Consider the following 72,089-nt stretch of genomic DNA (forward strand, 5'->3'; position numbering starts at 1 on the left):
GGGAAATGCTGGATTTTGCGGACTCCGTGCGATTTGCAGTCATTTCTAATTAGGATTTCCTGCTGTGCAGCGTTTAAAAGGTTTTGGCTTCACAGAAGCCCTAAAAAATGTTCTAACAAACTATAAACCATATTATTAAAGCAAATGAGGACGGCCCGCTGCCTGTCACAGGAAATGCATGAGAAATCCAAAGGAAAAGTAACATTTACAAATATTGGGGATTTAATCTGCCTCATTTCAGCCACCTGGAGTACCGGCGAAATCTCCTCTAGTCTGGAACACAAAAGGCGACGTCCATTAGAAAACTGACCTATTTTCCTTCAGATTTGGCTAATTGAGAACATCCATAGGCCAACATGAAGCCTCCACTGCAAACTCCCAAGAGGATGGACAGAAGTTATTGGCCCTTATTCAATTCTATTTTTCTTTTAAAGAGAACCTGTACTAAAAAATAAAAAAAAGCCCTCTGGGGATACTTACCTCGGGAGAGGGAAGCCTCAGGGTCCCAATGAGGCTTCCCTGTCCCCTGTAGCTGCAGGGAATCCAGTGCTGGCTCCCCTGAAACCTCCCCGAACATGCAATAATATTTTTACATCTTCACGATCCTGCGCACTAGGTGCTCTTCAATTGTGTAAGGCAGAAATAGCCGACCCTGATCGTATCCGCTCTACTGCACAGGTGCGAGTCTTTTGGCTGCTAGTGCGCCTGCAAAGGATCGTGGATATTTACTGTCACGATTTCGCGAACGCCATTGCGGCAAGCGTATGTAAAGGTGCTCAAACTATGATCTGGAGAGCCCCTTTAAATGCATTAGCCTGCTTTTAGAAAATGAGTGTTTTTCTATCTCACAACCCCTGCACTGGGGGAATGTGAGTGCTTGTTTACACTTCCTGAAGATCCCCAATAAAACCCTAAAACCAGAGCATTCACATAGCACACAAATCTTCTTCAAAGGTGATAACTAGCTAGGCCTGGACAAGCAGGCCAGGTTGTAAACTCATTAGGACCCATTCACATTCCTGCATCTAGCCTGAGGGGAGTTAGAGAGTTAGAGAGAATGACTTTTAATTCACCTTGATATGAAGGAATAAGTCATTCAGACATTTTACTAAATTAATCAGTTTTCTGTCGAGGCTAGCCATTACAAAATTAGCAGACCATTATTAGTAATGATTTGTGTGTGGTGGAACCAATCAGAATGTTCCTATCATTATCCGAAAACAAGCAACAGTGTGATTTGCCTCGGGATACCCCAAGATGCACATGTTTGTTATCTGTGTGACACAGAGAACGCTAGAAGCGCGCCCGTGTCACTCGCTGCAGGTTTTGGTCGGCTGTTGCCGAGCTATGATCATCCCAGTTATTGCCTATTCTTTCTGCTTGTCATGACAAAGGGCGGGAGAAGGTATACAACACCCATCTCCTTTTACAACTCCGCCCCCTGGCAGAGGAAGAGTTAAAACCAACAATGCTGGACAGAGGAGAGAGTCTTTTGCCCAGCCATCCTGTACCATCACGGATTTGGGCTGGATGATAAAAGGATTAATACCTATTCCACCGAACTTTCCAGAATTGGACTATATATCTCTGTGGGACCTACCGCAAAGGACACGGTAACTTGACAAACTGCTCAGACTGTAATCAGCTATTATTTAAATTGAACCCTTATTATTTCTGTATCAATCTGTTTCTATTGCTATATTTTGTTCTGCATAGTTTCTTTAAATAAACGATTTAAAAATCGTTCGTCTAAGTGTTGTTCTGAAACAAATCTCCGCCAAAAGAATTCACATCTTCAGAGAGACATGTTACCATAACTGTTTTGATATTAAATATTGTTAGTTTTGCTATCTCTAGAAAGGTTGTCTAATTAACCCTTTTTCCTACAGGATTTAGCTAGAGTTAGAATTAGCGCATTCGCACGCTTTTATTGCGGATTGGTGGCAGCGACCTGGCCTCTATATGAGAGCACAGATTGTATATACAATCGAAATTGGACTGTGTGTGGACTCACCAACCAATCCAAAAGGTTACTTTGCCTGCAGTTCTGACTGCCTTCAGGATTCCCTCAGGGTCTGAGGCTTTATGGTAAACTGCAGCAAAGGGAACAGGAATTGGTGGGTGACTGCGCATACGTCACATTGCCGGCAGCGGTGCGACCAATCTTTGGCGTCACTCTGTTCACCCTATTACAAACCATCGGATGTGTCTATTCCCCGAATGGTAACGGTGTCAGATTAGACAAGATTGGCGCGTGTTGTCACATTATTACCTGACGACCCAGCAACCGGTATTTTAACGTCAACTTGCTCACAGTCTTACAAGCCATCAGAGGCGATTAATCCCTGATGGTACTGGAGTAAGTTAGACGAGATTGCGGGGCTGTTCGTCACATTTACCTCGCTACGGTTTGAGGGGCTACAGCGCTGGATTTCCGGGACACCAGAGGGTGGGGGAAGCCTTGTTAGGATCCAAAAGCTTCCCCCTCCCGAGGTAAGTATTCCCCAGAGGAGTTTTTTATTTTACATTACAGATTCTCTAAGTTTTCTCCATGGAGATACTGTAATTTGTTTTTGTTTAAAGAGGAACTCCAGTGAAAATAATGTAATAAAAAAGTGCTTCATTTTTACAATAATTATGTATAAATGATTTAGTCAGTGTTTGCCCATTGTAAAATCTTTTAAATCCCTGATTTACACTCTGACATTTATTACATGGTGACGTTTTTACTGCTGGCAGGTGATGAAGCTGCTGCATGCTTTTCTGGCAGTTGAAAACAACTGTAAACTGCTATTTCCCACAATGCAACAAAGTTCACCGACAGGAAACTGCCAGGAGTACCACGGTCTTCAGAGTTTCTTCTGGGAGGGGTGTCACCACAATATCAGCCATACAGCGCCCCCTGATGGTCTGTTTGTGAAAAAGGAATAGATTTCTCGTGTAAAAGGGGGTATCAGTTACTGATTGGGATAAAGTTCAATTCTTGGTTGGAGTTTCTCTTTAACCTTTTAGCAGCACAAACAAAAAGCTGCTTTCTTAAAACAGAAGGAATTTGCAATAATTCAGGTTGAAGTGACCTCTGAGATGTCGCCCAGTGCATCACTGCTGAATATATGCAAATTATCCTTTGTTGTTCCTGTAAGATAGCCACACCTCCAGATCCGCTGGAATGTGATATGTCAGCTTGTTCATTGTACAGAGCTACACTAATCCAACATGCATACAGCCTGTTTCTGATTGGTTGGTCCTCATCAGTGCATGGCATGGATTAATGTGGCTCTATGGGGTAGGATTTGAAACACCCAGAGTTACAGATTGCCCACTGAAAGCTCATGGCAGCCAATTAAAATAAATCTTTATTTGACTGCAGGGCTGAATTTTTCCTGCCGCTGAGGGAGGGTGCCTGGCAAGCTCGGCAGGGTATGCAGAGTGGGCAGCTGGGAGCTTTCATAGTTACCTGTCCGGACGGCTACTTCTTCCTCCACCGTGGCGGCGATGTACTCCCGACATGTCTACTCGGTTCCAATCACATGATATGACATGTGACTGGGATCCAGGAGACCGCGTCATTGTTACAGCGCCACCAGCTGGTGGAAGAAGGGTGATGGTTGAGTCTCTTTCATCTCTTCTCTTCCACCACTGGGTGGCGCTGTAACCCTGACACAGCCTCCTGGAACTGATCACATGTCATATCTATATGTGATTGGGACCCAGAAGACATGTCAGAAGTTCAGAGCCGCCGGTGGAGGAAGAGAAGAAGCTATCCGGAACAGGTAACTATAACCGCTCCCTGCCGCCCGCTCGCTTGGCTGCACTAACTAGATTTGCGGCAGAGGTTTACGCTGCACAACCGTCTTCAAACTAACATTTTCGTTTGAAGCTGCTAATGGGTTAAAACAATTTTTCAGCAGTTTGCAATTGGAAAAGTACCAAAAAGTAGGTGAAAGAGTACTATAAAAATTACTATTACTAATACGAGTATTTTCTTGCTTGTTGGTGGTTTAGAAGGCATTTTGTTGATAAGGAGTGACAATATCACCTGGGAGAAAAAACCTTAGGAGAAAGATTGAACTACATAAGGGCCCTGGAGCTTTGTGTACTTTAACACCCTTTACAGTAAAGTCCCCGTTATTCAGAATTCAGGCAAGTAGAAGTCTCAACTAACCAGCATGCCTGAGGAATAACCGGGACCTCTCTTGGGGGGCTTCCTGTGGTTCTGGCAGGCTGCTCAATACATACAGAGCCTCCAGCGATGTCTGGCAGTCTAACTCCTGGTGGGCTCCTAGCGGCTTCTGGCATCTGTGTACGTGACCCGGCGTGTCACATGACCTGATGCAGGTCAGCTGACACTCCGGCTTCCTTGCACTGGGGAAGCCACTTGGAGCCCACGGGGAGACAGAGGGAGACTGCCAGACATCGCTGGAGGCTCAGTAATTATTTCAGGGGGGGAGTTTGGCACTATTTCGGACGGTTTCTCAAGCAACCGGCAAGCATATGTATCCGACACCAGGCGATCCTCGTTCATGCCGGATACCAGGGACTTTGCTGGTATCCCCCAGCAGCTGTCCTGTCCCGCGCCAGTCCTCCACGATCCTCCGTTCTCCTGCCGCCACTCTTGTAAGTCGAGGCATACGCAGCCCCCCTGCCAAGCGTTTCCTTTCTACGCGTTCCCATCTGCAATAGCGCTATTGCAGACTGGAACGCGTAGAAGGATACGCTTGACCAGAGGCACGCAGGCACAGTGGCCCGGCAGCGAAACTGAAAGTAGCTGGCGGCAGGAGAACAGAGAATCGTGCAGGACCGGCGCGGGACAGGACGGCTGCTGGGGGCTTGCAGAAGCCCCAGGTAAGTGAAACAGTGCGTTTTAAAATGATCTTCAGTTCCGCTTTAAGATGCTGGCGTGTCACTCTATGATGCAGCGTAAATTCTTTTAGGCTGTGCCTACACTGATAGTAATGTAGCCAGTGTGTGCTAATCTCTGCTTAAAAAAAAAAATGTGCTTTTAAAATGTCCTCACTGCTTCTGCAGTGCGCAGCCTTCTCTCCCTCCTTCTGCTCCTCATTTGGTCTTCTGCAAATCATTTTCAGCAGACAACAAGCGCAGGTGGACATGTTAGTCTGGACTTTTGTTGGAAAATGTGGAAATGACACGCTTGTACCTTTACTCTTTTCAGACTGGACAGCTCCGGCCTTTTTCCATGCGGCCGTTAAGTGATCGCCGTGATTGGTTCACAGTGATCACCTGGTAAAGAGCCATTGAAACTGGCACCTTATCGATCAGTAGATGAATCTGCAGCCGCAGCCAGCGGCTCGGGACTGCGAAAAAGCCACGATGTAGAATCTGCGCTGCATCAGAGATTAAGAGCTGCAAATGCAGCGTAGATTCTCGTTTCCGCAGTCCTGAGCTGGTTGAAGTACTCCTGATCCTGACCTTGGCGCAATATTTTTAATATGCTTTTTGTTACCGATGCTGTGTAACTAGCACCATTCTCCCACCTCCTGTGCCCCCTGTAGCCCCCGTTCTGCACAGTCCTCATCTTCGACTGAGCAGAACGTCGAATATGGGCGGGAGGAAGTGGCAGTTCTTCCTCCCCTCTGCCGTCCATAATTCGGCCCCCTCCACCTGCCGCTATAGTTCTGCTTATTATTTTCTGCGCACAGCATGCCGGGGAGCTGTGCTCTGTGCTATCTTGTGATATTGGAGGTCGGATATCCTTCCAACATCAACTAACACAAGCCCGCACATAGCGCAGCTCCCCCTGTGCGCTGTGTGCAGTGAAACGAATACGGAACTGTAGCAGCGAGTGGAGGGGGCGGAATTACAGACGGGCAGAGGGGAGGAGGAGCTACCGCTTCTTCCCCGCACATGTTTGTTGTCAGAACAGGGCCACTGGGGGGGGGGGGGGGGGGGCTGGAGGTGGGAGAATGGTGCTGTATGCTGGTCGCACAGCACTGGTAACAAAATTATATTAAAAATAGCGGAGCCAAGGAGTACATTAAGACAGAGCTAAGATAAATTCTGCATGGTAGGGCGGAGTCCCAGTTTAAGACATTATAGCGATAGTCAGTACAGCTCCAGATAATTTCCGTTCGTCTTCTACCCAACGCCATTGATGTCGCTGTTAACGTGCAGCAAGGGGCTGGCACCTTCGGTGGCCGTTTGTCCTGCCATTTCCCAACATGGCAGAAGTAAGAGTACCCGTCAAAGACACTCCCATTACATTTACATAGTGCTCATTTAGGGCCCTTTTCCACTACCCTGCGTTTCGTGATCTGATTTCAATTGCTAACGATACGCAAAACGCAGGGTACTGTAAAACTAATGGAAATGGCAGCGGGCTTTTCCCTTAGCGCGATCCATTTGCGTTGCAATTTTGTCCCCAGCGCAATCCTCACCCTGACGCGTTTTGGATGCGATTAAGCTCCTGCAGATTGTAGCTCAATCGTGGAAATTGGTTTGAAACGCAATCGCATCGCAGCACGATTGTAATTGCGATCACAATTCATAGTGGAAAATGAATCGCTATTGGGTTGTGATCACGTTTAAAACTAATTTTCACTTTTTACTATACTAAGTATAAAAATCTCAATTGCATCCAAAACACCGCAGGACAACGACTGCGCTCAGGACATAATCGCAAGGCAATCGGATCGTACGAATGGAAATGGCCGCTGTTGTTTCCATTAGTTTTACTGTAGCCTGGGTTTGGCAATCCGTTAGCGATCGAATCAGATCGTAAAACGCAAGGTGGTGGAAAAGGGTCCTAAGTGAGAATATTCCCCACTGAGGAAGAAATGACCTGCAGAGAGAATAAAAGGTGGCTCTGAGTCCATTTAAAGTTTTACAGTTTATTTAAACCTTGACCGGATCCCCCCTTTAGCTTGTGCACAGTATACGGTCAGAGTAAACAATGTGTTTGAATCGATAGCAGATGACAAATGTCAAGTTGTGCAGTAACAAAACACTTCTATGTAAAGTAACCCTTTTTTCATGCTGAAATCTACTGGATATCGATGTGCAGTCCATGGGCAGGCAATAGACCGAATCTGATCAGAGAGCGCTCTATCTAATGACCGATCTGGTGGCAGATCGAGAGGTGAATGGTCACCTTAAAAAGGAACCCGAGGTGCAAGACCTATGTAAGCTGTCATATTTATTTCCTTTTAAGCAATACCAGTTGCCTGGCTGTCCTGCTAATCTTTCTGGTCAGTAGGGTATAAATCACACGCCTGAAACAAGCATGCGGCTAATCTTGTCAGATTTGCCATAGACCTCTGATTTGCTGCATGCTTGTTCAGGGTCTATGGCTTAAAGTATTAGAGGTAGAGGATCAGCAGGACAACCAGGCCATGTACATTAATTTAAAAGGAAATAAACATGTCAGCCTCCATGTCCCCCTCACCTCGGATTCCCTTTAAAAGCTATGCTCTGTTTGAATCAGATTTCAGGTGACCAATGAGACACACAGACCTACAGGTGGCAAATCTCAGCAATGCAATCACTCATTTTGGTTGCTCATTAAAGGGGTCACTTACCTGGGGCTTCTACTGCCCCCCTGCAGCTATTAACTTTCACACCATCACTGAAGCCCCCTCCGTTTGTCGCCGTCGGCGACCTCCTAATTATTCCTTTAACTAGACGAAAAGCACTGCGGCTGTGCGTCCTCACTCCTGTGCGCGTCATCAGGAAGTTACTGCGCAGGCGCAGTACAAGAAAACTTCGTTCTTCGCCTGCACAGTAAGCTCCCGATGACGCGCGCGGGAGTGAGGACACACAGCCGCAGTGCTATTCGTCTAGTTAGACGAATAATTAGCAGGTCACCGGCGGCGACGAACGGAGGGGGTTTCAGTGACGGCGTGGGACTTGATAGCTGCAGGGGGCCAGTGCAAGCCCCAGGTAAGTGACACTTTTTGTCTTTTTTATACCCCACAGAACCCCTTTAATGACCCAGATTCTTTAAGTTATAAGTCAGAACAAAACAGTAACAAGAGCAACAGAAAGACTCCCAACCAGGACCGGCTGCTTCCGTCTCCTCCACAGAGACAGGTTAATCCCTCATTAGGTTTATATGCAAAAATACAAAAAGTCTTTATTGAAGACAAGTCGTGCAAAATATTCATAAAAAGGTATCCTTCAAGGAGCATATTCCATAGCCGAGGATGGCGAACATACAGCAGTGATTAACATCAAGATTAGTGCAATTGTAAGTATTGAGGCGACAATCGTCGACTTGTTTCGGGATAGACCCTTCATCAGGCCTCCACATATAAAGTCCTATTTGCACACACAGAGACCGCATGTAGTAAGGGCTCTCCTCCAGCCCTTGCTACGTGTGGTCTCTGTGTATGAAAATAGGACTAGTGGTCTTACTTGGCTTCATGTTGTCCAGACGTTACTTAGAATCATGCAGTAATTATCCAGATTTGACTTTATATGTGGAGGCCTGGTGAAGGGTCTATCCCGAAACAAGTCAACGTTGTCGCCTCAATACTTACAATTGCACTAATCTTGATGTTAATCACTGCTGTATGTTCGCCATCCTCGGCTATGGAATATGCTCCTTGAAGGATAACGTTTATTAATATTTTGCACGACTTTTGTCTTCAATAAAGACTTTTTGTATTTTTGCATATAAACCTTTTTGAGTTTCTTCAATATCTTTTATACATGTCCTTGTATTGGTATAAAGTTTATGTGGGTGTTGTGGTACACCTTTAAGGACATTGTCCCTCATATCTCCCTCTATGCAGAATATAATCCCTCATTAGGCCCACAGCATAGCCATAGATCACCGGGAGAAGTGGTGAGAACCACCCATGACCACAGCATAGCCACAGATCACCGAGACGAGTGGCATGAACTACCCATGACTACAGCAAAGCCACAGATCACCGGGACGAGTGGCGAGAACCACCCATGACCACAACACTGTCATAGATCACCGGGACAAGCTGCAGGAACCATCCATGACCACAGCACAACCATAGATCACCGGGACAAGCTGTGGGAACCATCCATGACCACATTTCCGCTTTCCACCTCGTTTGCTTGACGGTGGACAAGCCTAGGTGTTCTATATGTAACAGAAAGAAACCCAAGGAAGAGAATCAAGTCAGGTGAACTGTATTATGTACTCCGGGTAAATCTGGTTGCTGTCGAAGATGACATAGATGAGCGGTGAGAAGGGGTTGTCCACACAGCTGTCGTAGAAGTTCACCAGGCTGCCGTCCTTAGAGGGAGGTCTGATATAGGCCTTGTTCCCCGTGACATAATCCCCGATGATGACTCGAGCCAGGAACAGAGACTTGCTCTTGTCTTCCGGGCAGCAGACAGGGTTTATGCCATGCAGTCCTAACGTTTGGCTGTGTTTACCCGTGCTCTTACAGTACTGACTGGACATGGAGGCGTTCTTTGCAAAGTAGGTACCTAAAGAGACAGAAAAGGAGGAGAGAAGCAGTAAAGAAACTGGACTACGTAGACAGCATAAAACTACAGACAATCAGAATAGCAGAGGAAACCTAAAGTAATAAAAAAAAAGCCAGTTTAAACTTACCTGGGGCTTCTACTGGCCCCCTGCAGCCACCCTGCGCCGTCACTGAGTGGTCCTCCAGTCCCATGCACCGCCCCTCTTTCGGTTTGGGCAACTCAGCGAGTCAATGGCCACTGCTCCTGAGCAGCTCTGGTCGTGCGCGTCAGTGGCCATTTGCCCCAGGTAAGTGAAACAATGTGTTTAAAAAGTAATTACAGTTCCGCTTTAAATAATGCACATTGCCTGGTTTTCCTGATGATCCACTGCCTCTTAGAAATAGACCCTGAACAAGCATGCAGCAGATCAGATGTTTCGGACTGAACTGTGACAGGATTTGCTGCTTGCTTGTTTCAGGTGTGTGATTCAGACACTAATGCAGCCAAATAGATCAGCAGGACTGCTAAGCAATTGGTATGGTTTATCAGGAAATAAATATGGTAGCCTCCATATGCCTCACCTCGGGTTCCTTTTAAAGTGGACCTGAACTCTTGCACAGAACAAAAGGAAACCGGAGAGAACTGCACCATGTATTGTATTTAGAAAGTTTACTCTGTCTAATTCCCCCTCATCTGTGACAAATCACAACTGTAATGTGATCTCTCAGCTGTGTCAGCTGGCTGCCTTGGCAGAGCAGCTATTTTATAAACACAGGATGTTAACAATACGTCTGCTTACATGAAAGCAGGAAGTAGACACACTGCATGTTTATTGCAGTATTTGTACCAGCTGTACCAAAGAAATGCTTTTCTTTAAAGGTTATTATGCTGCTGCTTATCTTTTAGAGAAGAGAGGAAGTTTTGAGTTCAGGTCCACTTTAAGGAAGACCTAAACCCTGCAAAATGTAGGGTAGCCATAAGAAATGTAACATAGAACCTGCTCACAGCAATATAAAGATTACATACGAGGGTTAAAAAAAAAATAAAAAAAATGCTTGGGTCCTTATTTTAATAGAGTTCTTTTAAGTGATAATCCTGACTGACTGCTTGCTTCTCTGTTAGGAGAAATGATCTGCTGCATAGCCTTCCCTGCTTGCTCAAGCTTGCTGCTTCCGGTTAAAGGTAGCCATATACTGGTCGATTTGCCATCAGATCGACCAACAGATAGATCCCTATCTGATCGAATCTGATCAGAGAGGGATCGTATGGCTGCCTTTACTGCAAACAGATTGTGAATCGATTTCAGCATGAAACCGATCACAATCTGTGGTGGTGCTGGCACTGCCGCTAACCCCCCATCTCCCCCCCCCCCCCCCCTGCATACATTACCTGCTCCGGCCGGCGCGAGTCCCCCCGGTCACCGCTGTCTCTTCTCCGCTGGCAGGCTTCACTTCTTTCTGTCCGGGGAAGTTTAAACAGTAGGGGGCGCTCTACTGTTTAACTTCCTGCCGGGACAGGAAGTTCAGTGAAGCTGCAGCCCTGGAGCCCAGCGAAGAAGAGACAGATGTGACCGGAGGGACTCGCGCCGGCCGGAGCAGGTAATGTATTGCCGCTGTATTGTGTCGGTCGTCGGGAATTCGAGCGCCGCTATCGACGCGCTCCCAATCGATAGTTCTGTCAGCGTTTTCGCAACGATTTCACAGCAGATTCGATCACAGCGATCGGCGGGAAAATCGTTAGGTGTATGGGCCCCTTAACAGTTAACACAAGCCACACCCAGGGAGAAGAAAAACTGCATGCTGAAGCTTGGGCTGAACAAGTCCCCTCCTCCCTGTGTGCTCTAAACTATGACGGGATGATCTGTGCGTCACTAGAAGCAGCAGGCTAGAGTGAACAGAGTAAGCTAGGCTGCAGACCGTATCCCATCAGCCAATAGAAAGGGTGATTATCAGCAGGCCTAATCACAAGCAAGGGCTCCATTTGAACTAGGAAGCTTTTGATTGCTATGAGCCAGTTCTATCATATAATTGTGGACCACCTGCATATGCAGACTCGAGCCATTGGAGACTTTAGATCGGTTTCACTGTTTACCAGAGTGACTTCACATCTCAGGAGCATATAAGCAGACGGTCTGGAGCCCTAAACTCCGCCCTCCCCCAATCCCACAAATCCCGACCCGAACACGGGTTCTCAGTCACCTCTCCACCCCTTCTCCTGCCCAGCATTCCTGCACCTACCATCCTGTCATAATGATGTCACCTCCCCCTGAACAGCTGGATCTCTCTATGCTCCCTCAGTGGCGAGGTCAGTGCAGCTCCATTTTTAGCACCCAGGGAATCTCAATAACACATTAAAAATGCATGCCAACAATGTGGCACATTAATAAAAAAAAATGTTACCTCTTCTTTCTACATTTAAAAGTTTAGCAGAGGCCTTTATTACCCTACTTCCCATGTGTCAAACTCTGGCCTGCCAGAAAACTTGGCCCGCAAGTGCTTTTCTAATTAACATTGGTTTTGTCCTGCGGCCATGCTCCCTGCTCCGCCCCCTCTCACTGTAAGATTGCTCTGCTCTCCCTCCTTGTATGAGTGATAGAGCGTGATTGCTCCGCCTAACGAACAGAGGGGTTTCTTACTTCCTGGCTATTTGCATGCCCGGGGCCGTGGCATGCAGCTGTGACGTGAAGACAGCAGAGCGGCTCCCCCGTAACTTAGCGTCTTCACGTCACTGCTGCATGCCATGGCACCGGGCATGCGAAGAGGATCAGGGGAGCTGACTTCCGTGCAGGACGGGCTGCCGACTCCAGAAGGTAATGGAGCGGCGGCCAGGAAAAAAGGGGCAGCAGGCTGGCTACCTACTGGAGGCAGCTACCTGGCTAATCTATACAGGGGGGGATGGCTGCCTAGATAATCTATACGGGGGGGGGGGGGGGGGGGGTGTTGGACAGCTGCCTAGCTAATCTATACTGGAGGGGGGGGGGGGTTGACACAGCTGCCTAGCTAATCTATACTGGGGGGGAGGGGGGGGGCCACTACCTATAGCTAATCTATACGGGGGGGGGGGGGGCAGCAACCTAGCTAATCTATTCTGGGGGGACAGCTACCTAACTAATCTATACTGGGAACAGCTACCTAGCTAATCTATACTGGGGAGATAACTACCTAACTAATCTATACTGGTGGCACCTACCTAGCTAATCTATACTGGTGGCACCTACCTAGCTAATCTATACTTGTGGCACCTACCTAGCTAATCTATACTTGTGGCACCTACCTAGCTAATTTATACTGGGGGACCCTACCTAGCTAATCTATACTTGTGGCACCTACCTAGCTAACTTATACTGGGGGAGCCTACCTAGCTAATCTATACTGGGTGCACCTATGCCTGACTAATCTATACTGAGGGCACCTACCTAGCTAACCTACACTGGGTGCACCTATGCCTGTCTACCTATACTGGGCCACCTAACTGGCTAACCTATACTGGGGGCACCTATGCCTGACTAACCTACACATGGAGCACCTATGCCTGAATAACTTCTACTGGGAGCCCTTACCTAGCTAACCTATACTGGGTGCACCTATGCCTGTCTACCTATACTGAGGGCAGCTGCCTAGCTAATCTGTACTGGGCGCACCTATACCTGTCTACCTATACTGGGGCCACCTATACCTGGCTAACCTATACTGGAGGCACCAGTGCCTGGCTAAGTATACTGAAGGCACCTATTCTTGGCTACCTATACTGGGGGCACCTAAACCTGGCTTCCTATACAGGGTCAGCTATACCTGGCTACCTACCTATACTGAGGGTGTTTGTTTGTTTTTTTACCCACCGTAGCTATAGCATGTGGTACAAATTGTCAGGTGCTGTGCGATCATACCAAATGTGGGGGGGATGGGGGGTGTAACTACGACTGTTGGCCCTCGACCTGGTCAAAGTTTTTCATTTCGGCCCTCCGTCTATTTGCGTTTGACACCCCTGCCCTACTTCCATGGTTTGCCCGACTTCAGGCAGATAAGGACTGCTGTAATTATTTTATTGCACACATTAGCAGAGCAAACAGAAAGCTTTCATCAACAGGGTGGGGGGAGAAAATTGGGCACTGTGCTTGAAAGGGTTTACAGAAGCCGCAGATGCCATCTTCACGCCTTCTAAATGAAAGGCGAGCACTCCAGAGTGCAGTAACTTCAGAAAGATTTATTCATAAAATACAAGTTATACTCACAAGATAAAATAGATTAAAACCGCATATCAAAGTGTGCCAGATCTACACCCAAACGTCTCTCTGTATCCCGCGTGTGGCCAGCAGCGTGGTGTCCGTTGTCCTGGACTCGTAGCTCGCAGGAGGATGGGCGGGGCCTACTCAGGTGCTCCAACATCATGACGTCCTCACGTGCCTCTAATGTTATGATGCGTTTTGGCGCTCTGCACCTTCGTCAGATCGTCATGACGAAGGCGCAGAGCGCTGAAACGCGTCATGACGTTGGAGGCATGTACCTGAGTAGGACCCGCCCATCCCCCTCCGAGTCCAGGACAACGGACGCCGCGCAGCTGGCCACACGCGGGATACAGAGAGACGTTGCGGTGTTGATCCGGGCCACTTTGATATGCGGTTTTTAACTATTTTGGCCATGCACCCACTAAATAACCTAATTACGCACTGCCTGTACATATACTGTATACATCCCCACCTCTTGTTTCCACCCCATTTCTTTAGATTGTAAGCTCACAAGGGCAGGGCTCTCACCCTTTTGTGTCATGGAATGTTATTAATTTAATTGCTTGCACACTGTTAAACATTTATACATTTTAGTAATCATGTTAAATGAAATTGTAATCAGCAGTGCTGTATCTTGTATCAGTGTTCATATTTGATGTATATCATTGTCTGTTTCATTATGTATCCCTTCCTTGTTTTCTTACATTGTACAGCGCCACGGAATATGTTGGCGCTTTATAAATAAATAATAATAATATTTTATCTTGTGAGTGAATAAATCTTTCTGAAGATACTGCACTATGGAGAGCTCTCCTTTCATTTAGATCTGCTGCCATTCTCACTACACAAGAGCAGCAGTGTGCGTTTAAAGTGTAACTGTCGGGCATAAAATCAATTCTATATTTTTATCTGGTAAACAAGTAATAAGGATGCTAATCAGGCAATCCAAAAGTTAAAATCACTATTACTTTTCTTGTTTATAAATGATCATTCCCCAGTTTATCTGATTCTTATTTGGTACGTTGCCGCACAAAGGAAGTTGCAGGGCATGCTGGGTTGTGCTTTTTTTGCTTCTGTGCATTAGTTAAGTCTGACGGGAAATAAAGAAGCAAGAAAGACAACCCAGCATGCCCTGCAACTTCTTTGTGTGGCAACGTACCAAATACGAGTCAGGTAAACTGGGGAATGATCATTTATAAACAAGAAAAGTAAAAGAGATTTTAACTTATGGATTGCCTGGTTGGCCGATTTTTGATTTTATGCCCGACAGTTACACTTTAACATCAGACGAAGTGTCCTGGAGTGTGTATATAATGGCTGGAGCGCAATATACTTTTCACTTGTATCTTCACTTCTCCTGAATAAATAATGGGCAGCTAGAAGGGGGGCGGGGAATATGGCAGCTCCTATAGCTACAAATGAGCCTAGTGCTGAACCCCGGCCCTGCTGTTTACTATAAGGCATCAGAGTGGGATGCTGAGTTTTTACCTTTTCCGTACACGGCACCGTGGATCCCGTTAAGCCGCCAGTCGAAGTTATGAACGCAGATTGCGTCTACAAACTCATTGCTTGTCCCATGAAACAGCATCTCCTCTGCAATTTCGGCCACGCCTTTCTTCTTCTTCAGCTGAGCCTTCTTCCTACAGAGAACATCAGAAACCGTCACCTACGTCCAACAGGTGTTAAAGAGTACCCGAGGCGGATTTTAGATACATTATAGGACACAGAGGCCTGTTCTCTGCCTCTGTGTCCTCCCGAACCGATGCCAGTCCCCCATGGGCTCTGATGGACCCCCTCAAAGATAGCAACAGGCTAGCAACAATCTGATTATCACTTGCCTCCTTTGCCCCTTCCAGCCGTCAATCACCAGCTCCCCCCCCCCCCCCTCCTCATCCATGCCTCACCCCCCCCCCCCCCGGCCTCCGTCACCTGGCTCCCCGCCTCCTCCATTGCCTCACTCCCCCGCCTCCGCTAGCTTCCTCCAATTGGCAGCTAAGCCGTGACCCAGGAAGTACTTGCAAGTTGCGGCCATCTTGGATTTCCTCCGCCAGTGATCAGAGGATGAACGGCTGTGGAGGATGCACGGAGCCACGGAGAGTGGCGTGGAGCGGCACAGATTGATCCGGGAGGCGGCGTGGAGCTGGTAGTATGTTTGGTTTTTTTTCTTGCCGCTTCAGGTTCTCTTTAAGGGCAACCTACTTTTGTGCCCCCTCAGATAGCTAGCTAACAGGGCCATTCGCAGGCAACTGCACATCCGCGGCTGTGACGGAAGATGCTGATGCTATGTAAATCACAACCTCACTCCCGTGGCTGGGAGTGATTGACGCATGCGCAGTAGCAATTTTTACAAACTGTAGAATGCTTCTAACCACGGGAGCTTTCAGGGGAGCCCAGCAGCTGAAGGCAGAAGAGCAGAATGACGGGGAGGCACCAGGAGGACAGCGGAGGACTGGAAGAAAGCCCCAGGGAAGTTAAACTGGCTACGTTTAGTCGACTTTAGGTTCCCTTAAATACCTACCATTGCCAAATCAGCCATGTGAGCTAGGAGGGCAGGGAAACTGAAGGGAATATACTTTGCTCAAGCCATTCTGTGCACCAACAGTGCCCTTGGAACAAAGAATACGATGACAGGGCAGTCACCCATGTAGGGACCGTCTGATAAATAGATATATGAGACTCTGCAATTCTGTCACAAAGATGTTTGGAAGGAGATTTTTTTTAAAAAAAGAAATATTTGAACTGCAAGTTAACCAGCTTAGCGGTATCGACGAGCTCAGCTCGTCCATGACCGCCGCGGTGAATTGCTCAGGCCCTGGTGGGCCGATCTTCACAATTTTTTTTAAAACACGCAGCTAGCACTTTGCTAGCTGCGTGTTGTGATCGATCGACGCCGATGCGCTGCTACCCGCCAAGTTACAGCCTACAGCCGAGTTACCTTTAAGCTATAAAGCAAAGCAGAAATGACCCTTGGAACTTCCCTGCAGTAAAACCTTATCTCAAGCTGTCTCTCACTGTTTCTGGGCTGCTTCAGAAAACAGGACTGCATTGGGCCCAGTGGGTCGATTAACTCAGAGAAGCTCTTTTGCATAGATAACAACTGCAGTTTTTTAACTCCTCCTGTACTGGAAAACAATATGAGACTCTTTTCTTTGCTAAAAATGTTGTATTTCTTAGCTGTACTACACGTACAATTCATTATATCATAGGCTTATTTTCAGTTCAGGTTTGCATTAAAAGCAGTAGTGTATGCACTCAATAGTACTGGCTACAAACTGTATATGGGCCAAACTCGGGATCCGCTCAAGAAGTGCATTCAGCGGCATGTTTCAAATATCGGTATAGCAGGAAATAATTAAAGGATTGACCTAAGCAGGGGCCAAATTTCTAGATCATCATAGGGGAAATCTGCCAAAAAGTCTCAGCTTCAACCACACTGCCACCTAGTGGCTGGAGAAAGCAAAAAGAGGGGAGATGAGTCAGGCGAATCAGGTTAATTGGGAACTGCGATTGGAAGGCGTCTAATTGAAACCTGGTCACAAAGATGTTCCTGTGGATACAGCGCTGCAATACGCACTCTCAGCCCAGACTCTGGTCCTGTGGATAAAGCGCTGCAATACGCACTCTCAGCCTGGACTCTGGTCCTGTGGATACAGCGCTGCAATACGCACTCTCAGCCCAGACTCTGGTCCTGTGGATAAAGCGCTGCAATACGCACTCTCAGCCTGGACTCTGGTCCTGTGGATACAGAGCTGCAATACGCACTCTCAGCCCAGACTCTGGTCCTGTGGATAAAGCGCTGCAATACGCACTCTCAGCCTGGACTCTGGTCCTGTGGATACAGCGCTGCAATACGCACTCTCAGCCCAGACTCTGGTCCTGTGGATAAAGCGCTGCAATACGCACTCTCAGCCTGGACTCTGGTCCTGTGGATACAGCGCTGCAATACGCACTCTCAGCCTGGACTCTGGTCCTGTGGATACAGCGCTGCAATACGCACTCTCAGCCTGGACTCTGGTCCTGTGGATACAGCAGTGCAATACGCGCTCTCAGCCTGGACTCTGGTCCTGTGGATACAGCGCTGCAATACGCACTCGCAGCCTGGACTCTGGTCCTGTGGATACAGTGCTGCAATATGCACTCTCAGCCTGGACTCTGGTCCTGTGGACACAGCGCTGCAATACGCGCTCTCAGCCTGGACTCTGGTCCTGTGGATACAGCGCTGCAATATGCACTCTCAGCCTGGAGTCTGGTCCTGTGGATACAGCGCTGCAATACGCACTCTCAGCCTGGACTCTGGTCCTGTGGGTACAGCTCTGCAATACGCACTCTCAGCCAGGACGCTGGTCCTGTGGATACAGTGCTGCAATACGCACTCTCAGCCTGGACTCTGGTCCTGTGGATACAGCACTGCAATACGCACTCTCAGCCTGGACTCTGGTCCTGTGGATACAGCGCTGCAATATGCACTCTCAGCCTGGACTCTGGTCCTGTGGATACAGCTCTGCAATACGCACTCTCAGCCAGGACGCTGGTCCTGTGGATACAGCGCTGCAATACGCACTCTCAGCCTGGACTCTGGTCCTGTGGATACAGCGCTGCAATACGCACTCTCAGCCTGGACTCTGGTCCTGTGGATACAGCACTGCAATACGCACTCTCAGCCTGGACTCTGGTCCTGTGGGTACAGCTCTGCAATACGCACTCTCAGCCTGGACTCTGGTCCTGTGGGTACAGCTCTGCAATACGCACTCTCAGCCCAGACTCTGGTCCTGTGGATACAGCGCTGCAATACGCACTCTCAGCCTGGACTCTGGTCCTGTGGATACAGCGCTGCAATACGCACTCTCAGCCTGGACTCTGGTCCTGTGGATACAGCGCTGCAATACGCACTCTCAGCCTGGACTCTGGTCCTGTGGATACAGCGCTGCAATACGCACTCTCAGCCAGGACGCTGGTCCTGTGGATACAGGCACACTGCTGTCAGGTGGTCAAAGCCATTATGCCGGGCATACACGGCACGTTTTATGCGCCGGATCGAGCCAGCGGCGAGGGTCGAGCAGCGTGATCGGACCAGCTGAATATTATCAGAAACGTAAAACGTGTATCCCCAGCATTAGAGGTAGTCAAGGAGATGCCAATAATTGTAGCTTGCATGTAACTTATAATGCAAATTGTATGCGGATCGGAACTGAACCAAAAATTAACGTATAATTTGCATGAACTCAGAACTATAGGAGTCGCATTGTCCATGTCTTCTGTTGGTACCATATAGTAAATACATAAAACACATTGCAAAAAAACCCCCAAAAAACCCAAAAACCAAAACCACGTACCGGCAGTAGAATTCCCAGAGGTCGAGGTTCTGAACCCGCAGAATCTTAGTGATGCGACTCTGGTCCATGGACTGCCCAAACAGGCTGGCCACTTCCTTGTACTCATTGCATATCTTCAGGAGGGAGACGAGCTGGAAGCAGAAAGCACATAGTATACCATGATCACCTGATGAAGCTAGCGGGCGGCGGCTATATGCATGGAAGGGCGGAGCTCCTACCTGATAAGGCTGTGCGTCATTGACATGTTCCCAGTGGGATGGGGTGGGGATGGATCCATTGTCACAGATGTAGCTGTGGTAGAAAAACGGACACACTTAGAAGGGGTTGTGACATCCAATAACGAAAAAAAATTGCCAAAAAATTGTTAGTGCCCCAAAAACATATGTAAACCCCTTGTTTTCTAAATTAGGTCCCTATGTTAGCCCAATGTTTTGTTTTTCTCTTTACCTGGTCTGGGTGCCTTTGCCAAACTGCAGGGACTGTGCAGTGCCAGCAGGATTGTGGGGAAGTTTTTTTTAAGCTACAGTAACAAGCTTATCTCAGCATGCAAATAACAGAAAACTTCCCATTCTGGATAAGATAAAGACACTTTGACCAAAAAGGTAAGTGAAAAGAGTTTACACCGTGATGTTGTCTAGGTGATGTTTACATGTGGAGGGATAGGAATCTACAGCAGTAGGATGGGAAAATTAACATAAGCTGTGAAAAAAGAAATATGCAGAAGTGATGTCAATTAAGGGCAGCACGGTGGCGTAGTGGTTAGCTCTCTCGCCTTGCAGCGCTGGGTCGCTGGTTCGAAACCCAGCCAGGGCACTATCTGCAAAGAGTTTGTATGTTCTCTCCGTGTCTGCGTGGGTTTCCTCCGGGCACTCCGGTTTCCTCCCACATTCCAAAAACATACGGATAAGTTAATTGGCTCCCCCTAAAAAATTGGCCCTAGACTACAGTACTTACACTACATAATATAGACATATGGCAATGGTAGGGATTAGATTGTGAGCTCCTTTGAGGGACAGTTAGTGACAAGATATATATATATATATATATATATATATATATATATATATATATATATATATATATATATATATATATATATATATATATACACATATACATATATAAATTGTACAGCGCTGCGTAATATGTCGGCGCTATATAAATACTATTAATAATAATAAACAGTAAAAATGTAAACCAGCAGAAATATTATTTTCTTTTTTCATATCACATTTCTCCCAAATTTAACAGTAAACACTAAAAACAACAGGATAGTTAAGCTAAGTAAACCATTTCTTATTGGCTGATTTTTTTTTCAGTTAATATGGGGTTTCACCCCACTGTAAAGCAAACAAGGCATTGTCGCTAATCACATCGGGGCCACGCAGTTCCTCTTCCTAGGTCATGGGTGTGCAATAGTTGACTGAGCCCGCCCATGCGCAGGAAGTCGGAGACGCAGGCTCGATGCAACTGCGCATGCGGGCCTGCGTGACTATTGCATGATCCAGGAAGAAACGCATGAGGCAAAAAACAAGACTCAATCACAAAATGAGTCGCCAGCAAATGCAATGCTTCTGTTTACCTGAAGGCAGAGATTGAAAAGGGTGCTCTTTTTACAGGTCGCTTCCTTCCATTGCACAGGTTGGTCTGACACATTTCTACAAGAGAGAATGAAAGGCATTTAAAGAGGACCTGAACTCTTGCACAGGACAGAAGGAAAACAGAGAAAATTGAACCCTGTATGTATTTTAGATAGCTTAGCCTGTCTAATTCCCTCCTCACCTGTGACTGATCACAAGTGTAATTTGATCTCTCAGCGGTGTCAGCTCAGGACTTTCAACAGCTTTGGCAGAGCAGCTAATTTGTAAACAAGATGGCAACCCTATGTCTGCTTCCATGAAAGCAGGAAGTAGACAAACTGCAGATTTACTGCAGGATTTCTATGAGCTGTTACAAAGAAATGTTTTTCTGTAAAGATTATTATTCAGTTGCTTTTCTTTTAGAGACAAGAGGACATATCTTATATATCATAGGTCATCCTTCATACATCTCTCACTCCGGGTTACCATTAAAGAGGAACTCCAGTGAAAATAATGTAATAAAAAAAGTGCTTCATTTTTACAATAATTATGTATAAATAATTTAGTCGGTGTTTGCCCATTGTAAAAACTTTTAAATTCCTGATTTACATTCTGACATTTATCACATGGTGACATTTTTACTGCTGGCAGGTGATGTAGCTGCTGCATGCTTTTTTGGTAGTTGGAAACAGCTGTAAACAACTATTTCCCACAATGCAATGAGGCTCACAGACAGGAAACAGCCAGGACCATGGTCGTCACAGTTTCCTGTGGGAGGGGTTTCACCACAATATCAGGTCATACAGCGCCCCCTGATGATCAGTTTGTGAAAAGGAATAGATTTCTCATGTAAAAGGGGGTATCAGCTGCTGATTGGGGTGAAGTTTAATTCTTGGTTACGGTTTCTCTTTAAACAAGTAAAGGCATAGAAGTAAAATAATGTGAGGCAGTGAAATTTGCGCTCATGCTCACCTATAAAATCCAAATTATAGTTGAACTTCAGCGTTCGATATTGCACCGATCCATGCGGGTTCTCTTTGTAACGCTGCTCAATCTCCTGACTTGTTATAGAGATATTCTCAGATGGACTTGTCTGAAAAGCGGCAAAAAAAGGGGAGCGATTATTGGCAGAATAAGAATACTTGTGCGGCAGTGAAAGGCTAGAAGCACACATAACATAAGACGCAGAGCTGTGTTTTATCTCATGTTTTATGTTAATGTTGTGTGCGTTTTTGGTGCGTTCGCGTGTTTTTTTGTTTTTTTTTTACCCCAGATGCGTTTTCAAGCGTTTTGTATGCATTTTAATGCATTTGCGGTTTGCATATAAAAAAAAACGCATTTGTGTTTTGTATGCTTTTCCATTTTGCGTTTTATGCGAAACACTAGGAAGACAACAGGAAGAGGAAATACATCACAAAACAATTTTTTAAAGCAAAAAAACGCAAGGAAATCGCATTAAAAATGCATACCGATGCATTTCCATTGACTTTCATTATGTGCGTTTTTGCAGCGTTTTTGATTATGTAACAAAACCAGCGTTTTTGAAAACTCACGCATCATATTTGTTTTTTCCTGCGGCCCATAGACTTCCATTAGCGGTAAAAACGCAGCGTTTTCCGCAACTCTAGCGTTTCTGTTATGTGAGCACCTAGCCTAAAACAGGTTTACTCATCGGAAATAAATCAGGCTTGTCAGAGGGAATCGGCTCCTGAAGATGTTTACAATTCTGGAATCAGATTTATAAAAACCGTCGTAAGGAAAAGTGGAGCCATATTGGTGCAAAACCTGTGCAGAGCTGCTGAGAGCGGCCAATCCCAAGGCTGCCTCTGTTTTCCTCTCTGCTTCTCCTAGTGCTGCTGCTCAGATGTCTCCTGAATCAGCTCCCCTGGGGGTCGATGCACAAAAGTGCTGTAATGTTGCCATATTGCGTTATACTGCAATATTACCGTTACTAACAGCAAAATTGTAATGCGAGTTACGCTATAAGCGAGGCCTGCAGTTTTGAGTAATGTGACCATTGCTACGGTTATGCTCGTTACCAGCGAGCGTTTCTGTTAGTGACATTTACTATCAATGGTCGTGCTACGCGAGTACCGCGGGCCGCGCTTATAGCGTAACTCACATGACAATGCTGCCGGAAGTAATGGTAATATTGCTGTGCGCTGTTTGTGCACGGAATATTACCAAATTTTTGTGCATCAACCCCCTCCCGCCCCACTATGACTATGGTAGGATTAGAGTGTGACCTCTGAGGACAGTCAGTGACATGACTATGTGATCTGTAATGTGCTGCAGAAGATGTCAGTGCTATATAAATACATAATAATAATATGGTAGGACATAAGACTATGACTATGGTAGGATTAGAGTGTGAGCTCCTCTGAGGACAGTCAGTGACATGACTATGTACTCTGTAATGTGCTGCAGAAGATGTCAGTGCTATATAAATACATAATAATAATATGGTAGGACATTAGACTATGACTATGGTAGGATTAGATTGTGAGCTCCTCTGAGGACAGTCAGTGACATGACTATGTACTTTGTAATGTGCTGCAGGAGATGTCAGTGCTATATAAATACATAATAATAATATGGGAGGACATTAGACTATGACTATGGTAGGATTAGAGTGTGAGCTCCTCTGAGGACAGTCAGTGACATGACTATGTACTCTGTAATGTGCTGCAGAAGATGTCAGTGCTATATAAATACATAATAATATTGTAGGACATTAGACTATGACTATGGTAGGATTAGATTGTGAGCTCCTCTGAGGACAGTCAGTGACATGACTATGTACTCTGTAATGTGCTGCAGGAGATGTCAGTGCTATATAAATACATAACAATAATATGGTAGGACATTAGACTATGACTATGGTAGGATTAGATTGTGAGCTCCTCTGAGAACAGTCAGTGACATGACTATGTACTCTGTAATGTGCTGCAGAAGATGTCAGTGCTATATAAATACATAATAATAATATGGTAGGACATTAGACTATGACTATGGTAGGATTAGAGTGTGAGCTCCTCTGAGGACAGTCAGTGACATGACTATGTACTCTGTACAGTGCTGCAGAAGATGTCAGTGCTATATAAATGCATAATAATAATATGGGAGGACATTAGCCTATGACTATGGTAGGATTAGAGTGTGAGCTCCTCTGAGGACAGTCAGTGACATGACTATGTACTCTGTAATGTGCTGCAGAAGATGTCAGTGCTATATAAATACATAATAATAATATGGTAGGACATTAGACTATGACTATGGTAGGATTAGATTGTGAGCTCCTCTGAGGACAGTCAGTGACATGACTATGTACTTTGTAATGTGCTGCAGTAGATGTCAGTGTTATATAAATACATAATAATATGGTAGGACATAAGACTATGACTATGGTAGGATTAGAGTGTGAGCTCCTCTGAGGACAGTCAGTGACATGACTATGTACTCTGTAAAGTGTGGCAGAAGATGTCAGTGTTATATAAATACATAATAATATGGTAGGACATTACACTATGACTATGGTAGGATTAGAGTGTGAGCTCCTCTGAGGACAGTCAGTGACATGACTATGTACTCTGTACAGTGCTGCAGAAGATGTCAGTGCTATATAAATACATAATAATAATAATATGGTAGGACATTAGACTATGACTATGGTAGGATTAGAGTGTGACCTCTGAGGACAGTCAGTGACGTGACTATGTACTCTGTAATGTGCTGCAGGAGATGTCAGTGCTATATAAATACATAATAATAATATGGTAGGACATTAGACTATGACTATGGTAGGATTAGATTGTGAGCTCCTCTGAGGACAGTCAGTGACATGACTATGTACTCTGTAATGTGCTGCAGAAGATGTCAGTGCTATATAAATACATAATAATAATATAGTAGGACATTACACTATGACTATGGTAGGATTAGAGTGTGAGCTCCTCTGAGGACAGTCAGTGACATGACTATGTACTCTGTACAGTGCTGCAGAAGATGTCAGTGCTATATAAATACATAATAATAATAATATGGTAGGACATTAGACTATGACTATGGTAGGATTAGAGTGTGACCTCTGAGGACAGTCAGTGACGTGACTATGTACTCTGTAATGTGCTGCAGGAGATGTCAGTGCTATATAAATACATAATAATAATATGGTAGGACATTAGACTATGACTATGGTAGGATTAGATTGTGAGCTCCTCTGAGGACAGTCAGTGACATGACTATGTACTCTGTAATGTGCTGCAGAAGATGTCAGTGCTATATAAATACATAATAATAATATGATAGGACATTACACTATGACTATGGTAGGATTAGATTGTGAGCTCCTCTGAGGACAGTCAGTGACATGACTATGTACTCTGTAATGTGCTGCAGAAGATGTCAGTGCTATATAAATACATAATAATAATATGGTAGGACATTACACTATGACTATGGTAGGATTAGAGTGTGAGCTCCTCTGAGGACAGTCAGTGACATGACTATGTACTCTGTAATGTGCTGCAGAAGATGTCAGTGCTATATAAATACATAATAATAATATGATAGGACATTACACTATGACTATGGTAGGATTAGATTGTGAGCTCCTCTGAGGACAGTCAGTGACAGGACTATGTACTCTGTAATGTGCTCCAGGAGATGTCAGTGCTATATAAATACATAATAATAATATGGTAGGACATTACACTATGACTATGGTAGGATTAGAGTGTGAGCTCCTCTGAGGACAGTCAGTGACATGACTATGTACCCTGTAAAGTGCTGCAGGAGATGTCAGTGCTATATAAATACATAATAATATGGTAGGACATTAGACTATGACTATGGTAGGGATTAGATTGTGAGTTCCTGAGGACAATTAGTGACATGACTATGTACGCTGTAAAGTGCTGCCGGAGATGTCACAACTATATAAATATACAACAATACAAAAAAACGATGCTAGCAAAGCTTACGTCGAACATATGCCACTTTCCGCATTCGGCCAGGTAGAACCACCCCCACTGCGTCTCAGACACGTCCATCTCCTCCGGCGCATTGCGCTCAACTGCTTTTGGCATCTGGTGCCCATATTCTATCTGAAGCACAAAATCACAACAGAAGACATAAATATCAAACAAAAACTATACAACAGAGATACTACTGATAGTACCACTCACCTTTCAATCTGGAAAAAACGGACCAGAATTATAGCGGTGAAAGAAAAAACAAGACAGAACATTTATATCGCACTTTTCTCCTGGCGGACTCAATGCTCCAGAGCTGCAGCCACTAGGGTGCGCTCAGCATGCTGTAGAAGTGTAAGGGAGTCTTACCCAAGGTCTCCTACTGAACAGGAAGAGACGAGATTTGAACCCTGGTCTCCTGTGTCAGAGGCAGAGCTCTTAACCATTACACTGTCCAGCCACCGAAATAAGTAAGGAGCTCTTAGCTGCAGTGACTATTCTGTGAGGACTGCTTCATGATCGAATGGCGTCAATTCACCAGAGAGGATTTACTAAGAGAAAAAAGGTAGGTAGTTTATCTCATGAGGTATTTTAACACTCTGGAGTCAATTCACCATTGTGAGAGGACAGAGAGAAAAGTGTTCGATAGCAGGGGATAATGGAGAGATATGCATGAGGAAAGTGTGAGAAAGCAGAGAGTTAGGTAATCGGTATTAATGATTTACATGGGATACTTTTCCTCTCTGTAAGCTTGAAAGTGAAGCATTGTGGGTAGGAGGCGGAGTTTTACCACTACAAGACCAGAGTATTCCCGCCTTTTACTGCCGGATCATATCATAAATCATATCACGAGTGAGTCTGAACTTCTTCACCACCTCTATCTCAGTAAAATTATCAAGAATTGTTCTCTCACGAAAAATACGAGGGGCGATTAAACAGACCCTCCTCCTACGCCTTCGTCTCCTCATAATAGAAGCAAGCTCTAAGGCCTAGTGCACACCAGAGCGGGAGGCGTTTTGCAGAAACGCATACTCCCGGGCTGCTGCAGATTGTGGATTGCGGAGGCGTTTCTGCCTCAATGTTAAGTATAGGAAAAACGCAAACCGCTCTGAAAAACGGCACTTCAGAGCGGTTTGCCAGGCGGTTTTTGTTACAGTAGCTGTTCAGTAACAGCTTTACTGTAACAATACATTAAATCTCCTACACCAAAAACGCTTCACAAAACCGCAAAATGCTAGCTGAAACGCTAGAGAAAAAGAAGAAAAAGCGTTTTAAAATCTGCTAGCATTTTGCGGATCTGCTAGCGGTTTTTGGTGTGCACCAGGCCTAACAGAGTAAGCTCAAAAGGCTCCATCTTCCACAGCAGCAGCTGCTGTTTGAAAACCACGATATCTCCAGGTTCATTCAGGGGATAAAGAGATGAAAAAATAATGAATGGCCACACCCCCTTTCTTCCCTGGTGAGTTGTGATTTGGAGAAAAACTAACTATCACTTATTTATCTCATACTTATCTCACATTTATCTCTTGCATTTCTCTCTGTCGATATTTTCCCCTATACTTCTGGAGAATTGCTATTTGGAGATATCACAGGAGGTAAATTACCTCCCAAGAGATAAATAGGTTGGTAACCTCTGGTGAATTGACGCCAATGTGTGCTTTGGTTCAGGCAAGTTGCAGATAAAATAAACCTGAGGTTGGTTTAACTCTGTAAATTGTTCTTATCAATACTGTGCATCACGCCCGCTGCACGGCATCACACCACCAAACTCAGGCCTTCAGGGAACACTGCGTTAGTACACGGTGTTCCCTGACTGGCATTCAGCCAAACAGGAAGTGACACGCGCTTGCAGCCACTTCCTGCTTCAGGTATGCGGAAGTGAACTCCCCAGTGCAACGACATGACACCAAGGAGGCAAGGAGACATCTGAACCAACCAGGTGTAAGGAGAATTCCTAATTTAGCAGCCGGACGTACCTGTTTTACGCCATATTCACCATTAGGATTGTGCACCTTACATTTGGTTGGTTCAGATGTCTCCTTGCCTCCTTGGTGTCATGTCCTTTCTACAGGATTAGCAGATAGCACTTTTTGCAGCTTGGCCTGATGAAGGGCTTTTTGGGCCCGAAACGAACGTGTCGTTGCCTTTTTCTAAAATTGCATTAAGCCTATGACAAAGTTTAATTCTGTACTGGATTTATCCGCAAGGAACCTTTTACAGAGACTTTTAAACAAAAAATCTTTTTCTATCTTGTGTCAATAAAGCATTTGATAATTTTTGCATCAAAAAACCCTGTATGAATATTTTTTCTATGGTCCTTCCTATATATGAGACCTCCGTTAGCCTGCCCAGGTCCCCCGAAGTGTGGTGATGTAAATATTTACCTCTCCGCAATCCAGCGCAGGCGTATTAGCGGCTTTTCGTTCGGGCAATGCGGAAATAGCCGAACCCAATCATATCCGTTCTACTGCACAGGCGCAAGTCCTTTTGCGACTGCACAGTAGAGCGGATACGATCGGGTTCGGTTATTTCCATCTTACCCGAAGAAAGGGTACTGCGCCTGCGCTGGAGCTAGGAAAGGTAAATAAATCAGCGTTTGTCACGCTTGTCGGGGGAGGATTCCGGGACGCTTCGGGGGAGCCAGTGCTGGACTGCCTGCAGCTACAGGGGAGGGGGAAGCCTCATTTGGACCCTGAGGCTTCCCCCTCCCGAGGTGAGTACCCCCCAGGGGAACTTTTTTTTTAATTAATAAAGTCTCTATAAAGAGGAACTCCAGTGAAAATAATGTAATAAAAAAAGTGCTTCATTTTTACAATAATTATGTATAAATGATTTAGTCAGTGTTTGCCCATTGTAAAATCTTTGCTCTCCCCGATTTACATTCTGACATTTATTACATGGTGACATTTTTACTACTGGCAGGTGATGTCAGTGAAAGGAGATGCTGCTTGCTTTTTTGGTAGTTGGAAAAAGCTGTAAACAGCTGTTATTTCCCACAATGCAACAAGGCTCTCCCAGTGTGATGTCAGAACCATGGCCCTGGCATCACACTGTGGGAGAGGTTTCACCACAATATCAGCCATACAGCACCCCCTGATGATCCGTTTGAGAAAAGGATTTCTCATGGGAAAGGGGGTATCAGCTACTGATTGGGATGAGTTCAACTCTTGGTTAAGGTTTATCTTTAAAGAAGACTGCGTCACCATAGACTAACATGAATTCCGGGGTTACACAGATCACTGTAGGAGTCGTGCGGTAACATAGGTATGCGCTAGCGTGAAATCGTCGCAGCATACCGGAACTGGGGGGGGGGGGACTTCCCAATAGGCTTTCATTAGGCCGTATATCTAGTACCAGTACTAGAGTACTTTTCCCTTTTTGTCTTTATCATTACAAGGGTAATTAACCCTCCGCTTTATCTGAGGAGGCAATTATATGGTAGAAGAAGAAAGCCCTCCCACAGCAAAATTTGAAAAAGTATAAGAAAAATCTTTATTCAACATTAGGTATAATAATAATCACAATATTGATGATTCAATAAAAAATAAAACCATTTAAAAACCAAGCAAATATTCCAAGATGATCCCTGCTGCATATGGAACAATCACTCTAAATGCAATATATTGTACAATGACACAATGCTGCTGTCCGATATGAAACCCCACAGAAGGCTCAATATTGAGCCCAACAGAGGGAGGACCCGGGTTCAGTATACAACCTAGTGTGATGCAAGACCAATAAACAACACCTGTGCAATGGGAACTAAAAAATAAACACATAAATAAATATCGCATATATAAAATTATAAAATAAAGTGCACAATTGCTATCCAGCAGTGGCGTAGCTAAGGAGCTGTGGGCCCCGATGCAAGTTTTACAATGGGGCCCCCCAAGCACTCTATACATAACAATTGCTACTGCGCACAAAAACCTGCCAATGGCAACTACAGTGTCAGAGGTACAAGAAGGGGATGGGGAACAGCTTGTTACTGATTACCCCCAAGCACTCTATACATAGCAATCCCTGCCAATGGCAACTACAGTGTCAGAGGTGCAAGAAGGGGATGGGGAACAGCGTGTTACTGATTACCCCCAAGCACTCTATACATAGCAATCCCTGCCAATGGCAACTACAGTGTCAGAGGAGCAAGAAGGGGATGGGGAGCAGCTTGTTACTGATTACCCCCAAGCACTCTATACATAGCAATCCCTGCCAATGGCAACTACAGTGTCAGAGGTGCAAGAAGGGGATGGGGAACAGCTTGTTACTGATTACCCCCAAGCACTCTATACATAGCAATCCCTGCCAATGGCAACTACAGTGTCAGAGGTGCAAGAAGGGGATGGGGAACAGCTTGTTACTGATTACCCCCAAGCACTCTATACATAGCAATCCCTGCCAATGGCAACCACAGTGTCAGAGGTACAAGAGGGGGATGGGGAACAGCTTGTTACTGATTACCCCCAAGCACTCTATACATAGCAATCCCTGCCAATGGCAACTACAGTGTCAGAGGTGCAAGAAGGGGATGGGGAACAGCTTGTTACTGATTACCCCCAAGCACTCTATACATAGCAATCCCTGCCAATGGCAACTACAGTGTCAGAGGTGCAAGAAGGGGATGGGGAGCAGCTTGTTACTGATTACCCCCAAGCACTCTATACATAGCAATCCCTGCCAATGGCAACTACAGTGTCAGAGGAGCAAGAAGGGGATGGGGAGCAGCTTGTTACTGATTACCCCCAAGCACTCTATACATAGCAATCCCTGCCAATGGCAACTACAGTGTCAGAGGTGCAAGAAGGGGATGGGGAACAGCTTGTTACTGATTACCCCCAAGCACTCTATACATAGCAATCCCTGCCAATGGCAACTACAGTGTCAGAGGTGCAAGAAGGGGATGGGGAACAGCTTGTTACTGATTACCCCCAAGCACTCTATACATAGCAATCCCTGCCAATGGCAACTACAGTGTCAGAGGTGCAAGAAGGGGATGGGGAGCAGCTTGTTACTGATTACCCCCAAGCACTCTATACATAGCAATCCCTGCCAATGGCAACTACAGTGTCAGAGGTGCAAGAAGGGGATGGGGAACAGCTTGTTACTGATTACCCCCAAGCACTCTATACATAGCAATCCCTGCCAATGGCAACTACAGTGTCAGAGGTGCAAGAAGGGGATGGGGAACAGCTTGTTACTGATTACCCCCAAGCACTCTATACATAGCAATCCCTGCCAATGGCAACTACAGTGTCAGAGGTACAAGAAGGGGATGGGGAACAGCTTGTTACTGATTACCCCCAAGCACTCTATACATAGCAATCCCTGCCAAGGACAACTGCAGTGCAGAGGTGCAAGAAGGGGATGGGGAACAGCTTGTTACTGATTACCCCCAAGCACTCTATACATAGCAATCCCTGCCAATGGCAACTACAGTGTCAGAGGTGCAAGAAGGGGATGGGGAGCAGCTTGTTAGTGATTACCCCCAAGCACTCTATACATAGCAATCCCTGCCAATGGCAACTACAGTGTCAGAGGTACAAGAAGGGGATGGGGAACAGCTTGTTACTGATTACCCCCAAGCACTCTATACATAGCAATCCCTGCCAATGGCAACTACAGTGTCAGAGGTACAAGAAGGGGATGGGGAGCAGCTTGTTACTGATTACCCCCAAGCACTCTATACATAGCAATCCCTGCCAATGGCAACTACAGTGTCAGAGGTGCAAGAAGGGGATGGGGAGCAGTGTGTTATTGATTACCCCCAAGCCCTCTATACATAGCAATCCCTGCCAATGGCAACTACAGTGTCAGAGGTGCAAGAAGGGGATGGGGAACAGCTTGTTACTGATTACCCCCAAGCACTCTATACATAGCAATCCCTGCCAATGGCAACTACAGTGTCAGAGGTGCAAGAAGGGGATGGGGAGCAGCTTATTACTGATTACCCCCAAGCACTCTATACATAGCAATCCCTGCCAATGGCAACTACAGTGTCAGAGGTGCAAGAAGGGGATGGGAAATAGCTTGTTACTGATTACCCCCAAGCACTCTATACATAGCAATCCCTGCCAATGGCAACTACAGTGTCAGAGGTACAAGAAGGGGATGGGGAGCAGCTTGTTACTGATTACCCCCAAGCACTCTATACATAGCAATCCCTGCCAATGGCAACTACAGTGTCAGAGGTGCAAGAAGGGGATGGGGAGCAGCTTGTTACTGATTACCCCCAAGCACTCTATACATAGCAATCCCTGCCAATGGCAACTACAGTGTCAGAGGTGCAAGAAGGGGATGGGGAGCAGTGTGTTATTGATTACCCCCCAAGCACTCTATACATAGCAATCCCTGCCAATGGCAACTACAGTGTCAGAGGTGCAAGAAGGGGATGGGGAGCAGCTTGTTACTGATTACCCCCAAGCACTCTATACATAGCAATCCCTGCCAATGGCAACTACAGTGTCAGAGGTGCAAGAAGGGGATGGGGAGCAGCTTGTTACTGATTACCCCCAAGCACTCTATACATAGCAATCCCTGCCAATGGTAACTACAGTGTCAGAGGTGCAAGAAGGGGATGGGGAACAGCTTGTTACTGATTACCCCCAAGCACTGTATACATAGCAATCCCTGCCAATGGTAACTACAGTGTCAGAGGTACAAGAAGGGGATGGGGAGGAGCTTGTTACTGATTACCCCCAAGCACTCTATACATAGCAATCCCTGCCAATGGCAACTACAGTGTCAGAGGTGCAAGAAGGGGATGGGGAACAGCTTGTTACTGATTACCCCCAAGCACTCTATACATAGCAATCCCTGCCAATGGCAACTACAGTGTCAGAGGTACAAGAAGGGAATGGGGAGCAGCTTGTTACTGATTACCCCCAAGCACTCTATACATAGCAATCCCTGCCAATGGCAACTACAGAGTCAGAGGTGCAAGAAGGGGATGGGGAACAGCTTGTTACTGATTACCCCCAAGCACTCTATACATAGCAATCCCTGCCAATGGCAGCTACAGTGTCAGAGGTGCAAGAAGGGGATGAGGAGCAGCTTGTTACTGATTACCCCCAAGCACTCTATACATAGCAATCCCTGCCAATGGCAACTATAGTGTCAGAGGTGCAAGAAGGGGATGGGGAGCAGCTTGTTACTGATTACCCCCAAGCACTCTATACATAGCAATCCCTGCCAATGGCAACTACAGTGTCAGAGGTACAAGAAGGGGATGGGGAGCAGCTTGTTACTGATTACCCCCAAGCACTCTATACATAGCAATCCCTGCCAATGGCAACTACAGGGTCAGAGGTGCAAGAAGGGGATGGGGAACAGCTTGTTACTGATTACCCCCAAGCACTCTATACATAGCAATCCCTGCCAATGGCAACTACAGTGTCAGAGGTACAAGAAGGGGATGGGGAGCAGCTTGTTACTGATTACCCCCAAGCACTCTATACATAGCAATCCCTGCCAATGGCAACTACAGTGTCAGAGGTGCAAGAAGGGGATGGGGAACAGCTTGTTACTGATTACCCCCAAGCACTCTATACATAGCAATCCCTGCCAATGGCAGCTACAGTGTCAGAGGTACAAGAAGGGGATGGGGAGCAGCTTGTTACTGATTACCCCCAAGCACTCTATACATAGCAATCCCTGCCAATGGCAACTACAGTGTCAGAGGTGTAAGAAGGGGATGGGGAGCAGCTTGTTACTGATTACCCCCAAGCACTCTATACATAGCAATCCCTGCCAATGGCAACTACAGTGTCAGAGGTGCAAGAGGGGGATGGGGAGCAGCTTGTTACTGATTACCCCCAAGCACTCTATACATAGCAATCCCTGCCAATGACAACTACAGTGTCAGAGGTGCAAGAAGGGGATGGGGAGCAGCTTGTTACTGATTACCCCCAAGCACTCTATACATAGAAATCCCTGCCAATGGCATCTACAGTGTCAGAGGTACAAGAAGGGGATGGGGAACAGCTTGTTACTGATTACCCCCAAGCACTCTATACATAGCAATCCCTGCCAATGGCAACTACAGTGTCAGAGGTGCAAGAAGGGGATGGGGAGCAGCTTATTACTGATTACCCCCAAGCACTCTATACATAGCAATCCCTGCCAATGGCAACTACAGTGTCAGAGGTGCAAGAAGGGGATGGGGAACAGCTTGTTACTGATTACCCCCAAGCACTCTATACATAGCAATCCCTGCCAATGGCAACTACAGAGTCAGAGGTGCAGGAAGGGGATGGGGAGCAGCTTGTTACTGATTACCCCCAAGCACTCTATACATAGCAATCCCTGCCAATGGCAACTACAGTGTCAGAGGTGCAAGAAGGGGATGGGGAGCAGCTTGTTACTGATTACCCCCAAGCACTGTATACATAGCAATCCCTGCCAATGGCAACTACAGTGTCAGAGGTGCAAGAAGGGGATGGGGAGCAGCTTATTACTGATTACCCCCAAGCACTCTATACATAGCAATCCCTGCCAATGGCAACTACAGTGTCAGAGGTGCAAGAAGGGGATGGGGAACAGCTTGTTACTGATTACCCCCAAGCACTCTATACATAGCAATCCCTGCCAATGGCAACTAGAGTGTCAGAGGTGCAAGAAGGGGATGGGGAGCAGCTTGTTACTGATTACCCCCAAGCACTCTATACATAGCAATCCCTGCCAATGGCAACTACAGTGTCAGAGGGGCAAGAGGGGGATGGGGAGCAGCTTGTTACTGATTACCCCCAAGCACTCTATACATAGCAATCCCTGCCAATGGCAACTACAGTGTCAGAGGTGCAAGAAGGGGATGGGGAGCAGCTTGTTACTGATTACCCCCAAGCACTCTATACATAGCAATCCCTGCCAATGGCAACTACAGAGTCAGAGGTGCAAGAAGGGGATGGGGAACAGCTTGTTACTGATTACCCCCAAGCACTCTATACATAGCAATCCCTGCCAATGGCAGCTACAGTGTCAGAGGTGCAAGAAGGGGATGAGGAGCAGCTTGTTACTGATTACCCCCAAGCACTCTATACATAGCAATCCCTGCCAATGGCAACTATAGTGTCAGAGGTGCAAGAAGGGGATGGGGAGCAGCTTGTTAGTGATTACCCCCAAGCACTCTATACATAGCAATCCCTGCCAATGGCAACTACAGTGTCAGAGGTACAAGAAGGGGATGGGGAGCAGCTTGTTACTGATTACCCCCAAGCACTCTATACATAGCAATCCCTGCCAATGGCAACTACAGGGTCAGAGGTGCAAGAAGGGGATGGGGAACAGCTTGTTACTGATTACCCCCAAGCACTCTATACATAGCAATCCCTGCCAATGGCAACTACAGTGTCAGAGGTACAAGAAGGGGATGGGGAGCAGCTTGTTACTGATTACCCCCAAGCACTCTATACATAGCAATCCCTGCCAATGGCAACTACAGTGTCAGAGGTGCAAGAAGGGGATGGGGAACAGCTTGTTACTGATTACCCCCAAGCACTCTATACATAGCAATCCCTGCCAATGGCAGCTACAGTGTCAGAGGTACAAGAAGGGGATGGGGAGCAGCTTGTTACTGATTACCCCCAAGCACTCTATACATAGCAATCCCTGCCAATGGCAACTACAGTGTCAGAGGTGTAAGAAGGGGATGGGGAGCAGCTTGTTACTGATTACCCCCAAGCACTCTATACATAGCAATCCCTGCCAATGGCAACTACAGTGTCAGAGGTGCAAGAGGGGGATGGGGAGCAGCTTGTTACTGATTACCCCCAAGCACTCTATACATAGCAATCCCTGCCAATGACAACTACAGTGTCAGAGGTGCAAGAAGGGGATGGGGAGCAGCTTGTTACTGATTACCCCCAAGCACTCTATACATAGAAATCCCTGCCAATGGCATCTACAGTGTCAGAGGTACAAGAAGGGGATGGGGAACAGCTTGTTACTGATTACCCCCAAGCACTCTATACATAGCAATCCCTGCCAATGGCAACTACAGTGTCAGAGGTGCAAGAAGGGGATGGGGAGCAGCTTATTACTGATTACCCCCAAGCACTCTATACATAGCAATCCCTGCCAATGGCAACTACAGTGTCAGAGGTGCAAGAAGGGGATGGGGAACAGCTTGTTACTGATTACCCCCAAGCACTCTATACATAGCAATCCCTGCCAATGGCAACTACAGAGTCAGAGGTGCAGGAAGGGGATGGGGAGCAGCTTGTTACTGATTACCCCCAAGCACTCTATACATAGCAATCCCTGCCAATGGCAACTACAGTGTCAGAGGTGCAAGAAGGGGATGGGGAGCAGCTTGTTACTGATTACCCCCAAGCACTGTATACATAGCAATCCCTGCCAATGGCAACTACAGTGTCAGAGGTGCAAGAAGGGGATGGGGAGCAGCTTATTACTGATTACCCCCAAGCACTCTATACATAGCAATCCCTGCCAATGGCAACTACAGTGTCAGAGGTGCAAGAAGGGGATGGGGAACAGCTTGTTACTGATTACCCCCAAGCACTCTATACATAGCAATCCCTGCCAATGGCAACTACAGAGTCAGAGGTGCAGGAAGGGGATGGGGAGCAGCTTGTTACTGATTACCCCCAAGCACTCTATACATAGCAATCCCTGCCAATGGCAACTACAGTGTCAGAGGTGCAAGAAGGGGATGGGGAGCAGCTTGTTACTGATTACCCCCAAGCACTGTATACATAGCAATCCCTGCCAATGGCAACTACAGTGTCAGAGGTGCAAGAAGGGGATGGGGAGCAGCTTATTACTGATTACCCCCAAGCACTCTATACATAGCAATCCCTGCCAATGGCAACTACAGTGTCAGAGGTGCAAGAAGGGGATGGGGAACAGCTTGTTACTGATTACCCCCAAGCACTCTATACATAGCAATCCCTGCCAATGGCAACTAGAGTGTCAGAGGTGCAAGAAGGGGATGGGGAGCAGCTTGTTACTGATTACCCCCAAGCACTCTATACATAGCAATCCCTGCCAATGGCAACTACAGTGTCAGAGGGGCAAGAGGGGGATGGGGAGCAGCTTGTTACTGATTACCCCCAAGCACTCTATACATAGCAATCCCTGCCAATGGCAACTACAGTGTCAGAGGTGCAAGAAGGGGATGGGGAGCAGCTTGTTACTGATTACCCCCAAGCACTCTATACATAGCAATCCCTGCCAATGGCAACTACAGAGTCAGAGGTGCAAGAAGGGGATGGGGAACAGCTTGTTACTGATTACCCCCAAGCACTCTATACATAGCAATCCCTGCCAATGGCAGCTACAGTGTCAGAGGTGCAAGAAGGGGATGAGGAGCAGCTTGTTACTGATTACCCCCAAGCACTCTATACATAGCAATCCCTGCCAATGGCAACTATAGTGTCAGAGGTGCAAGAAGGGGATGGGGAGCAGCTTGTTAGTGATTACCCCCAAGCACTCTATACATAGCAATCCCTGCCAATGGCAACTACAGTGTCAGAGGTACAAGAAGGGGATGGGGAGCAGCTTGTTACTGATTACCCCCAAGCACTCTATACATAGCAATCCCTGCCAATGGCAACTACAGGGTCAGAGGTGCAAGAAGGGGATGGGGAACAGCTTGTTACTGATTACCCCCAAGCACTCTATACATAGCAATCCCTGCCAATGGCAACTACAGTGTCAGAGGTACAAGAAGGGGATGGGGAGCAGCTTGTTACTGATTACCCCCAAGCACTCTATACATAGCAATCCCTGCCAATGGCAACTACAGTGTCAGAGGTGCAAGAAGGGGATGGGGAACAGCTTGTTACTGATTACCCCCAAGCACTCTATACATAGCAATCCCTGCCAATGGCAGCTACAGTGTCAGAGGTACAAGAAGGGGATGGGGAGCAGCTTGTTACTGATTACCCCCAAGCACTCTATACATAGCAATCCCTGCCAATGGCAACTACAGTGTCAGAGGTGTAAGAAGGGGATGGGGAGCAGCTTGTTACTGATTACCCCCAAGCACTCTATACATAGCAATCCCTGCCAATGGCAACTACAGTGTCAGAGGTGCAAGAGGGGGATGGGGAGCAGCTTGTTACTGATTACCCCCAAGCACTCTATACATAGCAATCCCTGCCAATGACAACTACAGTGTCAGAGGTGCAAGAAGGGGATGGGGAGCAGCTTGTTACTGATTACCCCCAAGCACTCTATACATAGAAATCCCTGCCAATGGCATCTACAGTGTCAGAGGTACAAGAAGGGGATGGGGAACAGCTTGTTACTGATTACCCCCAAGCACTCTATACATAGCAATCCCTGCCAATGGCAACTACAGTGTCAGAGGTGCAAGAAGGGGATGGGGAGCAGCTTATTACTGATTACCCCCAAGCACTCTATACATAGCAATCCCTGCCAATGGCAACTACAGTGTCAGAGGTGCAAGAAGGGGATGGGGAACAGCTTGTTACTGATTACCCCCAAGCACTCTATACATAGCAATCCCTGCCAATGGCAACTACAGAGTCAGAGGTGCAGGAAGGGGATGGGGAGCAGCTTGTTACTGATTACCCCCAAGCACTCTATACATAGCAATCCCTGCCAATGGCAACTACAGTGTCAGAGGTGCAAGAAGGGGATGGGGAGCAGCTTGTTACTGATTACCCCCAAGCACTGTATACATAGCAATCCCTGCCAATGGCAACTACAGTGTCAGAGGTGCAAGAAGGGGATGGGGAGCAGCTTATTACTGATTACCCCCAAGCACTCTATACATAGCAATCCCTGCCAATGGCAACTACAGTGTCAGAGGTGCAAGAAGGGGATGGGGAACAGCTTGTTACTGATTACCCCCAAGCACTCTATACATAGCAATCCCTGCCAATGGCAACTAGAGTGTCAGAGGTGCAAGAAGGGGATGGGGAGCAGCTTGTTACTGATTACCCCCAAGCACTCTATACATAGCAATCCCTGCCAATGGCAACTACAGTGTCAGAGGGGCAAGAGGGGGATGGGGAGCAGCTTGTTACTGATTACCCCCAAGCACTCTATACATAGCAATCCCTGCCAATGGCAACTACAGTGTCAGAGGTGCAAGAAGGGGATGGGGAGCAGCTTGTTACTGATTACCCCCAAGCACTCTATACATAGCAATCCCTGCCAATGGCAACTACAGAGTCAGAGGTGCAAGAAGGGGATGGGGAACAGCTTGTTACTGATTACCCCCAAGCACTCTATACATAGCAATCCCTGCCAATGGCAGCTACAGTGTCAGAGGTGCAAGAAGGGGATGAGGAGCAGCTTGTTACTGATTACCCCCAAGCACTCTATACATAGCAATCCCTGCCAATGGCAACTATAGTGTCAGAGGTGCAAGAAGGGGATGGGGAGCAGCTTGTTAGTGATTACCCCCAAGCACTCTATACATAGCAATCCCTGCCAATGGCAACTACAGTGTCAGAGGTACAAGAAGGGGATGGGGAGCAGCTTGTTACTGATTACCCCCAAGCACTCTATACATAGCAATCCCTGCCAATGGCAACGACAGGGTCAGAGGTGCAAGAAGGGGATGGGGAACAGCTTGTTACTGATTACCCCCAAGCACTCTATACATAGCAATCCCTGCCAATGGCAGCTACAGTGTCAGAGGTGCAAGAAGGGGATGAGGAGCAGCTTGTTACTGATTACCCCCAAGCACTCTATACATAGCAATCCCTGCCAATGGCAACTATAGTGTCAGAGGTGCAAGAAGGGGATGGGGAGCAGCTTGTTAGTGATTACCCCCAAGCACTCTATACATAGCAATCCCTGCCAATGGCAACTACAGTGTCAGAGGTACAAGAAGGGGATGGGGAGCAGCTTGTTACTGATTACCCCCAAGCACTCTATACATAGCAATCCCTGCCAATGGCAACTACAGGGTCAGAGGTGCAAGAAGGGGATGGGGAACAGCTTGTTACTGATTACCCCCAAGCACTCTATACATAGCAATCCCTGCCAATGGCAACTACAGTGTCAGAGGTACAAGAAGGGGATGGGGAGCAGCTTGTTACTGATTACCCCCAAGCACTCTATACATAGCAATCCCTGCCAATGGCAACTACAGTGTCAGAGGTGCAAGAAGGGGATGGGGAACAGCTTGTTACTGATTACCCCCAAGCACTCTATACATAGCAATCCCTGCCAATGGCAGCTACAGTGTCAGAGGTACAAGAAGGGGATGGGGAGCAGCTTGTTACTGATTACCCCCAAGCACTCTATACATAGCAATCCCTGCCAATGGCAACTACAGTGTCAGAGGTGTAAGAAGGGGATGGGGAGCAGCTTGTTACTGATTACCCCCAAGCACTCTATACATAGCAATCCCTGCCAATGGCAACTACAGTGTCAGAGGTGCAAGAGGGGGATGGGGAGCAGCTTGTTACTGATTACCCCCAAGCACTCTATACATAGCAATCCCTGCCAATGACAACTACAGTGTCAGAGGTGCAAGAAGGGGATGGGGAGCAGCTTGTTACTGATTACCCCCAAGCACTCTATACATAGAAATCCCTGCCAATGGCATCTACAGTGTCAGAGGTACAAGAAGGGGATGGGGAACAGCTTGTTACTGATTACCCCCAAGCACTCTATACATAGCAATCCCTGCCAATGGCAACTACAGTGTCAGAGGTGCAAGAAGGGGATGGGGAGCAGCTTATTACTGATTACCCCCAAGCACTCTATACATAGCAATCCCTGCCAATGGCAACTACAGTGTCAGAGGTGCAAGAAGGGGATGGGGAACAGCTTGTTACTGATTACCCCCAAGCACTCTATACATAGCAATCCCTGCCAATGGCAACTACAGAGTCAGAGGTGCAGGAAGGGGATGGGGAGCAGCTTGTTACTGATTACCCCCAAGCACTCTATACATAGCAATCCCTGCCAATGGCAACTACAGTGTCAGAGGTGCAAAAAGGGGATGGGGAGCAGCTTGTTACTGATTACCCCCAAGCACTGTATACATAGCAATCCCTGCCAATGGCAACTACAGTGTCAGAGGTGCAAGAAGGGGATGGGGAGCAGCTTATTACTGATTACCCCCAAGCACTCTATACATAGCAATCCCTGCCAATGGCAACTACAGTGTCAGAGGTGCAAGAAGGGGATGGGGAACAGCTTGTTACTGATTACCCCCAAGCACTCTATACATAGCAATCCCTGCCAATGGCAACTAGAGTGTCAGAGGTGCAAGAAGGGGATGGGGAGCAGCTTGTTACTGATTACCCCCAAGCACTCTATACATAGCAATCCCTGCCAATGGCAACTACAGTGTCAGAGGGGCAAGAGGGGGATGGGGAGCAGCTTGTTACTGATTACCCCCAAGCACTCTATACATAGCAATCCCTGCCAATGGCAACTACAGTGTCAGAGGTGCAAGAAGGGGATGGGGAGCAGCTTGTTACTGATTACCCCCAAGCACTCTATACATAGCAATCCCTGCCAATGGCAACTACAGAGTCAGAGGTGCAAGAAGGGGATGGGGAACAGCTTGTTACTGATTACCCCCAAGCACTCTATACATAGCAATCCCTGCCAATGGCAGCTACAGTGTCAGAGGTGCAAGAAGGGGATGAGGAGCAGCTTGTTACTGATTACCCCCAAGCACTCTATACATAGCAATCCCTGCCAATGGCAACTATAGTGTCAGAGGTGCAAGAAGGGGATGGGGAGCAGCTTGTTAGTGATTACCCCCAAGCACTCTATACATAGCAATCCCTGCCAATGGCAACTACAGTGTCAGAGGTACAAGAAGGGGATGGGGAGCAGCTTGTTACTGATTACCCCCAAGCACTCTATACATAGCAATCCCTGCCAATGGCAACTACAGGGTCAGAGGTGCAAGAAGGGGATGGGGAACAGCTTGTTACTGATTACCCCCAAGCACTCTATACATAGCAATCCCTGCCAATGGCAACTACAGTGTCAGAGGTACAAGAAGGGGATGGGGAGCAGCTTGTTACTGATTACCCCCAAGCACTCTATACATAGCAATCCCTGCCAATGGCAACTACAGTGTCAGAGGTGCAAGAATGGGATGGGGAACAGCTTGTTACTGATTACCCCCAAGCACTCTATACATAGCAATCCCTGCCAATGGCAGCTACAGTGTCAGAGGTACAAGAAGGGGATGGGGAGCAGCTTGTTACTGATTACCCCCAAGCACTCTATACATAGCAATCCCTGCCAATGGCAACTACAGTGTCAGAGGTGCAAGAAGGGGATGGGGAGCAGCTTGTTACTGATTACCCCCAAGCACTCTATACATAGCAATCCCTGCCAATGGCAACTACAGTGTCAGAGGTGCAAGAGGGGGATGGGGAGCAGCTTGTTACTGATTACCCCCAAGCACTCTATACATAGCAATCCCTGCCAATGACAACTACAGTGTCAGAGGTGCAAGAAGGGGATGGGGAGCAGCTTGTTACTGATTACCCCCAAGCACTCTATACATAGAAATCCCTGCCAATGGCATCTACAGTGTCAGAGGTACAAGAAGGGGATGGGGAACAGCTTGTTACTGATTACCCCCAAGCACTGTATACATAGCAATCCCTGCCAATGGCAACTACAGTGTCAGAGGTGCAAGAAGGGGATGGGGAGCAGCTTATTACTGATTACCCCCAAGCACTCTATACATAGCAATCCCTGCCAATGGCAACTACAGTGTCAGAGGTGCAAGAAGGGGATGGGGAACAGCTTGTTACTGATTACCCCCAAGCACTCTATACATAGCAATCCCTGCCAATGGCAACTACAGAGTCAGAGGTGCAGGAAGGGGATGGGGAGCAGCTTGTTACTGATTACCCCCAAGCACTCTATACATAGCAATCCCTGCCAATGGCAACTACAGTGTCAGAGGTGCAAGAAGGGGATGGGGAGCAGCTTGTTACTGATTACCCCCAAGCACTGTATACATAGCAATCCCTGCCAATGGCAACTACAGTGTCAGAGGTGCAAGAAGGGGATGGGGAGCAGCTTATTACTGATTACCCCCAAGCACTCTATACATAGCAATCCCTGCCAATGGCAACTACAGTGTCAGAGGTGCAAGAAGGGGATGGGGAACAGCTTGTTACTGATTACCCCCAAGCACTCTATACATAGCAATCCCTGCCAATGGCAACTACAGTGTCAGAGGTGCAAGAAGGGGATGGGGAGCAGCTTGTTACTGATTACCCCCAAGCACTCTATACATAGCAATCCCTGCCAATGGCAACTACAGTGTCAGAGGGGCAAGAGGGGGATGGGGAGCAGCTTGTTACTGATTACCCCCAAGCACTCTATACATAGCAATCCCTGCCAATGGCAACTACAGTGTCAGAGGTGCAAGAAGGGGATGGGGAATAGTTTGTTAGTGATTACCCCCAAGCACTCTATACATAGCAATCCCTGCCAATGGCAACTACAGTGTCAGAGGAGCAAGAAGGGGATGGGAACAGCTTGTTACTGATTACCCCCAAACACTCTATACATAGCAATCCCTGCCAATGGCAACTACAGTGTCAGAGGAGCAAGAAGGGGATGGGAACAGCTTGTTACTGATTACCCCCAAGCACTCTATACATAGCAATCCCTGCCAATGGCACCTACAGTGTCAGAGGTGCAAGAAGGGGATGGGGAGCAGCTTGTTACTGATTACCCCCCAAGCACTGTATACATAGCAATCCCTGCCAATGGCACCTACAGTGTCAGAGGTGCAAGAAGGGGATGGGGAGCAGCTTGTTACTGATTACCCCCCAAGCACTCTATACATAGCAATCCCTGCCAATGGCAACTACAGTGTCAGAGGTACAAGAAGGGGATGGGGAACAGCTTGTTACTGATTACCCCCAAACACTCTATACATAGCAATCCCTGCCAATGGCAACTACAGTGTCAGAGGTACAAGAAGGGGATGGGAACAGCTTGTTACTGATTACCCCCAAACACTCTATACATAGCAATCCCTGCCAATGGCAACTACAGTGTCAGAGGTGCAAGAAGGGGATGGGGAACAGCTTGTTACTGATTACCTCCAAGCACTCTATACATAGCAATCCCTGCCAATGGCAACTACAGTGGCAGAGGTGCAAGAAGGGGATGGGGAACAGCTTGTAACTGATTACCCCCAAGCACTGTATACATAGCAATCCCTGCCAATGGCAACTACAGTGTCAGAGGTGCAAGAAGGGGATGGGGAACAGCTTGTTACTGATTACCACCAAGCACTCTATACATAACAATCCCTGCCAATGGCAACTACAGTGTCAGAGGTGCAAGAAGGGGATGGGGAACAGCTTGTTACTGATTACCCCCAAGCACTCTATACATAGCAATCCCTGCCAATGGCAACTACAGTGTCAGAGGTGCAAGAAGGGGATGGGGAGCAGCTTGTTACTGATTACCCCCAAGCACTCTATACATAGCAATCCCTGCCAATGGCAACTACAGTGTCAGAGGTGCAAGAAGGGGATGGGGAGCAGCTTGTTACTGATTACCCCCAAGCACTCTATACATAGCAATCCCTGCCAATGGCAACTACAGTGTCAGAGGTGCAAGAAGGGGATGGGGAGCAGCTTGTTACTGATTACCCCCCAAGCACTCTATACATAGCAATCCCTGCCAATGGCAACTACAGTGTCAGAGGTGCAAGAAGGGGATGGGGAACAGCTTGTTACTGATTACCCCCAAGCACTCTATACATAGCAATCCCTGCCAATGGCAACTAGAGTGTCAGAGGTGCAAGAGGGGGATGGGGAGCAGCTTGTTACTGATTACCCCCAAGCACTCTATACATAGCAATCCCTGCCAATGGCAACTACAGTGTCAGAGGTGCAAGAAGGGGATGGGGAGCAGCTTGTTACTGATTACCCCCAAGCACTCTATACATAGCAATCCCTGCCAATGGCAACTACAGTGTCAGAGGTACAAGAAGGGGATGGGGAGCAGCTTGTTACTGATTACCCCCAAGCACTCTATACATAGCAATCCCTGCCAATGGCAACTACAGTGTCAGAGGTGCAGTAAGGGGATGGGGAACAGCTTGTTACTGATTACCCCCAAGCACTCTATACATAGCAATCCCTGCCAATGGCAACTACAGTGTCAGAGGTACAAGAAGGGGATGGGGAGCAGCTTGTTACTGATTACCCCCAAGCACTCTATACATAGCAATCCCTGCCAATGGCAACTACAGTGTCAGAGGTGCAGGAAGGGGATGGGGAACAGCTTGTTACTGATTACCCCCAAGCACTCTATACATTGCAATCCCTGCCAATGGCAACTACAGTGTCAGAGGTGCAAGAAGGGGATGGGGAGCAGCTTGTTACTGATTACCCCCAAGCACTCTATACATAGCAATCCCTGCCAATGGCAACTACAGTGTCAGAGGTGCAAGAAGGGGATGGGGAGCAGCTTGTTACTGATTACCCCCAAGCACTCTATACATAGCAATCCCTGCCAATGGCAACTACAGTGTCAGAGGGGCAAGAGGGGGATGGGGAGCAGCTTGTTACTGATTACCCCCCAAGCACTCTATACATAGCAATCCCTGCCAATGGCAACTACAGTGTCAGAGGTGCAAGAGGGGGATGGGGAGCAGCTTGTTACTGATTACCCCCAAGCACTCTATACATAGCAATCCCTGCCAATGGCAACTACAGTGTCAGAGGTGCAAGAAGGGGATGGGGAGCAGCTTGTTACTGATTACCCCCAAGCACTCTATACATAGCAATCCCTGCCAATGGCAGCTACAGTGTCAGAGGTGCAAGAGGGGGATGGGGAACAGTGTGTTACTGATTACCCCCAAGCACTCTATACATAGCAATCCCTGCCAATGGCAACTACAGTGTCAGAGGTGCAAGAAGGGGATGGGGAGCAGCTTGTTACTGATTACCCCCAAGCACTCTATACATAGCAATCCCTGCCAATGGCAGCTACAGTGTCAGAGGTGCAAGAAGGGGATGGGGAACAGCTTGTTACTGATTACCCCCAAGCACTCTATACATAGCAATCCCTGCCAATAGCAACTACAGTGTCAGAGGTGCAAGAAGGGGATGGGGAGCAGCTTGTTACTGATTACCCCCAAGCACTCTATACATAGCAATCCCTGCCAATGGCAACTCCAGTGTCAGAGGTGCAAGAAGGGGATGGGGAACAGCTTGTTACTGATTACCCCCAAGCACTGTATACATAACAATCCCTGCCAATGGCAACTACAGTGTCAGAGGTGCAAGAAGGGGATGGGAACAGCTTGTTACTGATTACCCCCAAGCACTCTATACATAGCAATCCCTGCCAATGGCAACTACAGTGTCAGAGGTGCAAGAAGGGGATGGGGAGCAGCTTGTTACTGATTACCCCCAAGCACTCTATACATAGCAATCCCTGCCAATGGCAACTACAGTGTCAGAGGTGCAAGAAGGGGATGGGGAGCAGCTTGTTACTGATTACCCCCAAGCACTCTATACATAGCAATCCCTGCCAATGGCAACTACAGTGTCAGAGGGGCAAGAGGGGGATGGGGAGCAGCTTGTTACTGATTACCCCCCAAGCACTCTATACATAGCAATCCCTGCCAATGGCAACTACAGTGTCAGAGGTGCAAGAGGGGGATGGGGAGCAGCTTGTTACTGATTACCCCCAAGCACTCTATACATAGCAATCCCTGCCAATGGCAACTACAGTGTCAGAGGTGCAAGAAGGGGATGGGGAGCAGCTTGTTACTGATTACCCCCAAGCACTCTATACATAGCAATCCCTGCCAATGGCAGCTACAGTGTCAGAGGTGCAAGAAGGGGATGGGGAGCAGCTTGTTACTGATTACCCCCAAGCACTCTATACATAGCAATCCCTGCCAATGGCAACTACAGTGTCAGAGGTGCAAGAAGGGGATGGGGAGCAGCTTGTTACTGATTACCCCCAAGCACTCTATACATAGCAATCCCTGCCAATGGCAACTACAGTGTCAGAGGTGCAGGAAGGGGATGGGGAACAGCTTGTTACTGATTACCCCCAAGCACTCTATACATAGCAATCCCTGCCAATGGCAACTACAGTGTCAGAGGTGCAAGAAGGGGATGGGGAGCAGCTTGTTACTGATTACCCCCAAGCACTCTATACATAGCAATCCCTGCCAATGGCAACTACAGTGTCAGAGGTGCAAGAAGGGGATGGGGAGCAGCTTGTTACTGATTACCCCCAAGCACTCTATACATAGCAATCCCTGCCAATGGCAACTACAGTGTCAGAGGGGCAAGAGGGGGATGGGGAGCAGCTTGTTACTGATTACCCCCCAAGCACTCTATACATAGCAATCCCTGCCAATGGCAACTACAGTGTCAGAGGTGCAAGAGGGGGATGGGGAGCAGCTTGTTACTGATTACCCCCAAGCACTCTATACATAGCAATCCCTGCCAATGGCAACTACAGTGTCAGAGGTGCAAGAAGGGGATGGGGAACAGCTTGTTACTGATTACCCCCAAGCACTCTATACATAGCAATCCCTGCCAATGGCAACTAGAGTGTCAGAGGTGCAAGAGGGGGATGGGGAGCAGCTTGTTACTGATTACCCCCAAGCACTCTATACATAGCAATCCCTGCCAATGGCAACTACAGTGTCAGAGGTGCAAGAAGGGGATGGGGAGCAGCTTGTTACTGATTACCCCCAAGCACTCTATACATAGCAATCCCTGCCAATGGCAACTACAGTGTCAGAGGTACAAGAAGGGGATGGGGAGCAGCTTGTTACTGATTACCCCCAAGCACTCTATACATAGCAATCCCTGCCAATGGCAACTACAGTGTCAGAGGTGCAGTAAGGGGATGGGGAACAGCTTGTTACTGATTACCCCCAAGCACTCTATACATAGCAATCCCTGCCAATGGCAACTACAGTGTCAGAGGTACAAGAAGGGGATGGGGAGCAGCTTGTTACTGATTACCCCCAAGCACTCTATACATAGCAATCCCTGCCAATGGCAACTACAGTGTCAGAGGTGCAGGAAGGGGATGGGGAACAGCTTGTTACTGATTACCCCCAAGCACTCTATACATAGCAATCCCTGCCAATGGCAACTACAGTGTCAGAGGTGCAAGAAGGGGATGGGGAGCAGCTTGTTACTGATTACCCCCAAGCACTCTATACATAGCAATCCCTGCCAATGGCAACTACAGTGTCAGAGGTGCAAGAAGGGGATGGGGAGCAGCTTGTTACTGATTACCCCCAAGCACTCTATACATAGCAATCCCTGCCAATGGCAACTACAGTGTCAGAGGGGCAAGAGGGGGATGGGGAGCAGCTTGTTACTGATTACCCCCCAAGCACTCTATACATAGCAATCCCTGCCAATGGCAACTACAGTGTCAGAGGTGCAAGAGGGGGATGGGGAGCAGCTTGTTACTGATTACCCCCAAGCACTCTATACATAGCAATCCCTGCCAATGGCAACTACAGTGTCAGAGGTGCAAGAAGGGGATGGGGAGCAGCTTGTTACTGATTACCCCCAAGCACTCTATACATAGCAATCCCTGCCAATGGCAGCTACAGTGTCAGAGGTGCAAGAGGGGGATGGGGAACAGTGTGTTACTGATTACCCCCAAGCACTCTATACATAGCAATCCCTGCCAATGGCAACTACAGTGTCAGAGGTGCAAGAAGGGGATGGGGAGCAGCTTGTTACTGATTACCCCCAAGCACTCTATACATAGCAATTCCTGCCAATGGCAACTACAGTGTCAGAGGTGCAAGAAGGGGATGGGGAGCAGCTTGTTACTGATTACCCCCAAGCACTCTATACATAGCAATTCCTGCCAATGGCAACTACAGTGTCAGAGGTGCAAGAGGGGGATGGGGAGCAGCTTGTTACTGATTACCCCCAAGCACTCTATACATAGCAATCCCTGCCAATGGCAACTACAGTGTCAGAGGTGCAAGAAGGGGATGGGGAGCAGCTTGTTACTGATTACCCCCAAGCACTCTATACATAGCAATTCCTGCCAATGGCAACTACAGTGTCAGAGGTGCAAGAGGGGGATGGGGAGCAGCTTGTTACTGATTACCCCCAAGCACTCTATACATAGCAATCCCTGCCAATGGCAGCTACAGTGTCAGAGGTGCAAGAGGGGGATGGGGAACAGTGTGTTACTGATTACCCCCAAGCACTCTATACATAGCAATCCCTGCCAATGGCAACTACAGTGTCAGAGGTGCAAGAAGGGGATGGGGAGCAGCTTGTTACTGATTACCCCCAAGCACTCTATACATAGCAATTCCTGCCAATGGCAACTACAGTGTCAGAGGTGCAAGAGGGGGATGGGGAGCAGCTTGTTACTGATTACCCCCAAGCACTCTATACATAGCAATCCCTGCCAATGGCAACTACAGTGTCAGAGGTGCAAGAAGGGGATGGGGAGCAGCTTGTTACTGATTACCCCCAAGCACTCTATACATAGCAATCCCTGCCAATGGCAACTACAGTGTCAGAGGTGCAAGAAGGGGATGGGGAACAGCTTGTTACTGATTACCCCCAAGCACTCTATACATAGCAATCCCTGCCAATGGCAGCTACAGTGTCAGAGGTACAAGAAGGGGATGGGGAGCAGCTTGTTACTGATTACCCCCAAGCACTCTATACATAGCAATCCCTGCCAATGGCAACTACAGTGTCAGAGGTGCAAGAAGGGGAGAGGGAGCAGCTTGTTACTGATTACCCCCAAGCACTCTATACATAGCAATCCCTGCCATTGGCAACTACAGTGTCAGAGGTGCAAGAGGGGGATGGGGAACAGTGTGTTACTGATTACCCCCAAGCACTCTATACATAGCAATCCCTGCCAATGGCAACTACAGTGTCAGAGGTGCAAGAAGGGGATGGGGAGCAGCTTGTTACTGATTACCCCCAAGCACTCTATACATAGCAATCCCTGCCAATGGCAACTACAGAGTCAGAGGTGCAAGAAGGGGAGAGGGAGCAGCTTGTTACTGATTACCCCCAAGCACTCTATACATAGCAATCCCTGCCATTGGCAACTACAGTGTCAGAGGTGCAAGAGGGGGATGGGGAACAGTGTGTTACTGATTACCCCCAAGCACTCTATACATAGCAATCCCTGCCAATGGCAACTACAGTGTCAGAGGTGCAAGAAGGGGATGGGGAGCAGCTTGTTACTGATTACCCCCAAGCACTCTATACATAGCAATCCCTGCCAATGGCAACTACAGTGTCAGAGGTGCAAGAAGGGGAGAGGGAGCAGCTTGTTACTGATTACCCCCAAGCACTCTATACATAGCAATCCCTGCCAATGGCAGCTACAGTGTCAGAGGTGCAAGAGGGGGATGGGGAACAGTGTGTTACTGATTACCCCCAAGCACTCTATACATAGCAATCCCTGCCAATGGCAACTACAGTGTCAGAGGTGCAAGAAGGGGATGGGGAGCAGCTTGTTACTGATTACCCCCAAGCACTCTATACATAGCAATTCCTGCCAATGGCAACTACAGTGTCAGAGGTGCAAGAGGGGGATGGGGAGCAGCTTGTTACTGATTACCCCCAAGCACTCTATACATAGCAATCCCTGCCAATGGCAACTACAGTGTCAGAGGTGCAAGAAGGGGATGGGGAGCAGCTTGTTACTGATTACCCCCAAGCACTCTATACATAGCAATCCCTGCCAATGGCAACTACAGTGTCAGAGGTGCAAGAAGGGGATGGGGAACAGCTTGTTACTGATTACCCCCAAGCACTCTATACATAGCAATCCCTGCCAATGGCAGCTACAGTGTCAGAGGTACAAGAAGGGGATGGGGAGCAGCTTGTTACTGATTACCCCCAAGCACTCTATACATAGCAATCCCTGCCAATGGCAACTACAGTGTCAGAGGTGCAAGAAGGGGAGAGGGAGCAGCTTGTTACTGATTACCCCCAAGCACTCTATACATAGCAATCCCTGCCAATGGCAACTACAGTGTCAGAGGTGCAAGAAGGGGATGGGGAGCAGCTTGTTACTGATTACCCCCAAGCACTCTATACATAGCAATCCCTGCCAATGGCATCTACAGTGTCAGAGGTACAAGAAGGGGAGAGGGAGCAGCTTGTTACTGATTACCCCCAAGCACTCTATACATAGCAATCCCTGCCATTGGCAACTACAGTGTCAGAGGTGCAAGAAGGGGATGGGGAACAGCTTGTTACTGATTACCCCCAAGCACTCTATACATAGCAATCCCTGCCAATGGCAACTACAGTGTCAGAGGTACAAGAAGGGGATGGGGAACAGCTTGTAACTGATTACCCCCAAGCACTGTATACATAGCAATCCCTGCCAATGGCAACTACAGTGTCAGAGGTGCAAGAAGGGGATGGGGAGCAGCTTGTTACTGATTACCCCCAAGCACTCTATACATAGCAATCCCTGCCAATGGCAACTACAGTGTCAGAGGTACAAGAAGGGAATGGGGAACAGCTTGTTACTGATTACCCCCAAGCACTCTATACATAGCAATCCCTGCCAATGGCAACTACAGTGTCAGAGGTGCAAGAAGGGGATGGGGAACAGCTTGTTACTGATTACCCCCAAGCACTCTATACATAGCAATCCCTGCCAATGGCAACTACAGTGTCAGAGGTGCAAGAAGGGGATGGGGAACAGCTTGTTACTGATTACCCCCAAGCACTCTATACATAGCAATCCCCGCCAATGGCAACTACAGTGTCAGAGGTACAAGAAGGGGATGGGGAGCAGCTTGTTACTGATTACCCCCAAGCACTCTATACATAGCAATCCCTGCCAATGGCAACTACAGTGTCAGAGGTACAAGAAGGGGATGGGGAACAGCTTGTTACTGATTACCCCCAAGCACTCTATACATAGCAATCCCTGCCAATGGCAACTACAGTGTCAGAGGTACAAGAAGGGGATGGGGAACAGCTTGTTACTGATTACCCCCAAGCACTCTATACATAGCAATCCCTGCCAATGGCAACTACAGTGTCAGAGGTGCAGTAAGGGGATGGGGAACAGTGTGTTAAGGATTACCACTATTCAAAGTATCTATAGAAGTGATTATTATGAGAACAGGACCAATAGAGAGCTAATACTGCAGTTAAGGGAGGGACCTTCGGGGCCCCTCTGGCCCAAGGGCCCCGATGCGGTCGCTACCGCTGCAACCCCTATTGCTACGCCCCTGGATATACAGTATTACTAGTAATAAGATGCCTGGTAAAAAATTGAGGCAAAAGAGCAGCCCATGGGAAAAAGAGCATAAAGTGGAGTAGTGCAAAAAATAGGAGATACTTAGCCCAGAAATAATGAGGTCAATCTCAGCAGCACAGCAGGGAACAAGGAATCCCCTGAGAGGACAAGTCCCACTAGTTCCGCGAGCGTCACCTCGCTTTATCAAGGAGAGAGGATGAGGAGGCAATCAAACTAGCAGTTAAAGGACAACTGAAGTGAGAATAAAACAGAGAAACCGAGAGCCCAATATAGTGTAGTATGTATTGGATCAGGGAGAATTAGTGTGGAGTAAGTATTATACTTACAAACATGGGTTACCGTTTAGGCAACCACTATATAGGCAAGTGGGGAGATTAGACCTGTCCCCACTCAGGAATAAGATGTCGCTCTCTGAAGAAGGAAAGGGGCGTTTGCCACCCTTCCAACCACCAAGGGTGGATATCTTGACAAGTAGATGTACAGAGGCGCCAAAAGGATAAAATATGCTAAAATGTTTAAAATATTCGGGTGGCGGCGGTGGACCGGCCACTCAGAAATAGACTCGATGCTGTCGCTTAAGATAAAGACAATTTATTCACATACTCCATGAACAGACTCTATTTGTCAACTGAAGTGAGAAGAATAAGGAGGCTGCCATATTTATTTCCTTTTAAACAATACCAGTTGCCTGGATGTCCTGCTGGTCTATTTGACTGCAGTAGTGTCTGAATAACACCAGGAACAAGCATGCAGCTAATCTTGTCAGATCTGACAATAATGTCAGACACACCTGATCTGCTGCATGCTTGTTCAGGGGCTGTGGCTAATAGTATTAGAGGCAGAGGATCAGCAGGGCTGCCAGGCAACTGGTATTGCTTAAAAGGAAATAAAGATGGCAGCCACCATATCCCTTTCATTTCAGGTGTCCTTTAACTGCAGCTGCAGCTCTACAGAAAACTACATAGAAGCCAAAAGTTCAAATATTAATTACAGCAAAGACCCCGTTATCCGTAATTCAGACAACTGGAAGTCTCACCTAACCAGCATGCCTGAGGGGGTATCGGGACTGTGCTTCGGGGGTTTTTTAGGCCGTAAAATACTCACCGATCCTCCAGTGACACCTTCTAGCCATCCTGCGGCTCCGAGCGGCTTTTCGGTGGCCATCGACGTGTCATGTGATCCGACGCCGATCAATCGATACGCCGAGACATCGGAGTGCCACTAGGAGCTACAGTATGGCTAGAAGCTGTCACTGGAGGATCGGTAAGTATTTTATCCTGCACGGGAAGGGGAGGTTTGTACTTTTTTGCTTTTAATTTTGCTCAGGCAACCGGCAAGCGCGTGTATCCGGTGCCAGGTGATCCCCGCCAGTGCCGCATACTAGGAACTTTGCTGTATTTATCTTTGTGGGAGCTGATGAAAGCAGATCTTACACCACACTGACATGGCAGCTGTGCACACTTCACACTTTCAATCTCAGCCCTTAAGCTGAAAATATCAAACTAAAGGAAAGCTCTATTTAACATTACTCCTACAGATACCACTATTAAACTGATTAATTTATTTTAACTTCGGGTTTGCTTCAAAAGCAAAAAGTTGAAAGTTTGGTCATCCTGTTCCCGCCTTCTCCCTGACCATGCTCCAACTTTCTCATCAGTGCAGAAGCCCCAGGATGACATCAGAAGAGGCGCTGTGCTGTTTCCATTACCCCAAATTTCACTATAAAACTGGGCTACTCCAGAGCCTTTCTTAGATCCTCATACAACCCCACTTTTCCCACACAGGGTACCTCTGAACAATTCCGATAAGAACTCCCCACCGTGTACGAATGCGGCTGTGCCTGCCCCAGTATGGCCCAAGCTTGCGCTGTAGCACGTAGCTGCTTGTGGACAACTGTGCAAGAGCGGCTTTCTGCTACTGTGCATGTGTGGACCATACTTGCGCAGGCGCGTTATAGCTGCGCTGGTACACAGAGGGGGGCGTGGCTATGAGCGTGAAGAGGATCCCTGGGTCGAGGAGGATTTGGAATGATTTAGGCGCTTCCTGCTACTTGGGTATTTTGTTTATATCACAGTAGTGGCTCCGTGAAGCTGGCCCCCCTACAATCAGCACAAATAAAAATTCCATCATGCTTGGTTAGTGCTACGTTTGTGCCCATTTGTGCTGCAAAAATGAAGATTTGCGCTGCTTTCGTTTTGAAGATAATAGCATTTATTATTTCCAAAACAATACCATCCCCCAGCCCCCGTACAACAACCTACAGACATGAAACTGGTATGGGTGGGTAGTGCTGTGCATGTGCTCATTTGTGCTGCAAAAATCATCATATCTTTTATAGTTTTTCAGCTATTCATGTATTTATAAAGGTCAAAAAAGTTCACCAGGCTCACTCAGCCTTTGCAATATTGTAGGGGGGGGGGGGGGGGGGGGTAAGTAAACTTTTGACTTTTATAAAATTGTGAATATCTCAAAAACTATAAAAGATGATTTTTGCAGCACAAATGAGCACTTACACAGCACTACCCACCCATGCCAGTATCAGGTCTGTAGGTTGTTGTATGGGGGCTGGGCGACGGTATTGTGTTGGAAATAATAAGTGCTATTATCTGCAAAATGAAAGCAGCACAAATCTTAATTTTTGCAACACAAATGGGCACAAATGTAGCACTAACCAAACATGATGGAATTTTTAATTGTGCTGATTGTAAGGGGGGCAGCTTCATGGAGCCCACAGTAGTAGTGTCTAAATCACACTCCTGAATAAAGTCATCTGCACCTGCGCAGCAGCATGGAGTTTGTGCGCATGCGTGGTGAGGCTGCTTTTTGGGGGTCTCAGAGCAGGATTGAGAGGAAGCCCATCCTCCCCTCTCGAGGTGAGTACCCCCTGAAAGAGCCTTTTTTGAAGCAAGAGGTGTACATATTTATTTCCCTTTAAATAATGCCAGTTGCCTGGCAACCCTGCTGATCTCTTTGGCTCCAGTAGTGTCTCAAATACACACCTGTAACAAGCATGTGGCTAATCGAGTCACACTTCAGTCAGAAACTTCTGATCCGCATGCTTGTTCAGGGTCTTTGGCTAAAAGCATTATAGGCAGATGATCAGCAGGACAGCTAGACATTGTAGAAAAGGAAACAAATATGTCAGCCTCCTTATCCCCATCACTTCAGGTTGCTTTTAAAATACATACAGGTTTTTTGCTACTTTGTGCCTCCGCTGGAATTTAAGTTAAGTTTTAGGAAAGTGCTGTAAACCTCAGAGTATCAATGGTAAAACCCAGTTTCTTCCAGGAAGAGCTGTTGAATTGTTATGCCCCCATGTAGAGTATGGATTTAAAATGAAAAATAATAGCATTATTACCATCTGTGTCATAGTCTGCCAGTCCTCACAAGTACTCTGCTGCTGGAGGTTTCATACAAGATCCATGAAGCGCCCGTGCCAGACCAGTGACACCATCTTTCACACTCATGCAGTTCTTGATACACAAATATAGTTGTGATGGAGAAGTGCCTGTGAATACACAAGACATGCAGACATTCTAACCACCTGCTTATTTCACAGCACATGCCGTAGCTCACAAAAAAAGAGAGTATGTGTCACATTTTTGTAAATATTGTGTTACAGTTACATGAGTGACATGACTATGTGCTCTGTAATGTGCTGCAGAAGATGTCACTGCTATATAAATACATAATAATAATAATATGGTAGGGCATTAGACTATGACTATGGTAGGATTAGAGTGTGAGCTCCTCTGAGGACAGTCAGTGACATGACTATGTGCTCTGTAATGTGCTGCAGAAGATGCCAGTGCTATATAAATACATAATAATAATATGGTAGGACATTAGACTATGACTATGGTAGGATTAGAGTGTGAGCTCCTCTGAGGACAGTCAGTGACATGACTATGTACTCTGTAATGTGCTGCAGAAGATGTCACTGCTATATAAATACATAATAATAATATGGCAGGACATTAGACTATGACTATGGTAGGATTAGAGTGTGAGCTCCTCTGAGGACAGTCAGTGACATGACTATGTGCTCTGTAATGTGCTGCAGAAGATGTCACTGCTATATAAATACATAATAATAATAATATGGTAGGACATTAGACTATGACTATGGTAGGATTAGAGTGTGAGCTCCTCTGAGGACAGTCAGTGACATGACTATGTACTCTGTAATGTGCTGCAGAAGATGTCAGTGCTATATAAATACATAATAATAATATGGTAGGACATTAGACTATGACTATGGTAGGATTAGAGTGTGAGCTCCTCTGAGGACAGTCAGTGACATGACTATGTACTCTGTAATGTGCTGCAGAAGATGTCACTGCTATATAAATACATAATAATAATATGGCAGGACATTAGACTATGACTATGGTAGGATTAGAGTGTGAGCTCCTCTGAGGACAGTCAGTGACATGACTATGTGCTCTGTAATGTGCTGCAGAAGATGTCACTGCTATATAAATACATAATAATAATAATATGGTAGGACATTAGACTATGACTATGGTAGGATTAGAGTGTGAGCTCCTCTGAGGACAGTCAGTGACATGACTATGTACTCTGTAATGTGCTGCAGGAGATGTCAGTGCTATATAAATACATAATAATAATAATATGGTAGGACATTAGACTATGACTATGGTAGGATTAGAGTGTGAGCTCCTCTGAGGACAGTCAGTGACATGACTATGTACCCTGTAATGTGCTGCAGGAGATGTCAGTGCTATATAAATACATAATAATAATATGGTAGGACATTAGACTATGACTATGGTAGGATTAGAGTGTGAGCTCCTCTGAGGACAGTCAGTGACATGACTATGTACTCTGTAATGTGCTGCAGGAGATGTCAGTGCTATATAAATACATAATAATAATAATATGGTAGGACATTAGACTATGACTATGGTAGGATTAGAGTGTGAGCTCCTCTGAGGACAGTCAGTGACATGACTATGTACTCTGTAATGTGCTGCAGGAGATGTCACTGCTATATAAATACATAATAATAATAATATGGTAGGGCATTAGACTATGACTATGGTAGGATTAGAGTGTGAGCTCCTCTGAGGACAGTCAGTGACATGACTATGTGCTCTGTAATGTGCTGCAGAAGATGTCACTGCTATATAAATACATAATAATAATAATATGGTAGGACATTAGACTATGACTATGGTAGGATTAGAGTGTGAGCTCCTCTGAGGACAGTCAGTGACATGACTATGTACTCTGTAATGTGCTGCAGGAGATGTCAGTGCTATATAAATACATAATAATAATATGGTAGGACATTACACTATGACTATGGTAGGATTAGAGTGTGAGCTCCTCTGAGGACAGTCAGTGACATGACTATGTGCTCTGTAATGTGCTGCAGAAGATGTCACTGCTATATAAATACATAATAATAATAATATGGTAGGACATTAGACTATGACTATGGTAGGATTAGAGTGTGAGCTCCTCTGAGGACAGTCAGTGACATGACTATGTACTCTGTAATGTGCTGCAGAAGATGTCAGTGCTATATAAATACATAATAATAATATGGTAGGACATTAGACTATGACTATGGTAGGATTAGATTGTGAGCTCCTCTGAGGACAGTCAGTGACATGACTATGTACTCTGTAATGTGCTGCAGGAGAGGTCAGTGCTATATAAATACATAATAATAATATGGTAGGACATTAGACTATGACTATGGTAGGATTAGATTGTGAGCTCCTCTGAGGACAGTCAGTGACATGACTATGTACTCTGGAAAGTGCTGCAGAAGATGTCAGTGCTATATAAATACATAATAATAATATGGTAGGACATTAGACTATGACTATGGTAGGATTAGAGTGTGAGCTCCTCTGAGGACAGTCAGTGACATGACTATGTACTCTGTAATGTGCTGCAGGAGAGGTCAGTGCTATATAAATACATAATAATAATATGGTAGGACATTAGACTATGACTATGGTAGGATTAGATTGTGAGCTCCTCTGAGGACAGTCAGTGACATGACTATGTACTCTGGAAAGTGCTGCAGAAGATGTCAGTGCTATATAAATACATAATAATAATATGGTAGGACATTAGACTATGACTATGGTAGGATTAGAGTGTGAGCTCCTCTGAGGACAGTCAGTGACATGACTATGTACTCTGTAAAGTGCTGCAGAAGAGGTCAGTGCTATATAAATACATAATAATAATATGGTAGGACATTAGACTATGACTATGGTAGGATTAGAGTGTGAGCTCCTCTGGGGACAGTCAGTGACATGACTATGTACTCTGTAATGTGCTGCAGAAGATGTCAGTGCTATATAAATACATAATAATAATATGGTAGGACATTAGACTATGACTATGGTAGGATTAGAGTGTGAGCTCCTCTGAGGACAGTCAGTGATATGACTATGTACTCTGTAATGTGCTGTAGAAGATGTCAGTGCTATATAAATACATAATAATAATATGGTAGGACAATAGACTATGACTATGGTAGGATTAGATTGTGAGCTCCTCTGAGGGACAGTCAGTGACATGACTATGTACTCTGTAATGTACTGCAGAAGATGTCAGTGCTATATAAATACATAATAATAATATGGTAGGACATTAGCCTATGACTATGGTAGGATTAGAGTGTGAGCTCCTCTGGGGACAGTCAGTGACATGACTATGTACTCTGTAATGTGCTGCAGAAGAGGTCAGTGCTATATAAATACATAATAATAATATGGTAGGACATTAGCCTATGACTATGGTAGGATTAGAGTGTGAGCTCCTCTGAGGACAGTCAGTGACATGACTATGTACTCTGTAATGTGCTGCAGAAGATGTCAGTGCTATATAAATACATAATAATAATATGGTAGGACATTAGCCTATGACTATGGTAGGATTAGAGTGTGAGCTCCTCTGGGGACAGTCAGTGACATGACTATGTACTCTGTAATGTGCTGCAGAAGAGGTCAGTGCTATATAAATACATAATAATAATATGGTAGGACATTAGACTATGACTATGGTAGGATTAGATTGTGAGCTCCTCTGAGGACAGTCAGTGACATGACTATGTACTCTGTAATGTGCTGCAGAAGATGTCAGTGCTATATAAATACATAATAATAATATGGTAGGACATTAGACTATGACTATGGTAGGATTAGATTGTGAGCTCCTCTGAGGACAGTCAGTGACATGACTATGTACTCTGGAAAGTGCTGCAGAAGAGGTCAGTGCTATATAAATACATAATAATAATATGGTAGGACATTAGACTATGACTATGGTAGGATTAGAGTGTGAGCTCCTCTGGGGACAGTCAGTGACATGACTATGTACTCTGTAATGTGCTGCAGAAGATGTCAGTGCTATATAAATACATAATAATAATATGGTAGGACATTAGACTATGACTATGGTAGGATTAGAGTGTGAGCTCCTCTGAGGACAGTCAGTGATATGACTATGTACTCTGTAATGTGCTGTAGAAGATGTCAGTGCTATATAAATACATAATAATAATATGGTAGGACAATAGACTATGACTATGGTAGGATTAGATTGTGAGCTCCTCTGAGGGACAGTCAGTGACATGACTATGTACTCTGTAATGTACTGCAGAAGATGTCAGTGCTATATAAATACATAATAATACTGAAATGAATCTCTCACCTTCAGTTGGTCCTGGCAGGGGTCAGTTAGTGCTCTTCTGTATAAAGGATAATAATAATAATTTAGTATTACTATATAAGCAGGGCAGGATGACAGGGGACTATGTAGAGACTTGTCTGTGTCTCCCTGGGTGAGAACTCTGTTGTTTCTATTCTCCAATCAGCCCTCAGTTCACTTCCGCAGTCTCTGTTATCATCAATTGCATTTCTCTGCGTGTGTAGAGTCAGTTGAAAAACCGGTAAACTGCGCATGCGCGGTACCCATCACGTGCGCGTTCTCGTCACTCTCTGCGCGGCGTTCACAGCGCGACATCCAATGCGCAGGCGCGATAAACACGCAAATTGCTGTCCTCGCTGGAGCTAATGGCGCGCATTCGCAGTGAGGAGATGAGCGCGCTTCGCACGCTTACCACGCATGCGCAGTGTCTATTGCGCACCCCCATGACGGTCTCAGAGAAAGAAAAGAAACAGAAGGTGATGGAGGTGAATGAGGGGAAGCTGAAACTTGTGCCCAGAATGAGAGAAAAAGGACGGGGCGGTGTCGGTATCAAGCATATCACTCCTATTAGAAGCAGTTAAGATTACAAAAGCTGCACTTTAAAATATATATATATATATATATATATATATATATATATATATATATATATATTTTTATTTATTTTTGTTAACATTTAATAAAATTGCATTTGAGTGTTCTCTCTCCACCTGCCTAACCCCCAGGCTGCCATAAACCACAAGCTTAAGATGCCCATAGATTGTTTGACTTGGCGGCCATGCGATTTGATCTTTATAATGGCTGGAATTGGATGAAAATGGGCGCTGACAATAGCATGCCTGAACGACAATTCAACCAATTTGTGGCCAAAGTCGGTCACATGTAACAATCGGACAAGCTAGAAAATCTCAGGCTGACATGCTTGATTGGATGTGTGGTGGTACCGTCAAGCAATAATCACAAACGCGATGGAACCCCCCCATAATGCTTTATGCTCCCCCCTCCCTGTGCAGTTATACTTCACCTGTCACGCCGTCCGCTGCTAGCCCGTATTCTGCTCCAATGTGACTACCGGCATACAGCAAGTGTATGACGTCACCCGCACCCCCACGTGCTATAACACAGACAATCACATGGGGGCACAAATGTGGAATTACTATGAGGGCGCTCAGCATGGACAGGGGCAGGCAAAGTATCCTGAACTGGGGGGGGGCATAAAACGTTAGAGGGACAATGGGGGGGGGGGTAATTTCACAAGGCTGATTCCCGCAAGATTTCATGCCCAAATTGATCAGGAATTGGCCTGCGATTTATGGCAGTTAACTGATCTCTCACCGATCATATTCAATCAGAGTGAGACCTGTCTCTTGATCAATCAGCTGGCCAAATCGCTACATGTATGGGTACCTTGAGGCTACCGTGGGGAGATACATATAAACAAATCTTGCAGTATTTGCAGACACCGAACACTGCAAATGCAGCGCAAGATACTTAGGAATTACGGTTATAGCGGCAAAACAGTCAGTAACTTTGGCACCATCAGAAGTTACTTTTAAAACCCTGTAATTCGCCTTCCAGCAATAGCTATTGTATTTATCTTCCTTCTCCTAAAAATGACTTTTTAAGATATTCCACAGTTTTATTTTATTTTTAAATCTACTTTTTAAGTTTTAACTGTTTTATTGTTTTTGCTCAATGACACATTCATTGAAGTATGCCAGAGCTAAAATCTATGAACTATTGACCCTTTGTATCTCTTTCTGCTAGGAAAGTGTTTTATAGTTGGAATTTCTTTTCAGTGAGGGTCACACTGTAGTCACTTCCTGTCTGAGTCAGGACTGAGTCAGCCACTTACATACCTGATATTTAACTCTTTCAGGCAGAGAAAGAAAAAAAGGAACACAGCACAGTTATGTGTGTTCTAGGCACTGTACATACCCATGTCTATCTCATCATGTCGCATGACTGGTATCCTTTAACCACTTGAGGACTGCAGTGTTAAAGAGACTCTGTAACATTAAAAAGATCCCCTGGGGGGTACTCACCTCGGGTGGGGGAAGCCTCCGGATCCTAATGAGGCTTCCCACGCCGTCCTCTGTCCCACGGGGGTCTCGCCGCAGCCCTCCGAACAGCCGGCGACTGTGCCGACTGTCAGTTCAATATTTACCTTTGCTGGCTCCAGCGGGGGCGCTGTGGCGACTTTCTGCACGGAAATAGACGGAAATACCCGATCTCCGTCGGGTCCGCTCTACTGCGCAGGCGCCGGAAACTTGCGCCTGCGCAGTAGAGCAGACCCGACGGTGATCGGGTATTTCCGCCTACTTCGGCGCCGAGAGGCATCAGAGCGCCTGCGCAGGAGCCAGGAAGGTAAATATTGCGTCACGGCTATACGGAGGGCTACAGCGAGACCCCCGAGGGACGCAGGACGGCGTGGGAAGCCTCATTAGGATCCTGAGGCTTCCCCCACCCGAGGTGAGTACCCCCCAGGGGCCGTTTTGTCGTTACAGTTCCTCTTTAACCCCACGTAGTGACCAGGACATTTATTACTAAAATGGCTACTGCAGCTTTAAGGCCAAGCCGCTGGGCCGAACAACTCAGCACACGAGTTATTACCCTCCCCCCCCCTTTTCTCTCCACCAACAGAGCTCTGTTGGTGGGGTCTGATCGCCGAGCCCCCCCCCCCCCAGTGTTTTTTTTTTTTTTTTTTTTTTTGTGTAAATATTTTTTTTATTAAATTTTTAATAAAATGTACTTTAATTTTTTTTTTTTATATCCCTCCCTCCCTCCCCTGGCCAGCCAATCACTGCGGATCGCTTCCCTGTGTCCCAGGACACGGCTGTCCCCAGTACATCGCTGCTGCAGATCGCAGCGCTGTACAAAGTAATTAGACGCGGTTTCGCCGTCTAACAGTCTCCCGAGCGGCGATTGCCGCTTGGAGACTGAAGGCGGGGCGGAGCCCAAGCAGGAGATGTGCGCGCAGCCTGCGCATGATCTCCTGCTAGCCCCATAAACGGCCGTTCATGCTAATCAGCATGGAGCGGTCCTGGGGCTGCTGCACTGCTCACGCCAAATGGGATGGAGCAGTCGGCAAGTAGTTCATTTTTACAATACTGTATTTTTTGGACTATAAGACTTACTTTTTCTCCCCCAAAAGTGAGGGGGAAAAGTCACTCCGTCTTATAGTCTAAATGCAGGGAGTTCCTGCCTTGTGAACGCTGCCAATACAAATCTCCAACCCGCCGCAATGTCCGGGACTCCCTGTACTGTGCCCATGCAGAGGAGGACAGGGGACAAACAGAGGACACAGGGGGACACAAAGGAGCATCGAGGAGAACACAAGGAGGACAAAGGCAGACACATGGGGACACAGGAGAACACAAGGGGGACAGAGGAGGACACAGGGAGACACAAGGAGGACACAGGGAGACACATGGGGACACAGGAGAACACAAGAGGGACAGAGGAGGACACAGGGAGACACAAGGAGGACACAGGGAGACACATGGGGACACAGAAGAACACAAGGAGGACAAAGGCAGACACATGGGGACACAGGAGAACACAAGGGGGGCAGAGGAGGACACAGGGAGACACAAGGAGGACACAGGGAGACACAAGGAGAACACAAGGGGGACAGAGGAGGACACAGGGGGACACAGGAGAACACAAGGGGGACAGAGGAGGACACAGGGGGACACAGGAGAACACAAGGGGGACAGAGGAGGACACAGGGAGACACAAGGAGGACACAGGGAGACACATGGGGACACAGGAGAACACAAGGGGGACAGAGGAGGACACAGGGAGACACAAGGAGGACACAGGGAGACACATGGGGACACAGGAGAACACAAGGGGGACAGAGGAGGACACATGGGGACACAGGAGAACACAAGGGGGGCAGAGGAGGACACAGGGAGACACAAGGAGGACACAGGGAGACACAAGGAGAACACAAGGGGGACAGAGGAGGACACAGGGGGACACAGGAGAACACAAGGGGGACAGAGGAGGACACAGGGGGACACAGGAGAACACAAGGGGGACAGAGGAGGACACAGGGAGACACAAGGAGGACACAGGGAGACACATGGGGACACAGGAGAACACAAGGGGGACAGAGGAGGACACAGGGAGACACAAGGAGGACACAGGGAGACACATGGGGACACAGGAGAACACAAGGGGGACAGAGGAGGACACAGGGAGACACAAGAGGTACAAAGGGGGCATAATCCACAAGATGCCCCTTCACCATGGATCCAGCAGGTTTAGTATATATATATATATATATATATATATATTTTTCCCCTGGGTTTTGTCCTCTAAATCTAGCTGTGTCTTATGGTCAGGAGCGTCTTATAGTCTGAAAAATACGGTAATTATGTATAAATGATTTAGTCAGTGTTTGCTCATTGCAAAATCTTTCCTCTCCCTTATTTACATTCTGACATTTATCACATGATGAAATTTTTACTGCTGGCAGGTGATGTCAGTGGAGGTAGCTGCTGCTTGCTTTTTTGGCAGTTGAAACAGCTGTAAACAGCTATTTCCTGCAATGCAACGAGGTTCGTAGACAGGAAACTGCCAGGACCGTGGTCCTCACAGTTTCCTGTGGGAGGGGTTTCATTACAATCTAAGGCAGCACTGTACTGGGGACAGCCATGTCACAGGCTCACAGAGCGATCGGCTCTCATAGGCTGATGCCTATGCGAGCTGATCACTGGGATTGGCTAGCGAGGGGTGGGAGGGTCTTAATAAAAATAAATTTAAAAAAAGACAAATATAAAAAAAATAAAAATAAATCAAAAATAAACAAACGTTCCAGGAGCGATCAGAGCCCACCAACAGAAATCTCTGTTGGTGGGCAGAAAAGGGGGGGGGGAGGGAAATCACTTGTGTGCAGAGTTGTACGGCCTGCAGCGAGGCCTTAAAACTCCAGTGGCCTGAATTGTAAAAAATAGCCTGGGCACTTTTTTTTTTTGGGGGGGGGGGGGGGGAGGGTATGCCTACAGTCCTCAAGTGGTTAAATGAAAATTAACTTATGAGATAATGAATTGTATGAGCAGCAACAAAGGTGTATAAAACCTCCCTACAACTTCCTATGTGTATCATCCATGTACTGCAGCCCCCTCTAAAAAAAAAAAAGTGTGAATTTTTTACTTGATATACAAGCAAAAAAAAAAAAAATTATACATGCATCACATTATCACAGCTGAGCCGATAGTTCTCCCTTTGGAGCTGTTGAATTGTACTTAATCTGAGTGTAGAGATTGTGCAAAGTCACATTTCAATGAAATCCTCAAAAGCAACTGTCATTGGATAAGTTCCTTGTTAAAGCCACGCAAAGGCTGGAGCGAGCCAACAGATGGCAATGATTCTGTTAGTTATAGAGAAAGTCTTGTTTATATTGTTATGTTATACTATTTTACTATAACTGTTTTTGGACTGTGGACCAAATCCCCTCAATTTCCATTAATCCTTATGGGGAAATTTGCTTTGATATAAGAGTGCTTTGGATTACAAGCAAGCAAATTATGCTCGCAAACCGAGGTTCCACTCTATCTTGCTTTTTTAGGCAATAGCTGTGTACCAAAATCACCCCTTCTCGTGAGCTTTTAAGATTGTAAATTATTTTACTACCATGCATACTCCAATACAAGTCGCCCTTGTGTATAAGTCGACTCCAATTTTCAACCCTCTTAAGCTGGAATTTTTTATTGACTCAAGTATAAGTCTACCCAGCAAAGTTATTGGCTGCACTTGGAGCTCGGGAGGGGTTAATGACTACACTGCATACAGTATTGCAGACATTAAACCCCTCTGGTCCCTTATGTGCAGCCAATACCTCCTCCAGGCCCCCAAGTGCTGCAATTATTCACCCCCTTTCCTGCAGCCCAGTATTGCCCCCTGCCCCTTTCCTTGTTAATTGTTGTGGCCAGGACTTTCAGACCTGTGTTTTTTTGGCATTTACTTTCCTCACTTACCACTGAGTAAATTCAGGGCTGTGGAGTCGGTACAAAAATCTTCCAACTCCGACTCCTCAGTTTTTGAAACTCCGACTCCGGGTACTCAAAATTGCTCAGACTCAGATTCCTCGTCTCCGACTCCTTAGTCTAATACTTAACAGGGCTGTGGATTTTGTACAAAAATCATGCGACTCCGACTCCTGACTCCGACTCCTCAGTTTCTTAAACCACGACTCCGACTCCAACTCCGGGTGCCCAAAATTGCCCCGACTCCTCGACTCCGACTCCACAGCCCTGAGTAAATTGCTACAAATGGGAATGTCACTATTAGTACACACATTACTCAGTGTGCTCAGTGTTGTCTGTGACTCTTGTATAAGTCGACCCCTATACTTTTATGAAGTGAATCAAACTTAATTTTCTAGACTTATATTAGAGTATATACAGTAATCTACAAACTGCTGCCATGAAATTGACCATAATGTTCAGCTTGCGGGCTCTAATTATATGTCACTAGCAGACCCAAGCCCGTTTAAAAACGGGCTCTAGGGTCTGTGTTTCTCGCCACCACCCGCCGCATGTTATGCCGCGCACCCACCGCACACCCGGCTCCCTGGCCCCGTCCTCCTGTCTCTGTGAGGCTGGGTCTGAAAAGCACGGACCAGCTACACAGAGACAGCGTGACGCAGGGACACAGAGGTTTTATTATAGAGAATACAGTATATTACATCATCCTGATCTTAAAGGATAACTGAAGTGAGAATATAGAGGCTGCCATATTTATTTCCTTTTAAGCAATACTAGTTGCCTGGCAGCCCTGCTGATCTATTTGGCTGCAGTAGTGTCCAAATCACACCTGGAAAAGCATACAGCTAATCTTGTCAGATCTGACAATAATGTCGGAAACACCCGATCTGCTGCATGCTTGTTCAGGGGCTATGGCTAAAAGTATTAGAGGCAGAGGATCAGCCAGGCTGCCAGTCAACTGGTATTGCTGATAAGGAAATAAATATGGCAGCCTACTTATCCCTCTCACTACAGCTGTCCTTTAAGAGGCTTAAAGGGAACCTGAAGCAAGTAAAATTATTTAACATAAACACATAACGTAGCTGCCACTGAATATTACATACTTACCTCACCGTCAGTTCCTCAGAAGCTCACCATTTTCTTCTTACAGTGATCCCTTCCAGTTCTGACAATATTTTGTCAGAACTGAAATATACCAGTTGCTGTCAGTTATATATCAGCAGCTGTCAGTTACAACTGAGTGTGCAAGGTGCAAAAACAAGTTCACAAACGCTCTACCCCCATATTAGCACATACCAGTCGGTGCAGGATCTAGAGAGCCAGTCCATTAGCACAAATTGTAAAAGAAGGATCCGCAGACCAGACTTGGCTTGATGAAAAAATGTCTGTTCTTAGAAAAAATGTTATTAGAAGATTCCACATGACAAAATATGGTGCAATAAAATCACAGGATCAACTAACGCGTATCGGGCCTATAATCTGCCCTTAGTCATAGTGATTAAGGGCAGATTATAGGCCCGATACGCGTTAGTTGATTCTGTGATTTTATTGCACTTCATTTTTGTCATGTGGAATTTTCTAATAAAGAACAGACATTTTTTCATCAAGCCAAGTCTGGTCTGCGGATGCTTCTTTTACAATGAATGTGCAAGGTAATGTCCATGTTTCACTATGGCTCAAGTAGGTGATATTACAGTTTAATAGTGTGCTGACCAGGAAGCTGTTATGGGGTAATGGCCATTTTTATAATGGAGGACAGAGACTTCCATTTATCACAGTGGACAAACAGGAAGCAGGAGAGGAGAAAGAGATTGAGGAGTAGACTACACAGGAGGTAAGTATGGCCTGTATATGGCTATTTTGACTTTTTATTTTCAGTTCAGGTTCTCTTTAAGGTCTTTTAAGCATGATTTGGGCCACATGAGCATTCGGTTATGGTAAAAGTCCTAAAGTATTTAGTACTTTGCTTCACCTATCAATAAAAAGTGCCAGTCTTCTCCACTAGAGGGCATATCCTGCATTTAGATCAGTTGCAAATCCCAAAAGGGATACTTCAATAAGTACACACTTTTGTTTGGTCTATATAGCAAAGTCCCCGTTATCTGGAACTCAGGCAAGCAAAACTCTGAACTAACCGCCACGCCTGAGGGAATAACAGGGAGAGTGTTTTGGGGGGTTTTTAGGTGCTTTTCCAGAGCGGAAAATACTTACCAAGCCTCCAGCTCTCTCTTCTCACCTTCCTGTAGCTCAAAGCGGCTTTCTGGTGTCCAGGCAAGGCTCCAGGCGTATCACGTGACGAGGTCATGTGACATACATAGCTGAGTTGGGGTTGTTGGGGAGGCGCCCAATGTGTGTTGGTACAGTAGTGGAACTTAAAGGGTTACTTAAGGCTAGCTAAAAAAATGAGTTTTACTCACCTGGGGCTTTCACCAGCCCCTTGCAGCTGTCCTGTGCCTGCGCCGTCTCCCTCCGATCCTCCTGGCCCTGCTGGCGGCTACTACCGTTTTCGACGACAGGCGCCGACAGGCCTGGGAACGCAAGTGATTCTTTGCGTTCCTGGCCGCAATAGCGCCCTCTATACTGCTATTGTGGCCAGGAACGCAAGGAATCACTCGCATTCCCAGGCCTGTCGGAGCCTGTTGCCGAAAACGGAACTAGCTGCCGGCGGGGAAAGGAGGATCCGAGCTGCAGAGGGCTGGTGGAAGCCCCAGGTGAGTAAAACTCATTTTTCTAGCTAGTCTTAAAGTGAACCAGAGATGAATGATTATAGCAGAGCCAGAAGGAGGCAGGCTTGGGCTTGAAAAGACATCAGAGAAGACAGACTCAGCTATAATTATTTCGGAGCAAAGCCAGACTGAATGCTCAGTCGGGGATTTTATCAGGGCTGATAACAAGCAGGCTGAGCAGTGAAGGATGAAGCAGAGAGCAGGGTAGGGGTTTTCTCTAATGTTCCCACTGAAATATATGATAAAAAACATGAGTGCTTTGTCTCTGGTTCACTTTAAGTGTCCCTTTAAGTAGTATAGATAAAAAGAAGTATCTTACCTCCAATGAAGACTCGCAGAGATGGGAAAAAGATGCCCGCGCACCACACGAATCATAGAAAGGTTATTTGTATTGTCCCGAGGAAGCGGGCAGAGACCGGTGAAACGCGTTGTCTACAGCATAACTGTATTTTAGAATAAAGACTCCTTTTTCCCATCTCTGTAAGTCTTCATTGGAGGTTGTGAGAATCTGCTCAGCTGCCTGTGCAGACAGGCAGCGTTTTGATCACTGTTCACGTCTGCATTCTGCAGGTCTCTTTAAGAGAGACTTTCTGTCAGTTCTGCAGCTTGTGTTGCTGGGGAATTTGCATACATTAGTCATGCAAATCCCTTACCTGCCTTCTTTTGATGACTGGCACTATAAAAGCATTCTGCTCCCAGAATGCTTTGCTGGACATTTCCCTTCCATGGTCTGTTCCTGATGGACACTGCTGGAGTGTCAGCCATTGCTATCTAGTATAGTTAATTCCTGGGGGTTGCTTTAGGCTCCCCTTCTAGTCCAGTCAGGTTGTATTATCTGTTTTGCCTGTTCCGTCTGTCTTGTGTTTGGATCGTACAAGCCCTAGCGTTAGCGGCTGTGGATCCTTCTGATTGAGTCTGGAGTGTAGGTTGGAACAGCGGTTGTTTCTGCCTACCTCATCTGTTTTGTCTGCCGTGTGTTTGGATCGCACTCGCCCTAGCGCTAGTGCTGGGGATCCTTCTGTTCTGTCTCCTGGGATCGCGCTAGCCACTTTTCGCTAGCGCTGGGGATCCTTCTGTTCTGTCTTCTGGGATCGCGCTAGCCACTTTTCGCTAGCGCTGGGGATCCTTCTGTCGCTTGTCCCTGTTTTCGTGTGTCTGTCTTGTCTGCTGCGCTTGCTGGAGGCTCGGTGAGGTAACCGTTAAGCAAGCGCTCGCGTCCTCTGTTTCATGTTTGTCTGTTAATGGTTAGTTAGGCGTGCTTGTCTCTATTGTGCTTATCACGTGGAGACCGCGCATAACCGCGTGCACTGTTGCGAATGAGTGCGGTGTTCGCGGTTAGCTAGCGTTGTTATTTTCCATATTTCCTTATTGTATTATTTGCTGTGCCTTTGCTACTCTCGTGCTCCGCCTTGCTGTACCTTGTGTCACGTCTGGCGATCGCACCTCTCGCGATCGCGTTCCTGCTTCTTATCTGCTGTGGTGTGTGCACAGTCGCGAGTTGGCGACTAATTTTATGCACACACACACAATCTGTCTCTGTGCTCACTCTCAATCGCTTCTCTTGCGATTGCGTTTCTTCCCTTCGTATAATTCCTGTCTGGCGTGTGTGGTAGGGCAGAGGAGCTGTTTCTCTGCACTCCACAGCTCCACCTGCCGACAGGAATTTCCCTCTGCAGGTGCATAGCACCTAGCCTGGGTGTCCTCAATTATACGCTTGTGGAGGAAATCCGCCGCGTCAGCGCACGTCTGGTGCGCTGACCGCGGAGACGATTCCACAATCGTTACAGAGGTAAGATACCTAGCAGAGGTGTCGGCCCTTACTACATATTGACGTAGTCCATCAGTAGAGAGGACCACAGGAGGAGAACGACCGCTCAGTTCCAGAGGGTTCCGAGACACCGAACGGGAACGGCTGCTTTCCGCAGGTCTACACGTTGGTTGCAGTGTTGCTCGGATACCCCTCAATCACGGATCTGCATGCGGGCGTTATTATTGGAGCCGCATCCGGATCAACCCGTGATCACATCCCGTATTTTTTCCATCAACCGGCTCCACCCGTCTTTCGCCGTGTTCAGTATGGCATAAAATCCGCAATGTCGTGTCGTGACCCATAATGTTTCATGCGTATCGCCATGCGTAGAAATGTACGTGTCAATAGCTGAGGATGCGGATCGGTAGGCCATACGTACAGAAAATCCGCATGTATGTACGTGTCGTAGCAGTACCCATACTCACTAAATGCGCATGCGTATGTTCGGGTCGTACACGTAAAAACGTATGTGTTCCCGTACGTGCTGCGCAGTGGGCAGGCGTAGAAGTGTCTGGAACTTTGAACAAGGCAGCAAGGTGGTGATCCGGGACTTCCAGAGACCCCCAGACAGACAGGATGGCTCCCAAGATCTTCCCTGAGATCAAGAGACTCATGATTATTGTAAGTAATCAAGATTAACATAATGCATATTGCAGAGTGTTATTGAAAGTGATATATGGTGTACTTATATTGTAATGGTACTGTTAATTTTGGGAGTGGCAGGGGCGTAGCAATAGGTGCTTATTGCAGAGTGATACTGATATATGATGCACTTTTATTGTAATGGTACTGTTAATGTTAACTTTGGGAGTGGCAGGGCCGTAACAATAAGTGATTATTGCAGAGTGGTAGTGATGATGTTCTATAAGATGCAGTTATATTGTAATGGTACCAGCGTCGGACAGGTCCAGCGGACCACCGTCATTAAAGGGCACTAGGGCAAAAAATTGTGAAATTTAAAATATGTGCAAACATATACAAATAGGAAGTACATTTTTTCCAGAGTAAAATGAGCCATACATTACTTTTCTCCTATGTCGCCGTCACTTGCGGTAGCCGGTAAGTAGTAGAAATCTGACAGAAGCGACAGGTTTTGGGCTAGTCCATCTCTTCTTCATAGGGGATTCTCAGCAAGGATTTAAACAATGATGCTGGCCAGCTTCCCTGTTCGCTACACAGTTTTTTTGGCAGTTGGACAGAGCAACTGACATTCACTAAGTGTTTTAGAAAATAAATAGATCCCTGAGAATCCCCCATGAAGAGATGGACTAGTCCAAAACCTGTCGCTTCTGTCAGATTTCTACTACCTACTGTAAGTGACAACAACATAGGAGAAAAGTAATTTATGGCTCATTTTACTCTGGAAAAACTGTACTTCTTATTTGTATATGTTTTGACATATTTGACATTTCACAATTTTTCGCCATAGTGCCCCTTTAAGTCCGGTCCCTCTCGCGGCTCGCCTCTCCTCTCACTCTGGCCGCTGCGACTGGGATGATGACAGTGTGTGGAAATGACATTTGGCCGAAGGATGGGGGACCAGAGAAAGTAGGGTGATATCAGTACCAACCAATGCATATTCACTCACGTTTCAGCGGGGAGTTCACTGGTAATGAATGATAACTGTCATTTTGAACTTGGTGTAATGTATCATGTGTGCCATACCTGGGGCTTTGTACAGCCCACCGTAGGCCTGGAGGTCCCCCGACGTCCTCCTGGCTCCTCTTCGTGTCCCGCAGGCGGCTGCGGTAACCGGCGACACTCGGGCCTAGTGTTGGGATGGTTACTTCCTGTTCTGAGGACGCTGGCCACTAGTACACGACACGTCATAGTGGTTGGCGGCCTGACACTCTGCACGGTTTACAGTTATAAAAACCGCGCACGCCTTCAGACCAGGAATTAACCGTCCCGACGACAGTAGTCCCGAGTATCGTCGGTTTCCAGAGTCGACAGCAGGACCCAAAGAGAAGCCATGAGGACCCCGGGGGAACTCGTGGCCTACGGTGGGCTGTAAGAAGCCCCAGGTAAGTGAAATTTTTTATTTTAAGTTGAATTCGGAATCCCTTTAATACTTTAATATTTCTTTTCCAGAACTTTGGGATTTGGAAATTATGACCTCAGCACTG

The 72,089-nt window shown here is 46.8% G+C and overlaps 1 protein-coding gene across 1 annotated transcript; it reads right to left on the reverse strand.

The window, feature by feature from the left end:
- Window positions 1-9,107: 9,107 nt before the first annotated feature.
- PARP11 (poly(ADP-ribose) polymerase family member 11) lies at window positions 9,108-59,687 on the reverse strand. Its single transcript, XM_068273132.1, has 9 exons — window positions 59,435-59,687; window positions 55,092-55,241; window positions 25,526-25,648; window positions 21,516-21,636; window positions 20,546-20,621; window positions 19,182-19,254; window positions 18,964-19,094; window positions 15,119-15,270; window positions 9,108-9,426 (listed from the first exon to the last, which is right to left on the reverse strand). The coding sequence occupies exons 2-9, from the start codon at window positions 55,101-55,103 to the stop codon at window positions 9,113-9,115; spliced, it is 1,002 nt and encodes a 333-aa protein (XP_068129233.1). The 5' UTR covers window positions 55,104-55,241; window positions 59,435-59,687; the 3' UTR covers window positions 9,108-9,112.
- Window positions 59,688-72,089: the final 12,402 nt, after the last annotated feature.

The sequence above is a fragment of the Hyperolius riggenbachi genome, chromosome 3, assembly GCF_040937935.1.
Source record: "Hyperolius riggenbachi isolate aHypRig1 chromosome 3, aHypRig1.pri, whole genome shotgun sequence".
NCBI lineage: Eukaryota > Metazoa > Chordata > Amphibia > Anura > Hyperoliidae > Hyperolius > Hyperolius riggenbachi.

Excerpts from the sequence above, each read along its gene's own strand:
- PARP11 (XM_068273132.1), bottom strand. Across the intron at positions 19,255-20,545 it reads TTTTCAATCTCTGCCTTCAG|CTACATCTGTGACAATGGAT; the intron begins GTAAACAGAAGC and ends TTTCTACCACAG. Across the intron at positions 19,095-19,181 it reads ATGACGCACAGCCTTATCAG|CTCGTCTCCCTCCTGAAGAT; the intron begins GTAGGAGCTCCG and ends TTCTGCTTCCAG.